This window comes from Nicotiana tabacum, chromosome 16 (genome assembly GCF_000715075.1).
Source record: "Nicotiana tabacum cultivar K326 chromosome 16, ASM71507v2, whole genome shotgun sequence".
NCBI lineage: Eukaryota > Viridiplantae > Streptophyta > Magnoliopsida > Solanales > Solanaceae > Nicotiana > Nicotiana tabacum.
In genome coordinates this window covers 108,693,295-108,765,383 of record NC_134095.1, presented here as the reverse complement: position 1 = coordinate 108,765,383, position 72,089 = coordinate 108,693,295, and the positions used below count along the sequence as shown (strand labels likewise).

Here is a 72,089-nt window from a genome sequence, read left to right as displayed (position 1 = left end):
TGACGCCTTGTTTTCATTTTAGGTCCTTTTGTTTTTTTCCGTTTTTTCCTTAAGGGTCTAGGTCTATATTTTTGTATTTTTTCTGATTAGTCCTAGGTCTTTATTGTGTATTAGGTCCCTAGGTTTTTAAGAAAGGTTTTTCTAGGTTAAGGGAGTATGGGTTTGGTCTTATTGGGCCTGAATTTAGGGCTAAGAAGACTAAAAATATAGAAATATAAAAATTATTCTTAATTAATTAGAACACTACAAAAATAAAACTAAATATTAAAAGTGAGACTATTTTTGTATTTTCAAGATTATATAAAGATAAAAATAAGGTACTATTTTTTGTATATATTTTTTATTTAAATTTATGAAAGATATATAAACTAAAATATTTTTGTAATTTTCATTTCTTGTGACGAAATAAAGTAAAAAAGTCAAAGTTAGTTGAAATAAAGATATTAGGCCTAAACTAAATATTTACATGCTAAAATATGCAAAATCTTGGGGAGGGTCAAAAATCACATGTCTACAGTTGCCCCTCTTTGACTGAAAACACGAAGTATTTTCAAACAAAGAAAGACTAGACAAGTTTTTTGACCCGACCCTTATTTAGGGAGAAATATTGTATATATATATTTTTTTTGCATTACATCACCTTATTTGTTACCTCGTCCATGAAATTTACTTTTTGCCTTGCATCTAATGTTACTAATCACGCTTAAAAATATGGAAGGAGATTTTTGCGTGTGATTCTTGGAGAGAAAGAACCTTATTTATTTGGGTTTTTAATTTTTATATGTGCTTGACTAGTTTTGGTAAGTTTATGATTGATGGCTAGATGCCGGTAAGTTGGGACTTATTTGGGACATTTATGTAAAATTCACTTATGATTGGTGTTCAATATATAGTATATAGCTCCAAAATCTATTATTTTACCTATATACACAGTGTAAATGTTTTACGAAGGATGGTTAGCTACTAAATGTAGCTTCGCCCCTGAATGGCTAGAGGTTGGTAAGTTATGACATTTCCGTAAGATTTCCATAAAAAGAATACCTATCAACATGAATGGCAAGTTTTTATATAATGGTTGTAAGATAAATTAGGTTACGAGAGTGAATTTTGAGTCTTTTAATATTCAACAAACCCCAAAAAGCGAATATAGCAGATATGCGGATGAAATATGATGTGCGGTAATGCAATTAGACAAGGTTAGCAATGACCACATTTTGAAAAAGGTGCAAGCATCACACAAAAAGAATAACATGAAAAAAAAGGTCGCTTGAAATGGTTTGATCATGTCCTACGTCAACCTTGATGCACTAGTACTAAGGGTGTAATGTGGGTTGGGCCCGGGCCTAAACGGGCCTCGTGGGACGGTCCTAAGTGGGTCCGGGCTTTGTGAGTCGATCTTAAATGGTCCCGGGCTTTGTGGGCTTTTGGTAGGAACCGGACCGGGACCGGAACCACGAACTAATGGTCCCGGACTAAGTGGGGCAGTCCTAGGCCTAAGTGGGCCCAACGGTTCATTTTCAAATTTTTTTTAAAAAAATTATTATTTAAGGCAATTCCTTGTAAAAACTATATTATAGAATTGTGAATTCAAATTTAAAAACAAAAAATATTGTAAAGAGATATTCAAAGCAATGCATTATAATTTTATTATATAGCATTAACAAAACATTGCAATATCTTTCTTAGTCTTCCTCCCCCCATGGAATGAGCACTGCAAAGTGCTAATACCACCATTGATAAGAAAAAGAAACTAATCAAGACGTGCCAAAATACAAGTTACATATTAATCTTACATGGTATCTCTTACTAATTTCATAAATCCTTCAAGGTTCGGAGGAATTTCCGTTGGTGATGGCGGAAAATAAGATTGTTCATCACCGCTTCCGGGCGAAGCTGCATCCTCCGCAAATTCAGGTAGCATTTCTTCGTAAACTTCGTCTGCATCTGGTTGTGATTCAGCAAGTCCAAATTTTTATTCGTTTCGAACGGATCCAATCTCTGAAAAGTACTAATTTTTCCAAGCTCTCCCTCATAGACGCTCTATAATCACCAAGTTGAAGTCTTGCTTGACTGAAAGTGCTCTCTGATGCCATTGTTGAAGCTTGAATGGTTAAAATGTCTTGGGCCATTCTTGAAAGAATCGGAAAGTATTTTTCTTTTTCCTTCCACCATTCCAAAATATTAAAGGTGCTGTCGCGATTCACTTCCTCAATTCCCTGTAACTTAAACTTCAAGCTCATTTAGTTGTGAACAGTCACTAGTACTAGAATCTTGAGAACCCCTGAACCCGACCCAAGCAGTAAGTGCTCTTACTCCTGTAATTCTTTTAGATGATTGAGAACTAGAAGAAGGAGTTGGAACATTTGGTCTAGCATTATCTATTGCAATTTAATAAGCACTATAAATAGTTTGAACATTTATTTTAATTGAGGTTTGTGTTTCCGAAAGTGTAGACAACTCCTCATCTTCAAGTGCTAAACCATTATTAAAGTTTGATACCAAAATTGAGGACCTCCTGATTTTATAGTAGGATTTAACAAGGCGGCAACACCCTAAATAGGGGGAATATGGAAAAAATATTTTTTAAATTTCTTTCTCATAGAATCAATAGCTTGTTCATAAATTTCTCCACCCTCTGAAAAATAAGCAAACAAATTTGAAAGTTCTGCAATATAAACTAAACAGTTAGAAATAGTAGGATAATATTGCCCAGAAAATTCATTTGTAGGAATATAAAAATTTTCTAAAAAATCTACAAGAATTTTAACATTAGCCCAATCCGTATTTGTAAGGTGCTCATCATCATCACTTACATGAGCATTAAACGTTGAGTTTATAGGGTTTCTATATTCATATTCAACAACTAAACTTACATACATGTAATTCCATCTAGTTGGACAAGGTTTAGGAACCTTTCTTTATCTTAGGTCAAATTCATCGCATCTTTTAAAATATTCTCTAGGTCTACTTCTACGGTTTGAATAAAAAAGTCAGTGAAGAGCCTTTTTAACCTTTTCAATTTCAACATTTAAAATTCTCATACCATTACCCACAATTAAATGGTAAATATGACAAATACATCTAACATGAAAAATATTACTAAATGCAGGATTTAGTGTAGTGGTAAGTAAGGCTATAACATTAGTGTTACTAGTAGCATTATCCATTGAAATTGATATTATTTTATCACTAATGCAAAATATGTACAAATATCCGTAACCGTGCTAGAAATAAAATTCCATGTGTGACGTGAATTAATTATTCTATAAGCGATAATGCGCTTTTGCATTATCCAATCCTCATCAATCCAATGACTGGTAACAGTAAGATAATCACAGTCATTAACACTTCTACAAATATCAATAGTAATAGCAACACGACAATTAATATGAGTAAATAAATAGTGCAAATATTGTTCATATTCATGTTTATATTTATAAATATCGCTCTTTACGGTTGTGCGAGGCCATCCATTATAAGTAGGATTAAAAACTCTTCTAATATAATGCACAAAGTGAGGGTTAGAAGGAAAACTATAGGGTAAGCACATAACAGTAACCATTTTTGCCAATTCTTCCCTATCTTTTCTTGGATCATAATATAAAATACCACCGGTAACAATGTTAATTTCCGGTTGAAATTTATTTGACCCAGTACTAGGGTCAGGCTGACTAGGTACACTTGTCTCCTCGGCTGAAGCTTTCATATGAAGATATTTAACTTTATCTTGAGGGTGTAGCATTATGTGTCTCCTCAAACTCCCCCCCCCCCTCGATCAACATAGTTAAAAGCTAACTCTTTGCCACAAGTTTATACTTAGCTTTATTTTTTTCTCTTATTTGAATAAAAAATAGCCAAACAAGAGATGTTTCGGCTCGCTTAGAAGGTTGTCTAGAAAACGTAGGGTAGTAATAAGGGGGTCAGATGGGGCATCATTTGGATTAGTTGGGTTAAATTCAGCAACATGACTAGTGGGTGTATCGTCATCCGGTTGCGTTTCATCCATATCTATTTCCTGCTCATTATCTTCATTAATAGTTGGATTACTATAAAGAGCATTCATATATTCATGATCTAAGTTTTCACCATCTCCAATATTATGCCCATATTGACTCTCCGTAAATTTTAATAAAGTATTATCACTATCAAGAATAGGAGAAGGGGGAGGGTGGGTAGGGGAGCCCAGGGAATTGGAGGAGGAATAGATTGGCCACTAGATTTACCACTCTTGGATTTTTCTTTATTTTTACTAAACATATTTTTTAACGAAAAATCCATCTTGATTAATCAAACAATACAAAAGTAAATAAAACAAAACAAAACTATAATATTAAAACTTAAGAGTTGGAACGAGTTTACCGAATTGACGAACAACTTGTTGAAAATTATATATCGTTGAAGACTTGAATACTTCAATTCACCAACTTTACAATTTTTCACAAATTGCAACAATAAAGTAAGCAATTATAGAAGAAAATTAGAGAGAGAGAGAGAGAGAGATTGATGATTTTGTGAGAAAAATAAAAGAATGAAGGGATATTTATAGTTAAAAATAGGGAAAAAATGTAATTATAAAAAGTTTGGGATTAAAGTAAAGTTGGGGGGGAGTTAAATGGCTGCCTTCGGCGTCGTCAAGAAGCTATTTTCCTCCTCACCCTCAACTCGAGGGTTTCCCGCCGTTTTTGGGGTTAGATCTACCGAGTAGGCTTTAGTCTCTTCCGCCTTAATCCTCTTAGATTCGGAAGGTCCCTCCAACGGATCCCCTTGTCTTTTCTTCCCTTCATCGGTTACCAAAGTGTCTTCCCCGCCGGGTGAAGCTCCCTTCATCAAGGGGACTTCCCCCAAACCTACACAAAGGCAAGAGGTAAGCACAGGTAATGGGAGCGCCGCCCGTAGCGATTTAAGTCGAAAGGGATGACTACGACAAGGGTAGAGGCTCACCATGATCCTTGGTTTCCCACCAGGACTGCGATAAATCACTCCACACTTGCTCAGTATACGGGCAAATCGAGTACAAACGACCTACCCAGTCATGGAGGTCTGAAACCGCGCCGGGGTAAATTGTTGCGGCTGCAGTAACAAAAAATAACACATGTTAAGTTCTTGAAAGAACATAGCTGGAGAGAAGCGAAGGAAGGCAAGGTAGCATTTCTACTTACACTCCACATTCCACCTCTCGGGGAACGGTATCTTTTTCGCCGGGATCAGGTCAGAAGTCCAAACTCGGACAAATCGGCTTATACATCCCCCCCTTTCCTAGCTCCTCGGTACAGGCAAAGAGGGACCTCGGGGCTTGGCAGTGGTGTTTGACTAAACCCCCACGAAAGAGACGGGGGTTGTACATCCTGATCAGATGGTCAAGAGTGAAGGGCATCTCTCTGATCATGTTCACGTAGTACCTGATCATGTAAACAACACGCCAGAATGAAGGATGGATCTGGCCAAGGGTCACTTGGCAGCATTGGTAGAAGTCGAGAATCACGGGGTCGATCGGGGGCGAAGATGGCCCCACCGGCCCTAGAGTAAACGGATAGGTATACACACTGAGGAAACCTATTTTGTGTGTCGTAATGAAATCCTCCAGAGAAGGGATCTCCACAAGCACCGCATCCCCCCAACGACAATCGGCTTTCACTCTTCCGATGTCTGTTATCGAGCTAATATACCGAGTCACGGGCTCGCTGCGCCCCGGCTTCGAAGAAGGTCTCTCGGCCCTGAAATCAGAAGCCATCGCGAAAGACCCTGGAACACATTTTTCTGCATGAGAAGGCATCGTCACTTCACCTTAAGATAGAAGCGAAGAGGACGAGGCCACAGTCTTCTGAGAAGCGGAAGTGGAAGTTTTCACCATTTTTAGAAATTTCCGGAAGAAGAAGGAGAGTTGCATTCCTAAGGAAAAGCAAAAGCAAAGGAAGAACGAACCTTTTTTGAGGTTTGGGAATACAATAAGTTGTAGAAAATAAAAAGTGGAGTATTTATAGAAGCCCCGCGTGCGCAATGAAGAAGACCAAGAGACAACCAACTGACATAGCCAATGCGAAAATCTTTAGGAGCTGCGTGTGCATCGTGACTTGGCGCCTTATGCCTGACATCGTTACAAGAGCATCGGAGGGGGAAGAAATTCAAGGTCGTTTCTTATCACTTTCATTCTAATAAATGCGGAGACTATCTATGTATGGTAAAATCGGGGGTGACCAATTTCCTCGTCATTATGGTGCCCCGCGAACGTGCTTCTCGATGTTCAAAACCGAGGTCGGGGCTTACTGTCAAGGGTCGTCGGGGCCCAATCTCGGGGCAGTGCAGACCTACGGCTATATTAGAAAAGAGGGAAGCCCAAGATACTTGGGGAAGACTGACAGAGCCTAGCGGGCTATTCTAAACCCAATGTAGGGCGTCAGGACATCATATCTAGTTGTGCCATCCCTGTATCCGAGTAGTTAATGTATTTTGTACTATGTTAAGATCCCCCTCCTATATAAAGGGCATACCTGTCACGACCCGAATTTTCCACCCTCGGGAGTCGTGATGGCGCCTACTAATGTGAGCTAGTCAAGCCAATCCTTAACAGCTTACTTCATTAACAAATCACTTCTTTTAACGATTAGCAGTGATAGCATGAAAACAACGGAATTTAATAAATGTACGGAAGACTTAAATTAAAGAAATTGAACAATAATACAGAAATCAACTTATGCCTCTACCTAAGAACTGGTGTCACATTACTCACGAACTTCTAAGAGTACTAAATACAACCGTTTGAAAGAAAAATATAAACTGTTTGTCTCGAATACATGAGATAACAGACTGAAATAAAGATAGAGGAGACGCCGGGCCTACGGATGCTTGCAAGGCTACCTCGGTGTCTCACTGGACTGAAAGTTGGCTCCCGCGCTACTGCTGCTGTCCTAGACCTGGATCTGTGCAAAAAAGCACAGAGTGTAGCATCAGCACAACCGACCCCATGTGCTGGTAAGTGTCAAGCCTAACCCCGGCGAGGTAGTGATGAGGCTAGGACCAGACTCCAGATAAACCAGTGCAGTTATATACTATATGGCAGAAAAGTAAACAGGTAATAAGCAATCAAAGCTGGGAAAGGGGAAACATGCTCCGGGGGTAGCAGATAAAACAAAATACCAAAGAATAGTAAGAAAACTACAATTTAACTTCTAACACGAATAAAGAGAAATAAGGCAACTTTCACTTTTAGTTTCATCTTGTTGCAGGCGTGCAACCTGATCCCATTCCTTATATCTTGTGGTAGGCGTACCGCACGCTCTCATTTCAGTATATCTTGTGGTAGGCGTACCACCCGCTCCCATTTTATTATATCTCGTGGTAGGCATACCACCTGATCCCATTTCATTATATCTCGTGGTAGGCGTACCACCCGCTCCCATTTCATTATATCTCGTGGTAGGCGTACCACCCGCTCCCATTTCATTATATCTTGTGGTAGGCGTACCACCCGCTCTCATTTCATTATATCTTGTGGTAGGCGTACTACCCGCTACCATTTTATTATATCTTGTGGTAGGCGTACCAACCGCTCCCATTTCATTATATCTCGTGGTAGGCGTAACACCCGCTCCCATTTTATTATATCTTGTGGTAAGCGTACCACCCGCTCCCATTTACATTTCATCACACAATCACAAGAAATCCCGGCAAGGGAACATAAATAATATAATAACTTCCCGGCAAGGGAACACAACAATGTTATAATTTTCCCGGCAAGGGAACAACAATATTGAATTAGTCATCCCGGCAAGGGAGAATCAGCTATAACCAACCTCAACTCAACTTATACTCAGTTCAATTATTGAAAATGCTCAATCATAGAAGATCATTAAGTAAAGCACCCAAGTGTCATTTAAGAACACAACAACTTTCAATTTAAGACTCACGGTCATGCTTGACACCAACGTATAGATACTCGTCACCATGCCTATACGTCGTACTCAACAAGAAGCAAGTAGCAAGTATGACTCAACTCCTAATCCCTCAAGCTAGGGTTAGACCAAACACTTACCTCGATGCCTTGATCACCACTCAAGTCTCAACTATAGCTTTACCCCTTTCATTCCACCACCAATCCGCTCGAATCTAGTCACAAGTTACTTAATTACATTAATAAGTGCTAAATGAATCAACCTCAATGCATGAAAATGAGTTTTCTAAAGTTTTTACCCAAAAGTCAGAAATCACCCCACGGGCCCACGTGGTCGAAACTCGAGGTTCGGACCAAAACCCGATTACCCATTCCCCCACGAATCTAAATATATAATTTGTTTTGAAATCGAACCTCAAATTGAGGTCCAAATTCCCAATTTTAGAAAACCTAGGTTCTACCCAAAACACCCAATTTCCCCCATGAAAATCTTTGATTTGAAATTGAAATCATGCTAAAAGATGTTAAGGAGTGAAGAAAATGAGTTAGAAATCATTTACCAACGTTTTGGAGAAGAAAGGTTGTTTGAAAAATCGCCTCTTATGTTTTGGGGTTTTGAAAAAGTGAAAAATAACTGAAATTCCCGTTTATTTATTCCCTCTCAGACCCCCAGTGCGTACCGCACAAAGGCGACCGCGGCCGCGCTGGCCCCTCCGCGGTCGCACGCGATTTCTCGTGGACCGCACTAGAGGGTTCAGAGACTGCAACTTCCTGAACCTGCAACATCTGACTTTCTAAGTCTAAGGCATTCCGGAACCCACTCGAAACTCACCCGAGCCCTCGAAACTCCAACCCAAGTATACACACTACCTCAAAAATATCCTACGGACATATTCGTGTACTCAAATGACCAAAATAACATCACGAGCATCGAATTAAACCTCGATATCAATAAAATTTCTCAAAACTCTTTTAAACTTCAAATTTCTCAATTAAGGTTCGGATCACGTCAAATGACGTCCGTTTTTAACCAAATTTCACAAGAATGACTCAAGTCATATATAAGACCTGTATCGGGCGCCGGAACCAAAATACGGGTCCGATACCATTGCTTTCTAATCAGTTTTCACTTCAAATTTCTGAAAATAATTTCACTTAAAAATTCATTTCTCGGGCTAGGGACCTCAGATTTCGATTCTGGGCATATGCCCAAGTCCCATATTTTCGTACGGACCCTCCGGGACCGTCAAATCAAGGGTCCAAGTCCGTTTACCCAAAATATTGACCGAAGTCAAATTTATTCATTTTAAAGTCAAGAATTAACATTTTTTCACAGAATTTCATATTTAAGCTTTTCGGCTATGCGTCCGGACTGCGCATGCAAATCAAAGCGACTCTAAATGAGGTTTTCAAGGCCTCGGAAGCAAATAATGGGTAAGAAAACAGGTGATGACCCTTTGGGTCGTCATATTCTCCACCTCTAAAACAATCGTTCGTCCTCGAACGGACAGAAGAAGGAAGTACCTGAGTAGGGGAATAAATGAGGATAACGGCTCCGCATATCGAACTCGGACTCCCAGGTCGATGCCTCAGGAGGCTGACCTCTCCACTGAATACGAACCGAAGGAAAACTCTTCGATCTCAACTGACGGACCTGCCGGTCTAGAATAGCCACCGGCTCCTCCTCATAAGACAACTCCTTGTCCAGCTGGACAGTACTGAAATCTAACACGTGGAATGGATCGCTATGATACTTCCGAAGCATGGACACATGAAATACTGGATGCACGGCTGATAAGCTAGGCGGCAATGCAATTCTATAAGCCACCTCTCCACTCGATCAAGAATCTCAAATGGACCAATGAACCTAGGGCTAAGCTTGCCCTTCTTCCCGAATCTCATCACGCCCTTCATAGGAGACACTCGGAGCAATACCCGCTCACCAACCATAAAAGCCACATCTCAAACTTTGCGGTCTGCATAAATCTTTTGCCTGGGCTGAGCCGTACGAAGCCTCTCCTGAATGATCCTGACCTTGTCCAAGGCCTTCTGAACCAGATCCGTACCCAACAACCGAGCCTCCTCCGGCTCAAACCATCCAATCGGAGATCGACATCGCCTACCATACAAAGCCTCATAAGGAGCCATTTGGATACTCGACTGGTAGCTGTTGTTATAGGCAAACTCTGCTAAAGGCAAAAACTGATCCCACGAACCTCCAAAATCAATGACACAAGCTCGGAGCATGTCCTCCAGAATATGAATAGTCCGCTCGGACTGGCCGTCCATCTGGGGATGAAAGGTCGTACTCAACTCCACCTGAGAGCCCAACTCTCGCTGAATTGCTCTCCAGAAACACGAGGTAAACTGCGTACCTCGGTCCGAAATGATAGACACAGGCACACCATGAATGCGAACAATCTCCCGGATATAGATCTCAGCTAACCTCTAAGATGAATAGGAGACTGTCACAGGAATGAAATGCGCTGACTTGGTCAGCCTATCAACAATGACTCAAACTACGTCGAACTTCTTCCGAGTCAGCGGAAGTCCAGTAACGAAGTCCATAGTGATCCACTCCCACTTCCACTCGGGAAGCTCAATCCTCTGAAACAATCCACCAGGCCTCTGATGCTTATACTTAACCTGCTGACAATTCAAACATCGAGCCACATATGCAACAATATCCTTCTTCATTCTACGCCACCAATAATGCTGCCGCAAATACTGATACATCTTCGCGGCACCTAGATGAATAGCATACCGGGAACTATGGGCCTCCTCTAAAATCAACTCTCGAAGCTCATCCACATTAGGCACACAAACTCGCCCCTACAATCTCAAAACTCGATCATCACCTAAGGTAACCTGCTTGGCACCTCCATGCTGCACTGTGTATCTAAAGACACACAAATGGGGATCATCAAACTGTCGATCACGGATACGCTCCAATAATGAAGATCGAGTGACCGTGCAAGCTAATACTCGGCTAGGCTCAGAGATATCCAATCTCACAAATCGATTGGCCAAAGCCTGAACATCCAATGCAAGCGGCCTCTCACCGACCGGAATATAAGCAAGACTGCCCATGCTGGCTGACTTTCTACTCAAACCATCGGCCACCACGTTGGCCTTTTCCGGGTGATATAAGATAGTGATATCATAATCCTTCAACAACTCCAACCATCTCCTCTGCCTCAAATTCAACTCCTTTTGCTTGAACAAATACTAAAGACTCTTGTGATCAGTGAACACCTCACGTGCCACGCCATATAGATAATGCCTCCAAATCTTCAATGCATGAACAATGGCTGCCAACTCTAAATCATGGACCGGATAGTTCTTCTCATGAATCTTCAACTGCCTCGAAGCATAGAGAATGACCTTGTCATCTTGCATCAACATTGCACCAAGCCCAATACTGGAAACATCGCAATAAACTGTGTAAGGCCTTGAACCTGTGGGCAAAACCAACACCGGTGCGGTAGTCAGAGTTGTCTTGAGCTTCTGAAAGCTCGCCTCACACTCGTGTCACACCTCCTTTTTACCTACACCCCGCAAAGGGGCGTAAAGGGAGTTTTTCCAATTAAAGGACAATCGAAACGGGATTTATTATTTAATTCAAAATCGCAACTTGGGAGATTTATGGTGTCCCAAGTCACCGGTTGAATCCCGAATCGAGGAAAAGATTAACTCTGTATTACAGTCCGCGAACCAGAAATTTGGACAAGGAATTCTGTTAACCCGGGAGAAGGTGTTAGGCATTCCCGAGTTCCGTGGTTCTAGCACGGTCGCTCAACTGTCACATTCGGCTTATTTATCTGACTTTAACAATTATGAGATTATCTGCAAGTTTTAACTCTTTACCACTTTTATTATTATCATTATTATTTTAACAGAGAATTGCAACGTTGTGAAGACGTATCTCGAACCACGTCACATCAATGTACCCGTGGTTGTCGACACATTTCAACTCCGTTGGGATTTGGATTTGGGTCACATAAATGTGCACCCGAATTTGAGAAGGTAATGTTATTTAAAGTACGTGCCTAAAGAGATTAACGCGTGGTTATTTTGGGAAAAAGGCCGTGAAGTTCCCTAAGCGGCCGATCCCGAGTTCTAAGTAATTAATACATACATTTGTGAGGGCCCCGCAATCTATGCGTTTTACTAGGCGAGGCTCATCTCGTTTATTTTAAAAGGACAATCCTAAAGTGACTACATTTTTCTATTAAGTTCGGCTCTAAAATAAAAAGAGAAGAAGTCCTAATTAGTTACATGATTAAAAGCTTGTGACTCTTATTAGTTATTAGATTAAGACAAATGCAAACGGAAAATTGCAACCGAGCTTGCTCAAAGGGAGATTGTATCGTTCCTTGTTCTATTAGTTAATAATACTAAAGTTGAGATTATGAATTGAACACGAGATTGATACACAGTAATATCAAAACAAACTAACTATTCTTTGATTAATTTAAACTAACATTATTAGATGAATGGGTTATTAGAAGAACCAAATGTAATACCAAGCCATTTTGGAACTCTTTTTACAACTGTCGAAAATACCTCAGTATTTGAAAATTGACGTTAGGTTAACATTATTCAAGTAACCATTTCATTAGCTTTGAACCTATATGATGATACCTTCAATTCATTTGAATCCAAAAAAAAACTTGGAAAAACGGTAGCTCACATGGTCTAGATACAGTCCAGTTAGGTACATTTACACGAACCAGTCTTATTACAGAAAACTAAACATTATACATATGCAACCCTATGACTCATTAATCAGTCAACTACATATTTAGACAAAGAAAGAAAAACTCTATTCGAGCACAAATCTAAATAGGAGGAATTCAACAGGAACAAAGCTTGGTCAACACTTCATTTCGCTTCAAGCCAAGAGTGTACAAATGTGTACCTGGAAGGAATACAATGGGGAAGAAGAAGAGAGGAAGGTCAACAGCAGTAGTAGCAAACATCAGTTGCAACAGTAATGCAACAAAAGATAACCAGCAGCAACTCAGGAAACCAGTTAAAATTCCCAACAATACCAACAACAACACAAACACCCAGTAACTGACCCCAAAATAGCTTGATAGAAACCAAATATCAATCAAAACACAAGCAGAAACACCCCTAGAATTCAGTAATCAAGAAAAACTCAAAAATACAACTCCACAGTTAAAGCTGAAGCTCTTTTCAGTTTCAATGGGATAGCACTAGTTGAACTAGACTAACTCTTAAAACTCTCTTCCGGTTTTTCAGAATGTTCAACACCCTTAAGATTTCCAAAATGTTCTCCTCTTTTTAACTGTGTCCAGCTCCTCTCCTTTATAGCCAAACTTTTTAACCCTTTAGCTATTAGGAGCATTCAGCTAATTAAGAGAGTGTTTCTGCCCATGATATTCCCTGACAGCCACTACTACATGTTTTTCTTTTTTTTAATCCAAGGTTATGGGTGACTTAACTTATTTAATCAACTTTTCATGCCATTAAGCCTTGTTCCCCACTATTACTAAACAATTCATTAGTTTATTGGTACTATAGTACCCTACTATCAGACCACTAAATTTAGGCCATTCTCAAACATTTTAAATCCAAAAATACCCTCCTAGAGTCCCTGAAATTGCAGCTATAACCAATTCTTCTAAGTTCTGAATGCAACCTTATGACTCACTACTATCTAGTTGACATTATCATACCAACACTGAATTCAAACCAATGTCAGATTCATTTTAGACCCTAAACAGTAGGATTCGATTCATCAATTGCTTAGGCTTGAATCAAATAGCAACAAAATAAAGGCCAGGGCTTTTAATAACTCAGAACACCCTTACAAGGCATGACACAGTAGGCTCAGGTGACAACCAAAACAACAGTTGTGACGAAGCAGTTCAACTGACCAAGCAATTCAAAACAATGTGACGAACGACTAAGCGATTCAAACATTGTGATGAACTAATCCTTAATTTTAGCAATCGGACAAACTTAATTTTAACGATTGCGAAAATTGGAAATGTTTAAAAACAAATCGACAAACTGACTAACTTCAACAAGTGACTGAAATTAACGAGTCAACATCAATTACCAAACCAAAACAAATTGACAAGAACTACTAAACTACAAACATGAACGGATTAATCGACGAAACTATTTATAACGTATGTTAATCAATCAGAAGAAAACTGGACCAAAAAAAAAAGGTCCGAAAGAGGAGAGAAATAAATTAAAAGGATGATGAAATACAACGAGGCTCAAACAGATAAACAACAAAAATGGAAAAGAAAAAGAAGACAAATACCTCAAAATTACAGGCTGAAACTCCAAACAGTTCCCCTTTCACTTTGACTCGAATTTTTGAGGTCCAAACGGACCTCAATCGAGTGTTCTCGACTGAAAACACTCGACTGAAGTCGATTAGGAACCTCAAATTTCCCCTTCACTCGGACCGGCTCCAGGTTTGGTCCTCTTAGGGGTCTTCAATCGATTTAAAATCTGACCAGTTCTAGTAAGATTCGAGCCACGGTAGGGGTTGTTTGGGAACGAAAGAGGTCAGGTGGAGCTGGGGTGTGAACTTGGAGCTGGTTGGGTAGTTTTAGGGTTTTGCTCGAATCTTCGACTGAAGATTCGAAACGAACCGGGATGATTCGAGGTTAAAGGGGTAGGGATTTGTGTTGAGGGTGGTTAGAAGGTTTAGGGGTGTGAATTTGGTAGTCATCGGAGGAGGTGAGGTTTTAGGCTGATTCTTCGATTGAAGATTCGAGAAGCTCGGGGATGATTCGAAGCAAGCCGAGTGTGGATTTGTGGAGGGGAGGGTCAGGTGGTCAAGGGGTGTTATTTTCATGGCCATCGGAGCCGGCGTCGCCGGGTTTACGGCGAAGGGGCGGGGTGGCGGCTCTAGGGTTTCGAGGGGTCGTCTCTGAGAGGTCTAAGAGAGACGATGGGGCGAGGGGGGTTTGGTTTAGGGGGCGGGGTAGGATTTAGGAATATATACCATGTGGGGAATTTAATCCCGGCCGTTAGATCAATTAAGATCAACGGCTGGGATCAAGGAGATTAACCAATACGGCATCGTTTGGTTTAAGTAGGGGGTCGGTTTGAACCGGGTAAGGGGTCGGTTTGAACCGGTTAACGGGTCGGGCCAGGGAATGGGTAAGTGAGACGGCTTTTGAGCCGTTGGATCATGCAGGATCAACGACTGTAATTGATTGCCGTTGAAACGACGTCGTTCGAACATCTGTGAGATTTGGACCGGTCTGGGCATCTGTTTGGGCCTGATTTTGATTTTAAAAAGTCGGCCCAGTTCCGAATTTATTCTTTATTCTTCATTTCTTCCTTTTCTTTTATTTTCCTTTTTAATTCCCATTTTACAAACAAAATCCTAGATTAAATCAAAAAACAAAATTAGCTAAAAAAAATACTAATTGACTCTTAATAATAAGTAAAATCTAAAATCAAACACTAATTAAAACACAATCACATAATCGGACATTAAATGCTAAAAATGCAAAAAATACACATTTTTGTGATTTTCATTAATTCCTGATTGTAAAATTAAATCCTAAATGCACATTCAGCACCTATTTTTGTATCTTTCTTAATTAAAGTAGAATAAACACGCACGGACAAAAATACAAATAAATCACAAACAACACAAAACTATTTTATTTTGAATTTTTGGGAGTAGTTCTCGTAGGGTAAAAATTATGTGCTCACGACTCGTCCGACCATCTGAGCTGGGCACCCTTCTGGGTCAACCTAGTCATCGGGGCTGCAATAGATAAGAACCCCTCCACAAACCGATAATAGTAGCCTGCCAATCCTATAAAACTCTGAATCTCTGTAGTTGATGTTGCTCTAGGCCAGTTCTTGACTGCCTCAATCTTCTTCGGATCAACCTGAATACTCTTTGCTGATACAACATGACCCAGAAATGCAACTAAGCTCAGCCAGAACTCACACTTAGAGAACTTAGCATATAACTAACTATCCTTCAGAGTCTGAAGAACCACTTTGAGATGCTGCTCGTGCTCCTCCTGGCTGCGGGAATATATCAAAATATCATCAATGAAGACTATCACAAATGAGTCTAAATAAGGCCTGAACACTCGGTTCATCAAATCCATAAAAGCCGCTAGGGCATTTGTCAACCCAAATGACATGACCAAGAACTCATAATGCCCGTACCGAGTGCGAAAGCTGTCTTAGGGACATCGGATGCCCAAATCCTCAACTATGGTAGCCAGATCTCAAATCAATCTTTGAAAACACCTTGGCACCCTGAAGCTGATCAAACAAATCGTCAATCCTCGGTAGTGGATACTTATTTTTGATTGTGACCTTATTTAACTGTCGGTAATCAATGCGCATTCTCATTGAACCATCCTTTTTCTTAACAAACAACACCGGCGCACCCCAAGGCGAAACGATGGGTCTAATAAAACCCTTCTCAAGCAAGTCTTGCAACTGCTCCTTCAACTCTTTCTACTCTGGCAGGGCCATGCGATACGGCGGGATAGATATGGGCTGAGTGCCCGGAGCCAAATCAATGCAAAAGTCAATATCCCTGTCGGGTGGCATCCCTGGCAGGTCTGAAGGGAATACCTCAGGAAACTCACGAACCACGGGCACAGAATCAATAGAGGAAACCTCCGCACTAGAATCACGAACATAAGCTAAATAGGCCAAGCACCCCTTCTCGACCATACGCCGAGCCTTCACATAAGAAATGACGCTACGGGTAAAATGACCAGGAGTCCCTCTCCACTCTAAACGAGGCATACCCGGTAAAGCTAAGGTCACAGTTTTGGCGTGACAGTCCAAGATAGCGTGGTAAGGTGATAGCCAGTCCATCCCCAATATGACATCGAAATCGACCATGTCTAGAAGCAATAAATCCACACGAGTCTCAAGACCCCCAATCACAACTACATAAGAGCGATGGACTCAATTTACCACAATAGAATCACCCACCAATGTACACACATAAATAGGAATACTCAACAAATCACTAGGCATGACCAGATACGGTGCAAAATAAGATGACACATACGAGTATGTAGACCCTGGATCAAATAACACTGAAGCATCTCTATCACAAACCAAAACCGTACCTATAATAACTGCATCTGAAGCCTCAGCCTCGGGCCTGGTTGGGAGAGTATAACATCGAGGCTGGGCCCCACCACCCGGAACTACCTCTCTGGGGCGGCCTACTGCTGGCTGGCCTCCACCTCTAGCGGCCAGAGCTCTACCTCTAGGACCTCTACCTCTACCTCTAGCACCTCTACCCCCACCTCTAGCTGGCTGGGCGGGCTGTGGAACATCTGGTGCCTGAACCATAGCACGGGAACCTTGATGCGGAGAACTACTCGAAGCCCGAGGGCAATACCTAGCAATGTGCCTCGTGTCGCCACAAGTAAAACAATCCCTCGGCTGTTGGGCTGACGACCCTGAAAACTCTGAAGCGGCGGTGCACTGATAGGTGCTGGTGGTGCACTAAAGGACTGTTGATCAGAATACTGAATTGGAGGACCACGGCCACCTGAAGCACCGTGAAAAGCTTGAAGAGCTGACTGAAAGGACCTAGGAGGATGGCCTCTACCATATGAATCTCTACCTCCAGATGAGGTACCACTGAATCTGCCTGAATGACGGGGCCTCTTATCCAACCCCTGACCACCTCCCTGCGACAGAACCATCTCAACTTTGCGGGCCACATTGGCCGCCTCCTGAAAAGTGATCTCACTCCCGGCCTCCTTGGCCATCTAAAGACGAATCGGCTGAATAAGACCGTCGATAAACCTCCTCACCCTCTCTCTCTCTCTCGGTAGGAAGTATGACAAGAGAATGGCGAGCTAAGTCGATGAACCTGGTCTCATACTGGGTGACCATATGGAACCCTGCTGGAGGCGCTCGAACTGCCTATGATAGGCCTCTCTCTGAGTAACGGGGAGAAACTTCTCCAGAAACAATACTGTAAACTGCTCCCAAGTCAAAGATGGCAACCCAGTTGGCCTAGCTAAGCAATAATCCTTCCACCAAGTCTTGGCGAATCCAAACAAGCGAAATGTAGCAAAATCGACCCCATTGGTCTCAACAATACCCATGTTCCTCAGAACCTCATGACAACTATATAGAAAATCCCGGGGATCCTCAGAAGAAGCACCGCTGAAAGTAGTAGTGAAGAGCTTGGTGAACCTATCCAGCCTCCACAAAGCATCGACAGACATAGCCGCTCCATCACTCACTCCCATTTCATTATATCTTGTGGTAGGCGTACCACCCACTCCCATTTCATTATATCTCGTGGTAGGCGTACCACCCGCTCCTATTTCATTATATCTTGTGGTAGGCGTACCACCCGCTCCCATTTCATTATATCTCGTGGTAGGCGTACCACCCGCTCCCATTTTATTATATCTTGTGGTAAGCGTACCACCCGCTCCCATTTACATTTCATCACACAATCACAAGAAATCCCGGCAAGGGAACATAAATAATATAATAATTTCTCGGCAAGGGAACAACAATATTGAATTAGTCATCCCGGCAAGGGAGAATCAGCTATAATCAACCTCAACTCAACTTGTACTCAGTTCAATTATTGAAAATGCTCAATCATAGAAGATCATTAAGTAAAGCCCCCAAGTGTCATTTAAGAACGCAACAACTTTAAATTTACTCACGGTAATACTTGACACCAACGTATAGATACTCGTCACCATGCCTATACGCCGTACTTAACAAGAAGCAAGTAGCAAGTATGACTCAACTCCTAATCCCTCAAGCTAGGGTTAGACCAAACACTTACCTCGATGCCTTGGTCACCACTCAAGTCTCAACTATAGCTTTACCCCTTTCATTTCACCACCAATCCGCTCGAATCTAGTCACAAGTTATTTAGTTACATCAATAAGTGTTAAATGAATCAACCCCAATGCGTGAAAATGAATTTTCTAAAGTTTTTGCCCAAAAGTCAGAAATCACCCCCGGACTCACGTGGTCAAAACCCGAGGTTCGGACCAAAACCCGATTACTCATTCCCCCACGAATCCAAATATATAATTTGTTTTGAAATCGGACCTCAAATTGAGGTTCAAATCTCCAATTTTAGAAAACCTAGGTTCTACCCAATTTCTCCCATGAAAATCTTTGATTTGAAGTTGAAATCATGCTAAAAGATGTTAAGGAGTGAAGAAAATGAGTTAGAAATCACTTACCAACGTTTTGGAGAAGAAAGGTTGTTTGAAAAATCGCCTTTTATGTTTTGGGGTTTTGAAAAAGTGAAAAATAACTGAAATTCCAGTTTATTTATACCCTCTCAGACCCCTAGTACGGACCGCATCAAATGGACCGCGGCCACACAGCCTCCACCGCGGACCGCACAAAGATGACTGTGGTCGCACTGGCCCCTCCCTGAAGACCTGCAGTTCAGCACCCTGGGCGAACCGCACAAAGGCGACTGTGGCCGCACAGCCTCCACCGCGGACCGCACAAAGGCGACCGCGGCCGCGCTGGCCCCTCCGCGGTCGCACGCGATTTCTCGCGTACCGCACTAGAGGGCTCAGAGACTGCAACTTCCTGAACCTGCAACTTCCTGAACCTGCAACATCTGACTTTCTAAGTCTAAGGCATTCCGGAGCCCACTCGAGCCCTCGAAACTCCAACCCAAGTATACACACAACCACAAAAATATCCTACAGACATATTCGTGTACTTAAATGACCAAAATAACATCACGAGCATCGAATTAAACCTCGAGATCAATAAAATTTCTCAAAACTCTTTTAAACATCAAATTTCTCAATTAACATCCGGATCACGTCAAATGACGTCCATTTTTAACCAAATTTCACAGGAATGACTCAAGTCATATATAAGACCTGTACCGGGCGCCGGAACCAAAATACGGGCCCGATACCATTGCTTTCTAATCAGTTTTCACTTCAAATTTCCTTAAATAATTTCTGAAAATAATTTCACTTAAAAATTCATTTCTCGGGCTAAGGACATCGGATTCCGATTTCAGGCATATGCCCAAGTCCCATATTTTTCTACGGACCCTCCGGGACCGTCAAATCACGGGTCCGGGTCCGTTTACCCAAAATATTGACCAAAGTCAAATTTATTTATTTTAAAGTCAAGACTTAACATTTTTTTCACAGAATTTCATATTTAAGCTTTTCGGCTACGCGCCCGGACTGCGCACGTAAATTGAAGCGACTCTAAATGAGGTTTTCAAGGCCTCGAAAGCACATAATGGGTAAGAAAACAGATGATGACCCTTTGGGTCGTCACACATTCCTACCATTCTTGTAAACCCTATTGCTCCAACTGCTCCGTAATAAATATAGAAAAGCATTCTCTTTGCTCTCTTACATACTCTCTTGATATTATTGCTTTCATTTATTATCTTCTTATTGTTCATCATTTATTGCTTATCATTGGTCATAAAGAGCCTCTTTAACCATCTCATAATTGTTAGCCCTACCTCGGTTACCCTCAACAGCTCGCGGCTAAGTCCCGAGATCGACCTCGAGGCCTAGAATCGACAAGCTCGAGGTCCCAAGCAACTGGCATATCAGTTTGGTTATAGCTCCCTCCTTAACTTTATTTCGTCTCTAAATTTCACATACTTAGCAACAACTGCTTAACAAACCGGCATAAAAATAGATCACGTATTTTTCGAGTTTCATCAACAAATTTAATTGTCATTACCATTTTCACGATAAACACTTGGCTGGCAAAGTTGTTTAGAAAAAATGAGATAAACCTAAAATCACACGGAAGAAAGTTACTTAGAAAGACCTACAATTTCTTGAAATTCGTGCAGATTTAACAAAAAATTGGATGCAATAGGAAAAAAAATATCTTCATATACAATACCATCTAATTTATGTTTACTTTAGATCCTATTTTTTAAGCATTCATTTAATTTTACCAAAAATTTATATGCCAGTAAAAATTATAGAAAACTTATACCGCTACTTTTATTTATTTATTTATTTTACGTAATATTAGATTAAGTCAACTTATAGGAAGTGAGAATTTATATTACTACCAACTCCGATTTGCTTGGCAATGCGCATAGTTTTTCTTGAAGTTTTAGTTAAACAACATTTGTTTTGTCTAAGGTTCTTGGCCAACTAGGAAAGAGATAGGGATCTTTACGCAAATAGTATACCGAATTTATTATTTATTTATTTTAATCGATATACATAAATTATACATTGATTATCATGTCCTTGTTCGTAATTTGATACTTAAAAACACTTTCTGAAAAGCTTGGTCAAACACAAATTATTGCTCAAAAGTATTTTTTAGAGTGATTAGCCAAACACAAATTGATTCTCTCCAAAAGTATTTTTTTCAAAAGCAATTCTTAAAATAAGCTGATTTTTATAGCTCGCCAAATAGGCTATAAAACCAATATCCCACTACACACCTCCCAATTTCGCTGGCCCAAACAAGATCGACCCAAATCCTTAGAATAAGGGAACAAATTAAACATGTCTACCTCAAATCAGAACCAAATATTCCTTTTAGCAGACAAGATCTGGAATTTAAATAAAAGATCGTATCTGTATCATATAAAATCTGAATCCCAATATTTAAATCCAACCATCCTGGATATGTTAATGAATAAATGTACTATTGTCATGTTTCAGTATCATATTATATTATATTATACTGTATCGTTTCGATGTATATAATGTTTGAATTTGAATATATTGTATTGTTTGTCGTCGTTCGTGATGTCATGTACCAACAATATAAAGAATAAACTTACAATATTAAAAAAGAAAAAAATAAGATACGGGGTAAAAATTTTTATAAAAATGTTGGTAAATGATAAAATATGATTATTTAATACTCCGTCGTTTCAATTTAGATGAGATAATTTGACTTGGCACAGAGTTTAAGAAATAAAAACTTTTGAAACTTGTGGTCTTAAAATCTTAAGGAGTTAAAACTTTATGGGGCCATGATATTTGTGCGGCTATGCTTCTCATTAGGGGTAAAATGAAGAGTTTAAAGTTAAATTATTTTTAAATTTAGAAATGTATCATTTATTTTGGAACAAACTAAAAAAGAAAGTATCTCATCTAATTTGAAACGGAGGGAGTAATAAAGAAGGGCAAGATGAGAGACAAAAATAAGGTAGCGACGCGACCACACCAAATCGATCGTTCCATAAAGTGACATTTTTCGTTGTTACGTAACGACGGATTTAACGATACGATACATTAAAATTTAAATAGCAATCAACACAAATATCGTATTTAAAGTAACAATACGATGCAATATAACAGGTAATAACTATCCAAACAAGTTGTTAGTTAGGTAACTCATTTCAACAATTAACAGGAACATTAGTAAACCTTGTGTGAATAAAAAAAGTATCAGTATGTGGCCAAAATTGACGAGCCAAGAAAAAACTCATAAGCAAGGGGCACAATTGGCTTGTCTACAGAGTCCCCAAGGGGCCATGGGGTTCCTGAGGAACCCCTGAAAGTAAAAAAAAGAAAAAAGAAAGCAACATAAGTCAATATAGTGTTACAAATCTTGGTTGCTCATTTTGTGTCGTCTTGTTGGTGAAGCTAGTGATGTTGGTGAGGATGGCATGGAGGAACCAGTGGAATGTGTCGATGAATCAGTAGAAAGAGACGATGAAAGTGTTTTCGGGGAGGATGGAGAGGAAGAAGATCGGGATGAAAGAGTTGATGCGAGGTCAATTGAAGGCGATGGCGATGGCGATGGTGATGGTGATGGTGCTTGTGAAGGCGAGAGAGTAGGCGAATCATCAGAAGATGTTTCTGGCAACTTTCTTTTGTTCATGGCTTTGGCTTCTGTTCTAAACCGATCCTCGCTGAACATGTAATCCTTTAATCGTTTTACATCCGACAGTTTCACTGGCTTCAATAGAAAATCTTTAGCACCTTCTTCCAAACATCTGTTGTAAAATTAATTAAAATTAGTTTAGATCAAGAGAACGTCCAATAAATGAAATCAATATGAAAATATCAATTTCCTGAGAAGTGATTCTTCTTTTAAGACAAGTTAAAAAGAAAACCACATTTTTCATATTTGTCTGATAAAAGAATTCCTTGTCACATGTTCAATGTTCAAGTCAGTAGAAGGGAGAATAAGAAAGCTGACTGAAGCTTTATGAATTGACCAAAATTGTAAACATTTTTATTTCAACCTTCACACTGATTCACGGTTTCCTCTTAAGATCAGTGTTGTTAAAAGCGAAAAGCTCTAAAAAGCGCTTCAGGTCTATTGAAGCTTTACGCACAAAGCGCAATTAAAATGTGGGCTTTAGTAAAAGAAGGCGCAATGAAAGATAAAATAAATATTTAGGTAATTCGAGAAAAAAGAATAACAAATTCACTCATAATATTTTACTTAATTAATAAACTTATTTGTCGATTATTATTGTTGTTTAGTACTGTCCAATTCAAGATAGAATTCATGGGCAATAAGTCACACGCCTTAATGCATTGCCTACACTGAAGCGCAGCTCAAGCGATGCGAAGTGAGCTGCCTGAGCATTTTTAAGTTTCAGGGCTTAAACGCGCCTTAAATAAGCCTTTGACAATACTGCTTTTTATTAGTACAAACAACTATGATTCTTTATCAAGAAACCAACAGCTAGAAGCTTTGGATATGATTTTGTAAAGCATGGATCCCATCACTTTTGTTTTGGTATATAATAAACTAAGGAAGAAGTGGTTGCTCATTCATTGCTTTTTGTCAAAACCATTTTATTACAATTGCTTTAATTAAACAACCAAAGAGATGTTCACACCACATGAATAACGATAAGTAGAGATATCATACTTTCTTAACTTAGTTGGATTCATTACAGCTGCTTTAATTAAACAACCAGAGAAATCTTCACAACACATGAATAACGATAAGTAGAGATATCATACTTTCTTAACTTAGTTGGATTCATTGCAGCTGCTTTAATTAAACAACCAGAGAAATCTTCACAGCACATGAATAACGATAAGTAGAGATATCATACTTTCTTAACTTAGTTGGATTCATTGCAGCTGCTTTAATTAAACAACCAGAGAAATCTTCACAGCACATGAATAACGATAAGTAGAGATATCATACTTTCTTAACTCAGTTGGATTCATTGCAGCTGCTTTAATTAAACAACCAGAGAAATCTTCACAGCACATGAATAACGATAAGTAGAGATATCATACTTTCTTAACTCAGTTGGATTCATTGCAGCTGCTTTAATTAAACAACCAGAGAAATCTTCACAGCACATGAATAACGATAAGTAGAGATATCATACTTTCTTAACTCAGTTGGATTCATTGCAGCTGCTTTAATTAAACAACCAGAGAAATCTTCACAGCACATGAATAACGATAAGTAGAGATATCATACTTTCTTAACTTAGTTGGATTCATTGCAGCTGCTTTAATTAAACAACCAGAGAAATCTTCACAGCACATGAACAAGGATACCTAGAGATATGATACTTAATTTAGTTGGGAGAGAGTTGTACGATCTTTTATTATATCGTAAATGATGCTGCTCCATCTTCTCGTTCATCTGATAGTGTACTGTATCATGTAGTTCATTATAAAAATAATAATTTTGTACCAAATTTATTTATGTTCAGGACTATGGTTTGTAATAATATAATAAATGTTATTGATGAAGGTATTATTGGGTGTCTGTGATAGTTTTTAGAACTTGTGGGTATAAGTCATGTTTCATGTTTTTAAAAAAAAATTGAAATGTGTTTTCTTCAAACCAAACTTTACCTAGGTCAGATTTTTCAAAACAAATTTAGTAATCTATGGCCAAACGCTTTATTTTATCAAAAGTTATTGCCAATACCTAACATGTCCATATACCTTATTCATAGATTGACCCAACAATAAAATACAAAGAGAGGCACAAGAAGTTTATAAACAAGCTAATGAAAGTACCTGTCAATTCGTGTCAAAACATTTTCAGATGACATAATCACAACTGGTATTTCCCTAAACGATGACCCCTGTTCAAATTTGCAAAAAAATTAGCAAAATTCTTACAAATTAGAGGAAAGACAAAATTGTATGAAAAAGAACCTTAATCTTTTTGAGCAACTCGTAGCCAGTCATTCCAGGCATACAATAATCAGTTATTATCAGATCCACCTTCAAACCCTAATATCAACCATAGAAAACCAGTCAATAACAACAAACACAAAATCAAAACCTTCAATTTTTCTTTTCTAAACCAGAAATTCCGAAAATATATAGTGAGCCCACCACTCTATCCTTTGCTACTTAAATATTATTCCCTCCGTTCTAATTTATGTGAATTTATTTGATCAAACACGGAATTTAAGAAAAAATAAAAATTTAAAATTTGTGATCCTAAACCCCTTCGGTCCCAATCTCCAGCACCCGGGAGTTGTTTTGAGTGTGGAGAGTTTGGACATGTGTGGAGGCAGTGTCCTCGTCGTGGTGTTAGCTCATCTCAAGTCAAAAAGCGACCAAAGTATTATAAAAACTTATCATTAAGGGTAGACTTGTAAGTTTAAGCTAAATTGTTACCAAATTTAGAAAGGATTATTTTTTTTTTAGAACGGACCAAAAAGGAAATAGGTCCATGTAAACTGAAATATAGGGAGAGGGAGTAAACTTTTGTCACATGCGTCTAATCCACAACACAGAACCAAAGCTGAAGGGAAATTCTTCATTAATTTTCAGCTATCAACTTCAAATTTTGCACAAAAATAACTTCTAGTATATGACTACAGTTGCTTACATCCAACCCAACAGAGGTCTCCTCTTCATCCAATCCAAGAAATTGCAAAGCTCTCCTCCCACTGTCCACTGTGGTTACTGCACAATTGAAAAACACTCTATTTTTACTCATACATATGGATAAAAACACAACAACTGAATTGGGGGTTTGGATTTTCATTCAACCTCTGCAAGATGTGATTTTCAGTAGCCGTTCAATAACTTTCCGATCGACAAGACTATCATCGACAGCAAGATCATGAACTTCATCAGAATCCAAAGACGGGCACAAATTATCAAACTCCTCCATCTTCTCCGCCCTCCACCGCCGCGAAAATACTCCATTCCTCGCCATGACACAAATTTACTTCGGAAGAAGTGAAAAACAGAATTTAAGTGTATAGTCAATCACAGCCCAGAAATTTTTTAGGGAGAAGAAGTGAGAAAACAGTGCTGTTTGTTCATTTTATACAAAAGGGGTGTTGGAATGTTAGTAAAATGTCTTGTTCAGATACGAATTACCATATCCATCACTGTCTTTTACTTTCTCTCTCTATACGAAAAAGAACAGAGCATTCAAAACCAAATCTGGTGAAATCTACTTTTTAATGTTAAGAGGGCAATATCGCTGAGATTCTCAAATCCACTTTGGTGGTCAAAATGATCTTCCCGTATCCTTGCGAGTTATTGACAACCTCATTTCGCGAGACGAGCCTGGAGATTTTGTGGCTTATATTTGAAAATCGCGCCGTTAAATCAGAATAGGGAAATATATACTTCCTCTCTTTTATTAATTTATAGATAAAATTTAAAAATATATGTGTATATAATATGTGGGTAAAATCGGGTTCATGGTACGCTCCGGTCTCCAATAAGATAAACCGAGCTCGAGACATGATGACGAGGGACAATCGAGGCAAGGGTCCCATTGAGTCGGAGTCCGGGAGCATGACGCCCGCCCTCGAGAATATCGGGGTCATGATCTAGGACTGGTCCAAACCCTGAAAGATTTCGGAGAACATTGTTGGGCAATCAAGCACGACCAATAGAAGGTCGTAATATCCGTGACCGGCCGAATATCACCGCGTGGATCTCGGCACGTAACGATGAAGAACCGACAATCAGAAATAGAAGATTTTTTTACCTTTTATGGAATTGTACCTAGAGTATGATTCCCCTACTATATAAAGGAGGATATGGTAATTCATTAGAGACATTGTAACACGCATTACAAAGCAATATATTATTACTTTCATTGTTATTAAAAGCTCTTTTTCTTGTTCATCAGTACTGGCCATTGTGAGACCGGATCGAGGGTAGATATTTCATTAAGGCTGAAATCATCCTCCTCACGTGGTTTAAATTTACTATGTCTTTATGTGTGTGGTCTAACATAATTTGTCGTTTGTATCGAATTAATCCGCATATCCTTAAAACCACTTACAAATTTAATTGTTATCCGATTTTGAGGGTAAACAATTTGGCGTCCATTGTGGGGCTAAGGATAATAGTGATAATTTGATACAAATTTCCATAACACACCCTATTTTACACTTGTTCTTTGAAGTGTATTTAATTTCAGGTCAAAGTTTAAAATGTTGAACTCCCAATCTACCCTCTGAACGTGGACACTAAGTCCGGTCACCATGAAGAGAACAATAATATAGCACCCGGTAACGAGGTGCCCCCTGTCGATCTCAACAGATTTCAGCTGCGGACCCGATCGATGTTAACTCACATGTGGCCATCAATGCAAATTTGCATACCGATCCTGAGAATATCGTCCGTGGGGAGTCCGATCGATTGCCCAAAATATGCACGACGATGAAGGTGATGGGATCAACTTGCGGGTGATCTTCGAAATGTTGTAGGACCAACAGGCAAAGATAGCCCAGCTGCAAAACCAAAGTTATGCCCCCAGCAGGATTGAGCCCGAGTCGTCCCGAGAAATCACCTGCAGAAATGAACCAGTCATGGAGAGGCTGAGCAAAGTTAAACTCGGGACTAACCCCAAGATCATAAAGATGATCGGGGAGCTCACAAAATAAGTAGAATCAGGAAAAAAGAAAATCGAAGCCAATGACAAAAAGGTGGAAACCTACAATTCCAGGGTCAACCAAATCCCAGGAGCACCACCGATATTGAAAGGTCTGGATTCCAAGAAGTTTGTTCAAAAACCTTTTCCTCCGAGCGCAGCCCCGAAGCCAATCCCAAAGAAGTTCCGCATTCCCGAGATTCCTATGTACAACGGAATAACTAACCCAAATAAGCATGTGACCTCATACACGTGCGCCATCAAAGGGAATGACTTGGAAGATGAAGAGATCGAGTTTGTCCTGCTGAAAACGTTCGGGGAAACTTTGTTGAAGGGAGCTATGATATGGTATCACAACCTACCCCCTAATTCTATTGCCCCGTTTGCTATGCTTGCAGACTCCATCGTGAAAGCACACATCGGGGCCATCAAGGTCGAGACAAGAAGTCAAACGTTTTCAAAGTGAAACAGAGAGATAATGAGATGCTCAAAGAATACGTGTCCCGATTCCAAATAGAATAGATGGACCTGCCTCCAGTCGTGGACGATTGGGCCGTTCAGGCCTTCACCCAAGGACTCAATGCTCGAAGTTCGTTGGCTTCGCAGTAGTTGAAGCAAAATCTGATAGAATATCCGGCTCGTCAGAGCTGTCGACAGAGTCAAGAGAGACATCGATCGTGAATAAAGATCAAACAGCGATCGGTATCAACCATGCAATAGAGACTGAAGAGGTAATGGGATTGGGCGAAACCTTGTGAGAAGTGAAAGGAGAAGTGATCGAGGTCAAAATAACTAGGGACTCATGAGCAAAAATGGTTTTGACAGGCCCGTCGGGCCTAAGGAAGTGTAGAGGTTATTGGAGTACAACTTCAACGTCGATGATGCTACCATCGTATCTACCATTGGACACATCAAAGATACCAAGTGGCATCGACCTCTCCAGTTCGATCCAGCCCAAATTGATCCCAATGTAATATGTAAATATCATGAGACTCACGGCCACAGAACAGAAGATTGTCAACAATTGAGAGAGGAAGTAGCCCGGTTGTTTAATAACAGACATCTCCAAGATTTCCTAAGCGATCGAGCCAAAAATCATTTCAGGAATAGAGATTCTAGTGAGCAGATCGAGTAGGAGGAACCTCAGTACATCATTAGCATGATCATCGGTGGGGTCGACGCCCCCTAGAGGCCGATGTTAAAGCGCACCAAAGTATCCATCACAAGGGAAAAACAGACTCGAGATTACGTGCCAGAAGGAAGCTTATCTTTCAACGGATGTTGAAGGCATCGTGCAGCCCCACAATGATGCACTGGTAATATCTGTAATTATAAATAAATCTCGAGTTAAGCATGTGTTAATTGATCCAGGTAGCTCGGCCAATATCAACAGATCGAGGATCGTGGAGCGGCTAGGTCTACAAGACCAAATCGCGCCTGCATTCCGAGTTCTAAACGGATTCAAGATGGCATGTGAGACCACTAAAGGGGAGATAACATTACTGGTGAACACCGCTGGGACCATTCAAGAAACCAAGTTCCACGTGATCGAAGGAGATATGAGGTACAATGCTCTGTTCGGGAGGCTATGGATCCACAACATGAGGGTAGTGCCCTCGACGGTGCACCAGGTGTTGAAATTCCCAATGCCAGGAGGGATTAAAACAATTTATGGAGAACAACCGGCTGTAAAGGATATGTTCACGGTCGAAGAGGTGGTCCTGATATCCGCACTTTCAACACCAAAGGATCTAGGTTCGGTCACCAAGGAAGAAACCAAATAGCAATTATCGACACCAGCCCCGACCCAATCGGAGAAGCAAGAGACAGGTGAGGATGGCGATGACAAAGTTCCTAGGTCTTTCCTAGCCCCTGATGATTTTGACGCCACTAAATCGACGGTCGAAGAACTGGAGAAATTCGTATTGATCGGGAACCTGCCCGATCGTAAAGTATACTTGGGCACGAGGTTAAGTCCCAAGCTCAGAAAAAAACTCATTAAATACCTTATAGCTAACATAGATTGTTTCGCTTGCACCCACCACAACATGACAGGGGTTCCACCGGAGATAACTACTCATAAGCTGAGCCTGGACCCGAAGTTTCACCCGGTCAAACAGAAAAGGAGGCCTCAGAACGAAGTCAAGCATGCATTCATTAAAGACGAGGTATCTAAACTCCTTAAAATAGGGTCCATCCGGGAGGTTAAGTACCCGGATTGGTTAGTAAACTTAGTGATAGTCCCTAAAATGAGGAATAAATTAAGAATGTGTGTAGACTACAAAGACTTGAATAAGGCATGCCCCAAGGACTCTTTCCCTCTGCCAAACATCGATCATATGCTCGATGCGACAGCCGACCACGAGATCCTTAGCTTTATCAATGCCTACTCCGGGTACAACCAAATTCGGATGGACCCGAGCAACCAGGAAAAAACATCCTTCATCACTAAGTATGACACCTACTGCTATAACGTAATACCATTTGGACTAAAAAATATCGGTGCCACTTACCAACGCCTAGTAAATCGTATATTCGAAGAACAAATAGGAAAATCAATGAAGGTTTACATTGGCGATATGTTAGTTAAGTCCCTGTGAGCATAGGACAATTAGAAACATTTGCATTAAACTTTAACATATAGAAGAAATACAATATGAAGCTAATCCTGGAGAAATGCGCATTCGGAGTCGGGTCTATTAAGTTTCTTGGGTTCATGGTGTTTAATCGGGGAATCGAGACCAACCCTGATAAAATCAAGGCCATAGAGGATATTACCATGGCGGACAATGTCAAGGCCGTTCAAAGATTAACCGGGCGTATAATCGTGTTGGGCCGATTCATTTCAAGGTCCTCCGACAAGATCCATCGGTTCTTTTCGTTATTGAAGAAGAAGAATAATTTCTCATGGACCCGGAGTGTTAACAAGATTTGGAAGAACTCAAGCAGTACCTTTCGAGCCCGCCTTTGCTTTATACTCCAAAAGCAGATGAACAGTTGTACTTGTACTTGGCTGTATCCGAGATAGCGGTACGTGGAGTCCTGGTCCGGAAAGAGGAAGGTATGTAATTTCCTATCTACTATGTTAGCAGGACTCTAGAGAGGCCAAAACTAGATACCCTCACCTAGAGAAATTGGTGCTCGCTTTGTTAAGCACCTTTAGGAAGTTAAAACAGTATTTTTAATACCATCCCATATGTGTCGTGACTACTTACCCATTGAGGAACATAATGCATAAGCCCGAGCTCTCGAGACGATTGGCCAAATGGGCCGTGAAAATCAACGGGTATGATATCAAATATTGACTCCGAACCGCTATCAAATCTCAAATTCTGGCAGACTTCGTGGCCGACTTTATGCCAGCCCTAGTACCCGAGGTCGAGAAGGAGTTGTTGTTGAACTCGGGACCACCTCCGGAATCTGGACCCTCATTAAGAATGGTACCTCGAATGCAAAGGGGTCCGAACTTGGCATCATGTTTAAGCCACTGACGGGTAATGTAGTTAGACAATATATTAAAACAGTAAAATTAACTAACAATTGACGGATGCCAAAGGAAAATGGAAGGAAATTTTTCCCGAAGTCCAATGGGCATATCGTACGACCTCAAAATCTAGTACCCGGGCCACCCCGCTCTCGTTAGTCTATGGTGCCGAAGCTCTTATACTGGTCGAAGTAGGAGAACCGAGTCTCAGGTTTCGATATGCTACCGAAGAATCAAACAACGAAGTCATGAGTACAAGCCTGGAACTGTTAGACGAGAGGCGCGAGGCCGCCGTCGTCCGGTTGGCCACCCAAAATAATGGATCGGGAGGTATTACAATTGAAGAGTTAACCTCCGACATTTCAATGTCGGGGACTTGGTATTGAGGAAGGTGACACTAAATACCCTGAACCTGAACGAAGGGAAGGTGGGATCAAATTGGAAAGGTTCATATCGAATTATCGAGATCACCGGCAAAGGATCATACAAACTCGAAGCAATGAACGATGAGCGACTATCGAACAACTGGAATGTAGCCCACTTAAAACGATACTACTGCTAAGGTACGACCCCATTCATTTTATTTCTTTACATATATTACGAATTGGACTAACACTTGCAGGCAACGGTCAAGGAATGATGCAACTTTTAGGCCTAAAAGCACGCGTTGCACTCTATTTCCCTTGAACCGGTTTTGTCCCAAATGGGTTTGTCGTTAAGGTTTTTAACAAGGCAACCATGGATCTTGCTAACTTAGAATTGAAGACCGGCTATGGACCGGAGTCAAGGATCTCATCAACAGCATCCAAGCCCTCTCTATGATCGGCCTTGAATACTGGGGGCCGTCACCCTCAGATAATGATTTTAATAAGGAAAGAAACGTTATGCTCGAACAGTCTGGGCTTGGTGGATAGGATTTATTATAAGGGCCAAACGGTCAAATGAACCGTGCCCACATAGACCACTCAAGCCATAACACAAAGTTTGTACACATTTGCAATCTTGTATGTTGCGCACATAAATGAAAGGAAGTTTTTACCTTGCAGATAAATATTTTGTCTCTTAAAAACTGCTACATTCTGTTCCTTAAAGACATCGAGACCAAGAGCCACCTCTACCCGGATCCAAGAGATCACCCGAACTGTCGTCCAAGGCAAGCTTGGACGGCTCGGGCTATTGAAGCCCGGGGGCACAAAACCTATCAGGCAGTGCCTAAACTTTAAAGCCTATGGCCATCCCTGTTCGGGGATTGTTGTCCTGGACAAGCCCAGATGGCTCGGGTATCGAAGCCCGGGGTAATAAGCCAATTGAGAAACACCTAAAATTAAAAGGCTACGGCTATCCTAGAATGGCTCGGAGACGTCCGAGATCCGTAACCAAAACATAAGGCCTTCAAAATTCAAAATTACTAAACCGGTTCAAAGGCTACCCTCGAAAAAATTATAATCTAAAAAATTCTAAGTAATCACTTCGGGGAAATCTTCCCGTCATACCAAGCCCCCATAAATCTTTAGCAAAATTATATCGAGAACAAGCGTTGTTCGAACCTACGAACAAGACCTAATTATTACGTGCTAAGGTATTCAAAATCTTTCCAATCGTAAGGAAAACTCAAAAAGAAACAAGATTAAAAATTGTCAAAGGGAAAAATACAAAACCAAAGAAAAATATACAAAGCACCTAAAAGGCCCGGTCTTCATAAGAGCCTGCCTTATCATCGGGTCCATCGGGGTCTTCTCCACCCTCAGATCTGCTGGAACCCTCGAAGTCTTTTTCTTGTCCTTAGGATTAGCCAACCTCTTGGCCTCGGCCTCGAGCCTCTTAGTATTTTCAATTTCAGCCGATAAGTTGAAACCCCGGCCATGAACTTCCTCGAGAGCCTCCCTTCGGGACTGCCACTTCACGTATTCGACAATGGATTTCAGGCGATCATGGGCTGCCTCAGCATTATCTTTGTACTGGGCTACCATCTCTTTAGCATCGGCCTAGTTATTTCTATCACTGACTTTGGCTGCTTTTAGCTCCTTGGCAAGGGTATCCCGTTTGGCTACAACCGAGCCCAGTTGAGACTAGAGGTCTTCTATTTTTTGGGTCTATGCCTCAGCTTTTTCCTTCACCACTCAAAGTTGGGCCTCCGTTGAGTCTAGTTGCTTCCGGGCAGTCACCTTTTTTGAAGCCAATCGGTCCATTTTGCCCTTCCACTCCTCGGCCATGGCCTTGACTTCGTCCATCTCAGCCTGGAGCTGGTTGACCCAATCAACCTTCTACTGGACCTGTGGATTCTGACTATTCGTCACACTATCTAGCTCGTCATCGCTAACTTCAAAGATTTTTACCTGTTCCACCAGGTCGGTATGTTTTTTCTGAGCCACATCCAACTCGGCTCGAAGGTTCTTGACTTCTCCTTCACGTTGCTCGTTGAGAAGCTTATATACATCCCTCTTCTCAGTTTTTTATTTGATCGTAGAAAAAAGTTTTGTTTTTGGTTTTTATTGATGTTTTTATTTTGACTAACATTTTCATGGCCTACAAATATGGGAAGAGGCATTAGAATCATCAAGAACTGAATTTGAAAAATAAAAGAGTTTGGTAACACTGTATCCGGTTCAATGCCTGTTGTGCTTCGTTGAACAGGCATGGTGCATCTACCTCATTCATTTTTGCTTGGTCTTTTTCAGTTACCAAGCACCGGAGGTAGCTAGCTACCCTGATAGGGAGAGAAAGAACCCGGGCATCCTTCGGGATTATGATAACAATTGATCGTTTCTGCCAGGATCCGTGCTCAAAGCGGGGAACCGATTGATCAGCCTCAGGCTCGAGTTTGGCCTGCCGACCTCCGAGGATGGACTTTTCCTCGGCACCTCTAAGTCACCCAATCCGGTAAAGTCTTCTAGGGTGGTTGAGTATATACCATCAAAGAAGCATCGGAGGGGATCGTCCGCTCCATGGACCCCCTTATTAGATTGCTCCTTCGTCGTTCGAGATTCATCGAACATTGACTCTATGAACGAAGGCAATCCCAAAATATCTATAACACCAGATGGGGCAGAGCCGATGTCTCAAGAGGTCTCGGCCCTCACTTCGGCATCAACCTCATGAACGTGAGGTGGGTTAGCCTTTGTCGCATCCCCCTTAGATGCCACTCGTTCGTCGGGGATAGACGACTCGTGGGCCACAAAGAGTTTATCCTCCTCAAACTCGTCCTTGATCCAGAAGAGTGAGTCCGAGTCAGGCTCTCAGGAGCTGGAGCTTTCCTTTGGCTTACGAACCAGCCTCCTCCTTGGTTTCTTTTTCTCCGAGCTCGGGGAACTCTGGGGCCACCTCATTTTCTTCTCTCCTATTGTGACTCTGTGTTGCCCTGAAGCAGAGGGATCAGTGGGTTGTTCCTTGCCCCTTGCTAAGGGCCTAAGCTCGATGGTCTTCGGCAAGCCTGCAAAAAGAAAAGAGTCAATGAGAACATAAGTGCTGAAAAAAGAACGTTAAGAACTACTTATTCGGAGAGAAAGATCTTACTATGCGACGGGCCTCCCAGCGACCCTTCGATAACTCATGCCATGAGCATTCGACATAAGGCATCTGCGGACAAATTCCACTTATCCACTCCTTGAACCAAGGGATGGCATTTGGGACTCGAGCAACGACAACACCACGGAAAACACCGATGAGAAAAGGGGAGATAGAAAAGAAAATCGACGTTTAGAAGTAGATGTACTTATGTGATACGTTCTACTTATTGGGGAATGACCTCCACTCAATGGGTATCAGGTCGGCAGTCTTCACCCAGACAAAGTGTCCTTTCCAACCCTAGTCTCGATTCTTGTCGATACTTGAAAATGGGGCTTTGTTGGCCCGGCATACTAGCTTTATCAGCCACCCCGGAAGATCTGGGGATTCTATAAGCGGAGCTGATGGTCGATGGTGAACGTGCACAAATCGATTTTATTTACAAAGAATCAGAGGAGGATCATTATCCTCCTCAGTAATGGGTGAATCTGGTCGGGGCACACGACGTACCTCGTGCAAAAGTCCAAGATGACCGGGTCTACCGGGCCCAATGTAAAGGGATAAGTGTAAACACTTAGATACCCCTCAACATATATAGTGATATTGTCATCGGGCCCATGAATCACTACTTTCTTATCCGTCCAGCCATAGTCTTTTTGAACTGTAGGGAGAACGACCTCAGTAATAGAGCAGATGTACCGTGACACCGTCTCCCATCGGCCTTGAACCGAAGATGGCTTCTCGACCTTGAAGTCATCATTAACTAAATACCCCCCATGGGACAAACATTTTCAAGGGGGGCTCTTCCGCCGGTTCATCAGTGGCCGCACCTGGAGAGAACCTCTCTAGGACAACCACATCAGGGGAGGTCTTCTCGACCTTAGTCGTTGGCCGCAATGAAGAAGGAATGTCTTTTTGGGGAACAGATTTGGAGGTTTTGGCCATTGTTATCTGGAAAAGTTTGAAAAAGATAGAGAAAGGTTGAAAGTTGAAAGCTCAGATGTGTTGGCTTGAGTAGAGAATGAGAAAAATTTTGCAATGTACTGAGGAATCTAGAGTGACAGAGGTAAAAATGCTAGAGTATGAAAAAGAGTAATGAAATCCTGAGGGTACGAGGGTAAATTTTTGGACGTAAAGTAAAAAATGAATGAAGGAGGGGATATTTATAGGGGTTTCACGACGTTTCGCGTCCAGGGACAGCCAACCGACGATTGACACGCATTTGAGGTCATAATGACATGACTGACGAGACGTTTCGGGTTTTTTATTGTTTCTATCACGGCATATTGAAGAAGGAATCGGGGAGCTCATGTCGTTTCTCATCAACTTACTCTCCGAGAAACGAGGGGACTATTTGTACACGGGTAAAATCGGGTTCATGGTACACTTCCGTCTCCAATAGGATAAACCGAGCTCGAGACACGATGACGAGGGACTATAATCGAAGCAAGGGTCCAATAGAGTCGGAGTTCGGGGGCATGACACCCGCCCTCGAGAATATCGGGGTCATGATCCAGGACTGATCCAAATCCTGAAAGATTTCGGACAACATTGTCGGGAAATCAAGCATGACCAACAGAAGGTCGTAATATCTGCAACCGGCTGGATATCAAGGTGTGGATCTCCGCACGTATCGATGAAGAGTTGGCAATCAGTTAAACAGAAGATTTTTTACCTTTTATGGAATTGTACCTAGAGTAGGATTCCCCTACTATATAAAGGGGTATGGTAATTCATTAGGGACATTGTAACACACATTCCAAAGTAATATACTATTACTTTCACTGTTATTAAAAGCTCGTTTTCTTGTTCATCAGTACTGGCCATTGTGAGCCCGGATCGAGGGTAGATATTTCATTAAGAATGGAATCATCTTCCTCACGTGGTTTGAATTTATTATATCTTTAATTGTGTAGTCTAACGTAATTTGTCGTTTGTATCGAATTAATCTGCATATCCTTAAAACCCCTTACAAATTTAATTTTCATCCAATTTTGAGGGTAAACAATATGATTTTGAATATACGATAACATTTGTAGCTATAAAATTTTAAAATTTGTGATCCTAAATATGTCATAATATTAGTGGATTAAACGTTTCTCATTAGAGTAAAATGGGAAGCAAAATAAATTACTTCAAAATATATAAATATTTTTTTTTTGAAATTGTATATAGACTAAAACGGATGGATTAATACAATAAATTACAATAAACATCTATGTAATATGATCCGGACATACCCCTTTATTTAAAATGAGACAATTAGCTTTCTGTATTATGCAAATTTTGCACAAATATTAGTTGAATAATAATTTCATTTATAAAGGTGTTAAGTGTTTAGTTTTTAAAAACACGAGACATATTTATAACTAAGTATACTGTAATCAAATAACTAAAAGACAAATTAAAATTGCAAATAGAAAACGTATATATGTATATATTTTAATTTGTGAAATTTAAGCAAGAGAATTACTATTTTATTGTAAAGTTTTATTCACACATTTGATTAAAAAAGATAAAAAGATATTTCAGTAAAAATTGGAATTCTTTTGGTATGAGAAAGAAGTGATTACTATTGCATTAGTGGCCATTGAATGATAAGTTTAGATTCAACATTTTCTTAACAGTAACTGGAAGCTTGATTGGGAAAATTTCACATAAGAACAATTGAGCTCCCTGCTTTTTAATTTTATAGCTCATATTTCAATTTACAACTAATTAGTCCAAAAATAATAAGCTAATACTCAACATTCAATTCAAATAGGCTCTCGAAATTATTATTTAATTTTTAAAAAAGATTGCTCAAGCTTTTAAGTTAACTTTCAAATCAGTAATTGTGAGCACGTGATTTTTGTTTTACGCGACAATCACTCCAAAAGAAACAAAATAATAGCAATTGGTCTTGCTGTACATTTGCTGGATTTTTTACGTGGCATTTTTTGCTAATTATTTGTGATTTTGCCCGTGGTTATTTTATTCAAAAAAAAATATATAAAAAATATATGTCTATATGTCGTGTGGACCGTAATCTGTTTATTAAAAGAAAAATAAAATATGTGCGTCCTTCATTGTATTTTGTCATTAAGTGTTTAGTATAATTAAATGTTAATTGTGTGATAATTGTTGTCCAATGTTTACATGGTATTATTTGGCAAATTAATTTAAGGAATTAAAAAGAGAAAAAAAAAGAGAAGGAGTTTCGGACTTGGGCCAGTCCGATTTTAAAACAAACAAGCCCAAACAAACAATGCCCAAAACCAGGCCTGCCCGGTCCAGTCCAAGCTGACACCAAGGACGTCCAAACGGCGTCGTAATGGCTGTGTCTGATCTGAGCCGTTGATCTCCGAATGATCAACGGCCAAGATCACCTCCCCATAACCCATTAATGAACCCGACCCGAACCAATCTTGACCCCTACTAAGCCAAACGACGCTGTTCCACTTAAGTCCTCAGATCCAGACCGTAGATCTGGATTGATCTAACGGTTGAGATCAAGCCATCCACCCCGTATATAAACCCTTCCCCCTTCACCCCGCGCCCTAATCCAAACCCCCTCTGCCTTAGTTCGTCTTCACCAGACCCCAACCCTCCAAACCCTAGCCGCCCCTGCATACCTTCGCCATAAAAGTCGGCGGCATGGACGCCGGTGACCCTACCCTTAACACCATAGATGCTAATCACCGTCCTGGACCCAAATCCACTAACCACCTAGCTCGAATCCCTTCCCACCTTCTCGAATCTTCATTTGAAGATTCGAGTCGGAACCTGATCTACACCGATCTGCCCTAAATTCATACCAGACACTCCCCAGACCCCCCTCGTGACCAAACCAAGTGGTTTGATCCGAATATGACCAGGGAAGCATGAATCCCGGATCTAGTTTTTGAACCTTAGGGTTACTCGTCACTGGTCCGTGTCTTGTTCGAGCCAAAGAAATTAAGGTCTAATGGACCTTAATCGAAGTGTTTCTCATCTGAGAAACACTTCGATTAAAGTCCGTTCAGCCTTAAGAAAGGTCTGTCCGAGTCCGAGTTAAGGTTTTGATCTTTCGAGGTTTAAGGTGAGTTCTTTCTTTTCTTATTTGTTTTGGTTCATCTGATTGTTGAAAGGTCTATTCATGTTTTGTTTGTGTCCTTGACTTTTATCAACTATGCCTTGACCACTTTGCCTGAACCTCTGTTGTTTGATTGAGTCTTTCCATTTGTTCTGATAATGTGTATGTAAGTGTTGTGCAATTAGCTGATTTTCAAATTTGGACTGACTAATTGATTCCTCGAGTACCACTTTGCTTAGTCAGTATAATTCAAATCATGTGTCGATACTGTTAAATGTCTGATTTTTGGTTACGATTGTATGTGTTATAACTAGTATAGTCGAGTCGACATATGTCGTCAATTAGTTTCAGTTGTCCGAACAATAACAAATTGATTTACTTTTGATAAGCATGGCTTGAATCACTTAGGAACTGAGTTTAGTGCTTATAATTAGTAATTTGAATCAGAAGTGTAAAAGAGCAATGTTCTGTTTAGTCACAGTTCTGAAATTGGAAAGCATGTGCACTTATGCACAACATGTGCATTTTGTGCACAGCCTGTGCCCTGCCTAAGTGTTTTTGAATTAAATAGTTTGACAGCATGTGCTGTCAGACTACATTCTGCTGCCCATTACCTTGCTTTAGTTCAAAAATATTAAACCTTACCTAAAAGTAAGTCTGCCAGGGAATATCATGGGCTGGTGTTCTTATTTTAAATAGTAAGTGGAATCTGAAAATAAGATAGCACATGGGAGGGGTATCTGATTAATCTAACAGGCTGTAAAAGGGGTGATGTTAAGGATATAAAAGGAGAAGGACATCTGATAGAGGGGGAGAGACATTGATAATAAAGGGAGGGGAATACACCGATAAGGGGCATTGATAAGAAAACAGGAAAAGGGAGTTGTCTGAAAACACACGGACAGAGATAGATAAAGAGAGGCCTAACACAGAAAAAAAGGAACTGCATTTTTTCATCTTTGTCTTGATTCTCAACTAGTCTGGATTTGCCTGTTCTATATTGATTTATCCTGAGTCTTGTTTGAGATTACTAGTTGTGTGAAGTATCAGTTCAGTTCTGGATCCATTCTGGTTAAATTCTGATTCCATATTGCTGGGAATTTGCTACATTCTACCATCTTTCATTGGCTCTAAATTGCATTTTGCACTGGGAATTTGTCCTGTTGTTGTTCATCTGTTACTGCTGTTCCGCTTGTACTGTTGCTCAACTGACTCCCCTACTTTCTTCATTGTAAGCATTTCCTCAGGTACACATTTCGAATCTGTCTGATGTTGCAATGAAAGTTGAATCGAAAGATCTGAAGGATGTTATAATCATCTGTTGCATTGCTTACGAATTTTTTATATAAATGTTGTTAAGATATGTAAGTTTCTAGTCCGTTAGCCTAATAGAGATACATTAGTAAGGTTGTACTTAATTAAAGTCTATGCCAATCTGAAACTGCGACATTTTATTCGTTTAGTAGTATACAAGATGTAAATACAATTCATGAAATGTGCAGCTATTTAATACGATTGTTAACTTAAACTCGCTCTTTCAGCATGCTTTGAATATGTAAGGGCAAATGGCTGCTTTAAATCTAGCTAAAGATAATATAGTTTCAGATTCTTGAGTTTCAGTTCCATTAGACAGTTTATAGGATGAGTTTCAAATATCATTAGTCGCATTTTCTAATAAGTAGTTTTAATTAATCTTGTCTAAATAAGTTAGAGTTAGGGAGCTCTTGCAGCAGTCGTAGCATTTCATCAATCTTGTATATAATTCTTCTATCAAGTTAAAAGCATGTTTCATGAGGTACAACGTTTCTTCACTCTGTAAATAATTAATCAGACGATTAACTAAAATCTGGATTTGGCCAAAGCATATAATTGAATTAGCATGCATCTTTTCTTCTATTTTTAGAGACAAACACATTAGAAATGTAGTCGCTTTAGGATGTTCCTTCTAAAATAATGAGACGAGCCTCGCCAAATAAAAATGTAAATTGTGGGGCCCTCAATAATTAACCATAATAAATATTTAGAATTCAGGACATGCCGTTTTAGTGAATTTCATGGCCTTCCTCAAAATAATAACGCGTTTAGACTTTTTGGGCACGTTTTAAGTAAATTATATTCTTAAATTCGGGTGCACATTGATGTGACCCAAATCCAAATCTCAACGGAGTCAAAAATGTGTCGACGACCACGGGTGCATTGATTGTGACGTGGTTCGAGATGCATTTTCACGACGTTGCAATTCTATAAAAATAAATGATAATAATAAAAGCGGTTTAAACTTAATAAAAGCACATAAGTCACAATATGTATTTAAATCAGATATTTAGCCATTATAACAATTTAAGCGACCGTGCTAGAACCACGGGATTCGAGGGTGCCTAACACCTTCCCTCGGGTCAACAGAATTCCTTACTTAGAATTTCTGGTTCGCAGACTTCATTTGGAAAAGTCGGAAATTTCCTCGATTTGGGATTCAAGATAAACCGGTGACTTGGGACACCAAAAGCCAAACCTTTCCCAAGTGGCGACTCTGAATTAAATAAATAATCCCATTTCGAATATTGTCACTTAAATTGGAAAAACTCCACCCGCGCATCTAATCCTTCGGCGGCGGGCGCGCAAAAAGGAGGTGTGACAGCTCTGGCGACTCTGCTGGGGAATACGTAATCCAGAACCACTGGTTCAGGGTTCAAGAATTCGAGCTTAGAATAATTGTTATATTTGGATTTATTATCTGATCTTTATTACATGTTTTTGCATAACGTGCTAAATGTTGTCTTTTACCGCTTTGATATTATCTGAACTGTATATAAACTGTGCCGAAACCCTTCTCTTCTTACCTCCGGGGAGAAGCTCGCTGGTCGAGACTCCCTATTCTGTTAGTGTCAATACCTGAAATAAGAAAGAGGTCGGACAAGTTACAAAGCCGGACGATCTCGCGGGTCCCCGGTACGTAGCCCCCTCCTCGACTCGAGTTGTCCGCTCGGGTACACAGTCTAGAACAAATACCCAGGTTACGAACCTAGAATAACTTGACTTCATGTCGGATCCCTAGTAGGAACGCTTATTTGCATCATGTTGCATTTGACTTAGGGGACTCAACACAGGGGTTGGATCCGTCTAAGACTAGCAACCTGAAATGAAAAGACCATCATTTTGCATCCTATTTGTTTCCGTGCATTTATTTGTCTCGGACGTGCATGCTGCTTGACTTTGGAGTATTTGAAAAATATGAACAAAAAAAATAATAAAAAAATAACAGTGTATAGGGCTACTTTCTACTTTGAAAAATAGCAATGCCCAATTACTGTCAAAACTCTGTCGAAATTTTGCGATAATAAAAAGGGAAAATGTTTTGTCTTCAATAATTTGCTTTACTATGAAAAAGAAAAAAACAAAAAATAGTCTTTTATTTTTGGAAAGTTGTTTGTTGAAAAGGAAAGAATTTTGTTCTAAAATAATTCGGTTAATTTGACCGAACTACGCGGGTCTGATTCTCACCGGATGTGAGATACGTAGGCAAACCTCATCGGTTCCGGCCCCAATTTTCAAAAATCCAAAAAAAATTATATTTCCCTTTAGTTCTTTCTTTATAAATTTTTCCTTAGAAAATATAAAAAAAAAAGAAACAAAAAATAATATAGAAGTTTTCTTTAAACTCAAATAAAAATAGTCTTCTTCTTTCTGAAGTCTTTCATGTGAAATAATGTAATAAGAATTAAAAATCAGCAATAAAAAATCCAAAAAAAAAATACTCTTTGCTTTTTAGTCTCTCTTTTGTAAAATGTTTTTTTTTTTTAAAAAATATATATTTGAAAAATTGAATTTCAAAATATTAGGATTTTTCTTTAGAAGTGCTTTTGTAAATAAATAAAACTCAGAATTCCACATCATTTTCTTAAAAGTCCCTCTTTCAAAATTTAAGGGGCGACATCATATACATTCTTTCTTCCGTAGAAAAGGTAAAACAAACGAAAAAAAAATCAACCAAACATATTTTCTTTTTTAATAAATTTCCAGAATTCAAGTCAAAAGCAAACAAATTTTCTTTTAGAAGTCTTTCTTTAAAAAATAAAACAAAAATCAAAATAAACAAAATTTTCTTTCTTCTTTCAAAGTATTTCTTTCAAAAATTCAAAAAAAAATTTGAATAAGTAAATAAACAAAGAATAGTCAAATCTTTTGAGCCCTATGCTAAATGAGCACTCGCTTCTTTATTTTTATACTTGTTAGTTTCGAACTACGTAATGATCTGATTCACGTAGGCATCGTGATACGTAGGCAATTCTCATCGGATCCGGTCGCATTTCTTTTACTGCAAAATAAAAAAAAATATAATAATAATAAAAGAAAGAAAAAAAAAGAGAAAAAGGGGGAAAACTAATAAGAGGAAAATGCCGGAATGACGCATGCTCTCGTAGCAAACATGTAGTAATCCACTTAACTGCATAGGTGCATCATGCCCAACGTGAGATTGACTACCTGTTATTTACTGCAAATTAACCATGCGTTTGTCGTCGAGTATCTCTCCAGAGTTTTTGAAAAGACGGTTGGTTTGGTGAAAGGATGGCCTCGCACTCATACTTCACGAGGTCAAGGAGAAGTGTTCAACTACCTATTGTTAGGACCAGAAGCAGTACTCAGACTTACTTCACCAGGTCAAAAGGAAGTGTGGAAATGTCTTCAGAAATTCCATTGCAAACAATCCCTGTTTCTGAGGAGAGCTCGATCTCAGCCGTCCTCACACCTGAATCCGCAACTGCGGAGGAAAATAGAATCCTACGGCTCCGCATGTTGGAAATGCTGGACGATTGGAATAATGGGAAAGAGCCGCCAAGTGTCGTCCCCGAATTCCCTGAATTATTCTCCAGGTCAAGTGGGACTTCTAATGTCCCCATAAATTATCCTGCTACCCCATTCGGGTACCCAGCCACCTCAGCCTTCTCTGCTGGATCGCCTTCTGAGCCTCATCCCCGAATGTCAGCCACCGATGCAAGCGTGAACATCTTTACTGCATCGCCTTGCCCGATTACGGCACAGCCTGCCACGTACAAACCAAGCTTTGACTCATCCTCTTTTACATTCCAAGCACCATCGTTCTCAATGGAACCAACTAGGTTCGCCACCAGCACTAATCCTCTACCGCCTCAGTGCGAGCTTGCACCCAGGCAAGATCAGAACCCCAGAATTGCAGAACAAAATGAGATTGCCAAGAGAATGAGAAGCCTTGAACAAAGTTTGAAAAATATGCAAGGATTGAGTGGACAGAAGAGCGTCTCTTACGCCGACCTATGCATGTTCCCTCACGTGCACCTGCTAGCAGGTTTCAAGACCCCAAAGTTCGAGAAATACGATGGGCACAGTGACCCCATTGCACATCTTAAAAAATACTGCAATCAATTGCGGGGAGCCGGCGGAAAAGAAGAACTGCTAATGGCGTATTTTGGAGAAAGTTTGGTGGGAGTCGCTTCGAAATGGTATATGGACCAAGACATATCTCGCTGGCATATATGGGATGATCTTGCCAGAGACTTCGTAGGGCAGTTTCAATATAATATTGACATCGCACCAGACAGAAATGTTTTGTCAAACTTAAAGAAGAAACCCTCGGAAAGTTTCAGAGAATACGCCATCAAATGGCGTGAGCAAGCGTCAAGGGTAAAACCTTCCATGGACGAGATAGAGATGGTCACTACTTTTCTCCAGGCTCAAGAGTCCGACTATTTCCAAAACATGATGGGAAAGCCTTTCGCAGAAGCGATTAAGATTGGAGAGATGGTGGAGAACGGTTTGAAAACGGGAAGAATTTTGAGTCAGGCAGCCATAAGGGCAACCTCCCAGGCCGTCCAAAGCGGGTCTGGAGGAATGGCAAGAGGGAAGAAAAAAGAGGAAACATCCATGGCGGTATCAGAGGTGGGAGAATATCATAATCCCGGCCTTTGTTCTTCGGAAAGAACCTCGCAACATTATTTCCCCCCACCGAAATGCGACCTACGCTCCTCAACCCTACATGGTCATGAGCACCCAGCCTTATATCCAGCGGACAAAACCAGTCAATCGGGGGCAGGCCCCACATCATAGGAATCAGCCTCCTCACCGAAACCACTACAATCCTCGACCTCCTCCAAATAATTTCCGTCCTCGGGAACCACCCAGGAGACCCAACTACACACCAATCGGTGAACCCTATTCCACCCTATTCCCTAAGCTTGTCCAAATGAATTTGTTGCAGCCCATACCACCGAACGGGCAGAACCCGGGATCACCATCATATCAGCGGGGTGTCAGATGTGCATACCATTCAGGGGTAGAAGGGCACGACACCAACGACTGTTGGACATTGAAACAAGCTGTAGAGAATCTGTTAGACCAAGGGAAAATTGTGTTGAGAGACGAGGATATCCCAAATGTGACCAATAATCCGCTGCCCGCCCACAACAACGGGCCGATAGTTGGGATGATTTGTGGAGACGAGGAAGATGATCCGGCACTTAAAGCCATAATTGCTATTGCTGATACAGAAAAAGGACCCAGGGTAACTCCGGAGCAAGAAAAAAGAATAAGTGATGTATTCAAGCAGGCCTCCATGGTATGGGGGACGATCAAACAACCTCGGCCGAACGAGCCAGTGTTTGTCGGACGCATACCACAGGAACCAAAATACAACAAAGAGGGAGATGATAAGGTGTCCCCGCTCGACGAGAGTGAGGAAATATGTGAGGCGACAAGGGAAAAGCAATACACATGGTCCAGCCAGGAGAGGGCACTCGCACCGTTGAAGTATCGTACATGGGACCAAGCACCAAGCTTCAAAACTAGAAGGCTACGCCATTCTTGATCAAACGGAAGTCCTAATGAACCTGCCTTGCCACCTTCTCTGCATTACGAATTACCCCAGAGGGTGACTCAGATGTTTTCTTCATTTTTCATGTTTTTAATTTCCTGAATGTCAACCTTTTTCCTTATCTTCCTCAAAACGCCAAGAAATGAAATCATGTTTCATTACTCATTTTCTCCTTCTATGTTTTCTTTTGTGTTCTCTTCAATTCTGATAAATGCAGCTTTAAATAACATGACATGTTTGCGGACTTCATGCCCGGATCACGAGAACTCCGATCAGATTTCAAATAATGAGTCAAAAATTTGAGATATAAAGAATTTGAAAAAGTAGGAACAACTAAAGAAAAGTGGTTCATGGTTTGGAAAATGTCCGTCACTAAAGCAGAGTTTGAGAGCAGTAAATGGGTTTAGACCCGTACAGAATGATAACCTTAATAACTGCGGTTTGTCACGAGCAATTGTACCAAGAAATAAGGGTCCATACGTCATCGAAAAACGTTACCAAATGGAGCATTTGTATCTGGGTGACGTCGGAAGAAACGACGTCAGCCTTGCTTGGAAAGCAGGTGCAGTGATATGTCTAAATCACTATGGCGATATCTTTGCACAGTTTGAGATGACGAAGGCTTTCATTCTCGCTACCCAAACACTATCAACCCTTTGCAAACCCATTTGAGCTGGTTACTCTTCTTTGATTACCCTCTTTGGAACCTGAAATTATTATTGAAAATAAAAATATAAAAAAAAATTGAAATGAAAAAGAAAAAAAAAAGAAAAACAACAACAAAAATCCAAAAAAAAAACAAAAGTGGCATGAACTACGTTTGACTTGATTCCGAAAGGATACGTAGGCAACCTCTCCTTGGGGTTCAGTCACACCAACAATAAAATCCAGGAATTTCCCCGAAAGTAAAACTGGGGCAGAAGTTATAATAATTCGGCAATAATCCCACCCAAAAGGTTCCAAAGTTGTAGTTCAATCCAAATTCTTTTCACCCCAAACCTTTTTCAAGTCCTTCTGATCAATCAGCAAAGCATTTCAAAATAGGAAGATGGAATTATTTGGGTCCGATACAACAAAATGAGGAAAATAAAGATGAGAGAGTCTTGTCGGTGAAAACCTTTGGGCACCGAGAGGCGATGCGAGAAGAGAAATTGAAAATGAGAGAGCTTGTTTAGTAAAAACTCACAAAGAGTACTAGCAGGCGACAGTAAGAAGAGAAATGAGAGAGGTCAACTAGCGAAAACCTGCAAAGGGTGTTGTCGGCCAAAAAGATGATTCCACCTCAGAAAGTCCTGGCAAGGTTCCCGGGTTTTGAAAAAATATAGATCTGTTTTGATTCATGAGGAAATGCAAGTTCTCGGAGGTCGGGCATCCAGTCCAAAATGCATGTCATGTCGGTTTGAAACTGGCATACACTCCAGATAAGTCCTTCTTTTCTCCCCGAGAGGGGCGTTTCTCTTTAAACTCATATGTTCTCCTTTACATAGTTTTCTTTGAGTTCTTTTTGATCTAACTCTTAATTCCGTAATAATCGCAAAGAAAGGTGGCAGGACCGGTTTTACAGGGCTCCGTCTGGCAAGAGTCAAATAAAATGTACGACCTCAGTGGCGCGTCAGTCCCATCCCGATTGGCCATGGTAGTTGATTTGCTTCCAAAACCGACAAATCCCCACAGGGTATCCCTTGTTACAAATCCCCCTTGTACAATTCCCCAAAGAGGTCCACCCCAGCACATCCCCAGCAAGTTTGTTACAAAAAAAAAAAATCCTCACAAAGTTCGCATTGGACAAATCCCCACGGGGGTTATCTTGTACAAATCCACACAGAGTCTCCCTGATAAAATCCCCACCAAAATCCCCAAGCAGAACAGGACGGAAAAACCAAAGCCTTATAAGGCAAATCATCACAAAATCTGGAAACGCAAGTCTGAGTAGTCCAAAGGGTTTCGCATGTAAATCTAATCAATGGCAGAGTTTCTCAATAAGAATTAGGCTAAGACAAAGCAATTGAAACGGTCAAGGCCCCCAAAACCAACCACCATTTTCAAACTGACAATGTTTTCTTTGTGTAGGAAATTGAGACAGGTGCGACCCGAAGCAGCCATGCATGAAGCTGGTGTAGCCCAAAAGAAATGGAGCACACAAGCACTGAAACAGCCTTGCAGCGGGAAAACGACCAATGGTAAGTTTCCCCATAATTCTTTCGTGCATTTCTGATAAAAAAAAAAGAAAAAAAAAGAGAGAAAGGGGAGAACCAAAGGAAGGAAAGAAGACAAGGAATAAAAATGAACATCTCAAAAGAAAAACAAATCATGGTAGCATAGGACCTCGTTCCTCAACTATCCCGGTATCAACCCCGGATCTCCCTGGCATAACCCAAGGAGCTTTTTCTATCCAAATTCCCGGCATAACCCGAGGACTCTTTTCCTCTTCGGCATAACCCGATGAATCCTCCCGGCATAACCCGATGAATCTTTTCGGCATAACCCGATGAATTTTCGGCATAACCCGATAAACCTGCCCGGCATGATCCGATGAATCCTCCCGGCATAACCCGATGAATCCTCCCGGCATAACCCGATGAATCTTTTCGGCATAACCCGATGAATTTTTCGGCATAACCCGATAAACCTTCCCGGCATGATCCGATGAATCTTCCCGGCATGATCCGATGAATTTCCTGGCATAACCCGATGAATCTCCCGGCATAACCCGATGAATCTTTTCGGCATAATCCGATAAATCTTCCCGGCATAACCCGATGAATCTTCCCGGCATAACCCGATGAATCCCCTCGGCATAACCCGATAAATCTTCCCGGCATGATCCGATGAATTTTCCGGCATAACCCGATGAAGCCTCCCGGCATAACCCGATGAATCCTCCCGGCATAACCTGATGAATCCTCCCGGCATAACCCGATGAATCCCCTCGGCATAACCCGATGAATCTTTTCGGCATAATCCGATAAATCTTCCCGGCATAACCCGATGAATCCTCCCGGCATAACCCGATGAATCCTCCCGGCATAACTCGATGAATCTTTTCGGCATAACCCGAGAACTCTTTCCAATCAGTCAGCATTAGGGTTTTAAACCCTGAACTGAACTTCTTCCATTTAGTCAGCATTAGGGTTTTAAACCCTAAACTGAACTTTTCTATTTCAACCAGCATTAGGGTTTTAAACCCTAAACTGAGCTTTCCATTCAGCCAGCATTAGGGTTTTAAACCCTAAACTGAGCTTTTTCATGCAATCAGCATTAGGGTTTTAAACCTTAAACTGAATTTTCCCTTTAGTCAGCATTGGGGTTTTAAACCCTAAACTGAACTTTTTCCATTTAGTCAGCATTAGGGTTTTAAACCCTAAACTGAATTTTTCCTTTAGTCAGCATTAGGGTTTTTACCCTAAATTGCATTTTTCCATTTGTTCGGCATTAGGGTTTTAAACCCTAAACTGAACCTTTCCCCAGCTAGTCGGTATTAGGGCTCCAGTCCTGAACTAAGCATTTTTATCTTCTTTCATCAATTTTGTGAACTTCCTGGCGAATAATTAACGAAATTTTCCTAGTGAAACTGGGGCAGAAAATTTCGTTCGTTTGTTTTTTCCCGCAGGTCTAACCTCGAGCCACATGGATCGAAATGACCCACGACATGAGTCCCAGCTCAGAATCAAAGAAGAAAAAGAAAAAAAGAGATGTCCCGAGATATCAGAGTAAATGGAAGGCAGATTAACTCCAACATTTGGTTAAGGTTCTGAACCCTGCCGATCGTGTCTCACTCAGTATCCCAGAGATTAAACAAGTCGCCGCAACTCGCAAGCATCAAGATTCAGATCGGAGTCTACAAGCAGAATCAGCTAAGACCCAAGATCAAGCCGCAAAAGAATCATAGATAGGAATCTTGTAACTAGCAGTTGACATGCATATAAGTGTTTAGTTCAGTTTCAATTTTTCTTTGGTTGTAATAAGGCGGTCAGTAAAGCAGCGGTGACAACAGCAACAGCAGTAACAACAAGCATTGCAATCCCATGGTAGTCCCAGCTACCAAAGCTTCCCGAACTACATTGACCTGATTCCTGTTTAGCCCAGGATATGTAGGAAATCTTTGAAGCAAGATTCGGTCAGATCTTTCAAAACATGCTTCACACGGAGTAGTCCATAGGCAAAAATCGCTCATACACGCTCACTTTATCTTTGCACGAAAACTCTTCGTGTTTCCGAACAAAGAGGGGCAGCTGTGAGCACGTGATTTTTGTTTTACGCGACAATCACTCCAAAAGAAACAAAATAATAGCAATTGGTCTTGCTGTACATTTGCTGGATTTTTTACGTGGCATTTTTTTTGCTAGTTATTTGTGATTTTGCCCGTGGTTGTTTTATTCAAAAAAAATATATAAAAAATATATGTCTATATGTCGTGTGGACCATAATCTGTTTATTAAAAGAAAAATAAAATATGTGCGTCCTTCATTGTATTTTGTCATTAAGTGTTTAGTATAATTAAATGTTAATTGTGTGATAATTGTTGTCCAATGTTTACATGGTATTATTTGGCAAATTAATTTAAGAAATTAAAAAGAGAAAAAAAAAATAAAGAGAAGGAGTTTCAGACTTGGGCCAGTCCGATTTTAAAACAAACAAGCCCAAACAAATAATGCCCAAAACCAGGCCTGCCCGGTCCAGTCCAAGCTGACACCAAGGACGTCCAAACGACGTCGTAATGGCTGTGTCTGATCTGAGCCGTTGATCTCCGAATGATCAACGGCCAAGATCACCTCCCCATAACCCATTAATGAACCCGACCCGAACCAACCTTGACCCCTACTAAGCCAAACGACGCCGTTCCACTTAAGTCCTCAGATCCAGACCGTAGATCTGGATTGATCTAACGGTTGAGATCAAGCCATCCACCCCGTATATAAACCCTTCCCCCTTCACCCCGCGCCCTAATCCAAACCCCCCTGCCTTAGTTCGTCTTCACCAGACCCCAACCCTCCAAACCCTAGCCGCCCCTGCATACCTTCGCCATGAAAGCCGGCGGCATGGACGCCGGTGACCCTACCCTTAACACCATAGATGCTAATCACCGTCCTGGACCCAAATCCACTAACCACCTAGCTCGAATCCCTTCCCACCTTCTCGAATCTTCATTTGAAGATTCGAGTCGGAACCTGATCTACACCGATCTGCCCTAAATTCATACCAGACACTCCCCAGACCCCCCTCGTGACCAAACCAAGTGGTTTGGTCCTAATCTGACCAGGGAAGCATGAATCCCGGATCTAGTTTTTGAACCTTAGGGTTCCTCGTCACTGGTCCGTGTCTTGTTCGAGCCAAAGAAATTAAGGTATATTGGACCTTAATCGAAGTGTTTCTCATCTGAGAAACACTTCGATTAAAGTTCGTTCAGCCTTAAGAAAGGTCTGTCCGAGTCCGAGTTAAGGTTTTGATCTTTCGAGGTTTAAGGTGAGTTCTTTCTTTTCTTATTTGTTTTGGTTCATCTGATTGTTGAAAGGTCTATTCATGTTTTGTTTGTGTCCTTGACTTTTATCAACTATGCCTTGACCACTTTGCCTGAACCTCTGTTGTTTGATTGAGTCTTTCCATTTGTTCTGATAATGTGTATGTAAGTGTTGTGCAATTAGCTGATTTTCAAATTTGGACTGACTAATTGATTCCTCGAGTACCACTTTGCTTAGTCAGTATAATTCAAATCATGTGTCGATACTGTTAAATGTCTGATTTTTGGTTACGATTGTATGTGTTATAACTAGTATAGTCGAGTCGACATATGTCGTCAATTAGTTTCAGTTGTCCGAACAATAACAAATTGATTTTCTTTTGATAAGCATGGCTTGAATCACTTAGGAACTGAGTTTAGTGCTTATACTTAGTAATTTGAATCAGAAGTGTAAAAGAGCAATGTTCTGTTTAGTCACAGTTCTGAAATTGGAAAGCATGTGCACTTATGCACAACATGTGCATTTTGTGCACAGCCTGTGCCCTGCCTAAGTGTTTTTGAATTAAATAGTTTGACAGCATGTGCTGTCAGACTACATTCTGCTGCCCATTACCTTGCTTTAGTTCAAAAATATTAAACCTTACCTAAAAGTAAGTCTGCCAGGGAATATCATGGGCTGGTGTTCTTATTTTAAATAGTAAGTGGAATCTGAAAATAAGATAGCACATGGGAGGGGTATCTGATTAATCTAACAGGCTGTAAAAGGGGTGATATTAAGGATATAAAAGGAGAAGGACATCTGATAGAGGGGGAGAGACATTGATAATAAAGGGAGGGGAATACACTGATAAGGGGCATTGATAAGAAAACAGGAAAAGGGAGTTGTCTGAAAACACACGGACAGAGATAAATAAAGAGAGGCCTAACACAGAAAAAAAAGGAACTGCATTTTTTCATCTTTGTCTTGATTCTCAACTAGTCTGGATTTGCCTGTTCTATATTGATTTATCCTGAGTCTTGTTTGAGATTACTAGTTGTGTGAAGTATCAGTTCAGTTCTGGATCCATTCTGGTTATATTCTGATTCCATATTGCTGGGAATTTGCTACATTCTGCCATCTTTCATTGGCTCTAAATTGCATTTTGCACTGGGAATTTGTCCTGCTGTTGTTCATCTGTTACTGCTGTTCCGCTTGTACTGTTGCTCAACTGACTCCCCTACTTTCTTCATTGTAAGCATTTCCTCATGTACACATTTCGAATCTGTCTGATGTTGCAATGAAAGTTGAATCGAAAGATCTGAAGGATGTTATAATCATCTGTTGCATTGCTTACGAATTTTTTATATAAATGTTGTTAAGATATGTAAGTTTCTAGTCCGTTAGCCTAATAGAGATACATTAGTAAGGTTGTACTTAATTAAAGTCTATGCCAATCTGAAACTGCGACATTTTATTCGTTTAGTAGTATACAAGATGTAAATACAATTCATGAAATGTGCAGCTATTTAATACGATTGTTAACTTAAACTCGCTCTTTCAGCATGCTTTGAATATGTAAGGGCAAATGGCTGCTTTAAATCTAGCTAAAGATAATATAGTTTCAGATTCTTGAGTTTCAGTTCCATTAGGCAGTTTATAGGATGAGTTTCAAATATCATTAGTCGCATTTTCTAATAAGTAGTTTTAATTAATCTTGTCTAAATAAGTTAGAGTTAGGGAGCTCTTGCAGCAGTCGTAGCATTTCATCAATCTTGTATATAATTCTTCTATCAAGTTAAAAACATGTTTCATGAGGTACAACGTTTCTTCACTCTGTAAATAATTAATCAGACGATTAACTAAAATCTGGATTTGGCCAAAGCATATAATTGAATTAGCATGCATCTTTTCTTCTATTTTTAGAGACAAACACATTAGAAATGTAGTCGCTTTAGGATGTTCCTTCTAAAATAATGAGACGAGCCTCGCCAAATAAAAATGTAAATTGCGGGGCCCTCAATAATTAACCATAATAAATATTTAGAATTCAGGACAGGCCGTTTTAGTGAATTTCATGGCCTTCCTCAAAATAATAACGCGTTTAGACTTTTTGGGCACGTTTTAAGTAAATTATATTCTTAAATTCGGGTGCACATTGATGTGACCCAAATCCAAATCTCAACGGAGTCAAAAATGTGTCGACGACCACGGGTGCATTGATTGTGACGTGGTTCGAGATGCATTTTCACGACGTTGCAATTCTATAAAAATAAATGATAATAATAAAAGCGGTTTAAACTTAATAAAAGCACATATGTCACAATATGTATTTAAATCAGATATTTAGCCATTATAACAATTTAAGCGACCGTGCTAGAACCACGGGATTTGAGGGTGCCTAACACCTTCCCTCGGGTCAACAGAATTCCTTACTTAGAATTTCTGGTTCGCAGACTTCATTTGGAAAAGCCGGAAATTTCCTCGATTTGGGATTCAAGATAAACCGGTGACTTGGGACACCAAAAGCCAAACCTTTCCCAAGTGGCGACTCTGAATTAAATAAATAATCCCATTTCGAATATTGTCACTTAAATTGAAAAAACTCCACCCGCGCATCTAATCCTTCGGGGGCGGGCGCGCAAAAAGGAGGTATGACAGCTCTGGCGACTCAAATATTAGTTCAACAAATCAAATCCACTTAGGTAGTGAAATTTAGATTTTTAACAAACTTAAATATGTGGGTTTAAATTCCAAATTTAATTACGTGAGAATTTTGGAGTGGATATTATTTAAACTTGTTAAAAATAGTATAAGGAGGTTGTATATAAAATTTGAAGTTATTCAATAGAGATTTGGACTGGTTTTGAACAAGAATTGCAACTGAAAAATCGTGAAAGACGTTCGTCTACAGACGTTTGTATAAAGGTGTATAAAAGTGAATAAGATGTGTTTATACACTCATATACACTATTATACAAGATTTTACAAAATTATACAAAAAACTGATTTCGTCTTCTTCCTTGCGTCTTTTCTGAAATTTAACTCAAATCTACTCTAAATCACTTCAAATTTAAATCTTGAACTCCTTTTGATATTTGGAATCAATTGGAACAACACCCAATCCAAAAAACTAACAAACTCAAAAAATCATATTTTCGAAAGCAAAGCTTTGAATGGCCTTCAATGGTGGATTTCTACTTTTCAATTTTCTTACATTGCAACCAGGTGACATAGGGGGAGAAGCAGAAAATACTCAGCCCCTTAAAGCATATGTAGAAGATGTGAGATGAAGAGAGATTGAAAGCAATGGTTGTGAGAGTACATATTTAACTCCATAGGTTTTAGAAGCAATGATTGTAAGATAGATTTTGAATTTGCCAGTAGGGGTGAGCATTCGGTATTTCGGTTCGGTATTTAAGAATTTCGGTTCGGTATTTTGGTATTCGGTTTATCAATTGTGTATACCAAATATCGTACCAAAGTATTTCAGTACGGTTCGGTATTTCTCATTTTTGGTTCGATACAGTTTCGATCTAAACCAAATCTTTATTGTCTCCCCTACTCCATTAACTAATGAAATCCATGTTGTTTGAGATTCCTCAGGTTGTGTACAGAGAAGAGACGAAAGGCAATACACGTTGAGTTTGAGTAGAAAAAGATCAGTCAATGACTATCGGACTGCAATTTGTCTCCACGAATTTTTGTGAGATTTAGAGCCGTTAGTGTGTGAAAATGATCCAACTATTGTGTTCTTTAGTCAATGAGTTTCATTTTTGCTTCAAATTGTTAAACTAGGTTGTTTATCTTATGTATCTTATTCCGTGAATAATTTCCGTTCTTTGAGTAATTTATGTTATTTATTTTGAGGCTTTATAGTAAATACTGTAATCTGTATGTTTTTCTTTATCGGAGAATTTTTAGTTTGTTCAAGGCAGGCATATTTCAAGGGATTAGGGAATTAGGGGTTTTGGACTTTTGAGGTGTGGGCTAAAGGTTATTGGGCTAAAAAATAAAAATAAAGTTGGGCTTGGACTAAACTATTTCGGTATACCGAAATATCAAAAACCTAATACCGTATAACGTATCGAATTACCGAAATACCGAAATTTTTGTACCGAAATAAATTGAAATACCGAAAAAATCGAAACCGAAATACCAAATTATTTCGGTTTGGTTCGGAATTCGATTTTTCGGATTTTATGCCCACCCCTATTTGTCAGTGCTTTCAAAATGTGTACAATATAGGTTAAGTAGGGTAAAACTTGAAAACATGAGTCATTTTTTGTTATGGTGTGAAGTTATGTGTATTTTCTTGTAATTCTTTCTTTTTAAAAAACACCTTTATCTTTTGAAATTACAATTACGTTTAGCGTTGTCGTGGAAGTATCAAAATCTATAAACATGGTATGAAAGAGAGATTGTCAAAAAAGAAAAATAGAAAAAAGGTTAAATAGAGATGAGAAAGACACGGGAGACTAGAAAATTGTTGCTATCAGTTATTGCAATCGAGTCCAAATTAGGTTTACATATATTTGTGACATCACCTTGAAGATTCTGTCTGATCTTTACAAAATCTCTTTGTGGTCCTAGGCTACTTACCTTATTCATTAACATTAAATTAAGCGACTGACTAAAGTAGGAGTCAACTATTTACAAGTATTCAAGATTACACGGATCAAAGGGATCAGATTTACCCGTTTACTTTTAAAATAATTTGTGTTCACTTTGTTTATACTCCGTGACAAATATACTTCTTTCGTCTATTAGGGTGTGTTTGGTACGAAGGAAAATATTTTTCAAAAAATATTTTTTAATTTTTTCATATTTGGTTGGCTTAAATATTTTGGAAAATATTTTCTTTATGAATTCACTTTCCTCCAATTGGAGGAAAATGTTTTCCTTATCAAAAGAAGAGAACATTTTCCAAAACTCTTTCTCAATCTTCCTCACCCTCACCAACCCACCCCACCCCCTATCTCCAAAAAAAGCTTTTTTTTTGTTTCAAATTTTAGTTTTTCCGCCACCCTACTACCCTTCAACCACACACACCCCACCCCCACCCCCCTCTCGCAAAAAAATATTTTTTTAACTAAATTATGTTTTTGCAATTTTAAATTTCTATTTTTTTTATTTTTCTGCACCACCCACCACCCACCCATACCCCCTCCCCCTCACCTGCTCCTCACCCCGCACAAAAAAAATTTTACTTTTTGTTTTGTAATTTCAAATTTCTGTTTTTTTTTTGTTTTTCTACACCCTCACCCCCACCCCGCCCTGCCCCCTCCCCCCAGAAAAAAATACTTTTTAAATGTATTTTTCAGTTTTAGTTTTTTTTATTTATCGATTTAAATGTTCAAAATTTTACAAGTTCCAAAGTTATGAGTTCGGAGGTTTATGTATTTGGAAGTTTACAAGTTTAGAAATTATAAAGTTTACGAGTTCGAAATTCTGCGGTTTCGAAAGTTTAGCCGTTCGAAAGTTTATAAAATTTGTGGGTTCGGGAAGTTGTTGGTTTGAAAGTTTATAGCTTCATGTTTATTATATCTAAATCATTTATGAATACTCTTGAGAAGTCATTTTCCTTAATTTGCATATCAAACACCAAAAAATGAATAAGATTGCTACTTATTTTACAAGAAAATATTTTCTTGGAAAATCCAAACACACCCTTAATCTCTTTCATCACATGGCATGCAACCTCCCCCAAATATCATGTCACGTGGGATATTATTGGATATGCTGGTAGAGTTTAACAGACGAAGGGGGCATTTTAATATTTTTACTAATGACAGGTTGGTGTTTTTGTTTGGAAAATATAACAATCATAAAAATAAATTATTTTTACTAGTAGAAAGGTAAATCTAGCCCATTTCTCCAGATGAATTATGTTTTGTCAAATCTCAACGCAGATGCAATCCCCCAATTATACTATACGCTCTTCAAAATAAGAATTGCTCAAAATTTGACAGAAAGCTAAGTCAATACTCGGTCCATCCTAAAAACATCAGGTCAATCAATTAAAATAAAGAATTTGTTATTATCGGCTTAATAAGCATAAATTGGAGGGGTGAAAATATAAAGGGACACTCTTTTAGATTGGGCATGAATTTTTAGATATTACTATTATTATTGAAGAGCCTAAGAGGAGCTTAGGGTCGTCCAGTGAATTGACAACAATACCCTTTGAGTTTCTACTTGGCTGGAATGCCAACTTCACCAACAATATATTTGCCCCTGTTTTTTCATCTTATTACGTCAAATGCCATCACACAATTTGGTAAATAAAGGACACTTTTGAGGCATTCTCGAGGCCCAAATTGCCAAGCCAGACTGTTTTAATGGGACATCTATTTGCCCCTATTTTGTACATTATTACATCAATTGCCATCACATATTGATGTAAATAAGCGAAATTTTGAGGCATTTTCAAGGCCCAAAATGCAGGTTGCCATGTGGAACAACTTTTGCTTCGTTGTTTTAAACTTCTACATTGATTATTATAGGCCTACTAAATTCTTATTGCTTTATTTATTAGAAGAGCCTAAGAGAGGAGCTTCTGGTCGTCCAGTGAATTGACAACAATACCCTTTGAGTTTCTACTTGGCTGGAATGCCAACTTCACCAATAATATATTTACCCCTGTTTTTCCATCTTATTACGTCAATTGCCATCACACAATTTGGTAAATAAAGGACACTTTTGAGGCATTCTCGAGGCCCAAATTGCCAAGCCAAACTGCTTTAATGGAATATCTATTTGCCCATGTTTTGTATATTATTACATTAATTGCCATCACATATTGATGTAAATAAGCGAAATTTTGAGGCATTTTCAAGGCCCAAAATGCAGGTTGCCACGTGGAACAACTTTTTCTTCTTTGTTTTAAACTCCTACATTGGTTATTGTAGGCCTACTAAATTCTTATTGCTTTATTTATTAGACTCCACTGCTACTGAAGTGATGATATCATTGTATGTACGTGGTACAATACTCTATTTTTCAGCTCTTACAAGTTATATTTTATAGTTTTATTTTATGTAACTTTTAAATATTTATGTACTTTGATAATATCATTTATTGTTACTATATATTTTTTATCAATCAAATTTTATTTGGGGATGAGAGGAGCTTTGTATTTAATTACATCACAAGATATATTATAAAATAGTTCAAAATATAAAAAATAAAATATCAAATAAAAATGTTGAGAAAACTAAAGCTACTAAGATTTTTACAAAAATTAAATAATCCACAATTTATATGGTGATAGTAGCAAATGCTTGGTAAATAAAATTTAAGAAAAGAAATTAGAATATTAGATACATTTACCAGCCTATTATAAATATTATGTTAAATTATTTTTGTGCAAGCTTTCATTTATCTAGAGTTACATATAGATAAATCAAAATGATCACTTAGTGAAAATAAGAAAAAACTTAAGCTTTTTTGAACCGAAATATATTTCTTTGGGAGGGAAGTTGAGAAGGAGTGTACAATTAGGAGTACAACATCAACGACATATTAGTGTAATCCCACAAAGTGAAGTCTGAAAAAGGTAGGATGTATGTAGATCTTACCTCTATTTTGTGGGGTAAAGGTTATTTCAAGACAATTTTAGAAATCCAACTAGAAAAATTAAATCGAAATAATTTAAAGTTAAATTTCAAATAGGAAATTATAAAAGCTTTTAAGTACCATTAGAAAAACTTACATTAACTATATTGGCCTATCGGGCCCGTCCTTTTTGATATCAAATTATGTAATCAACTTATCTTTGCGACAACAAACTATAAATATCACAAGATTTTTTTCATTAGTAGAATCAATTACCAAATTAAAAGATGAACATCTAACGTTTCACTTACTAAATTCTCTCAAATAAAACTTAGAAAACAAAAAAAATATTGACAGGTCAAACAAGATTAACATGTTAAGGCTCGGTTGGACTTCAAGAACTTATAGGAATATATATTTTTAATCAAGAACTTATAGGAATATATATTTTTAAAATACAATAGATGTCCAAAGTAAGAAAATAATTATTTCTTCTGATTTCAAATACTCTTAAGTTTTAACTTTTAGAATTGGGCCCGGGCTAAAGTAACTAGTAATGACTAGAAGAAAATAGGAAAGAGGAAAGAGAATCCGTTTCAATGGGGTAGTTTGACTCGACACAGAGTTAAAGAAAAAAGAAAAAGACTTTTAAAACTTGTGGTCTTAAAAGCTTAAGAGATAAAAGGTTTGTGGGACTATGATATTTGTTTGGCTAAAAACATCTCATTAAGGATAAATGTGTAAAATGAAAGAGTTTAAAGTTGAATCATTTTCAAATTTAAAAATGTATCATTTATTGTGGAACATACTAAAAATAAAAATATCTCATCTAATATGAAATGGAGCGAGTATATTTTAGGTTGGACTTTTGTGTTAATGTGAGAAATTCAAACTATCGAAGGAAAGTTAGGGAGGTTATATTAAAAAGACAACAACCAAATCAAATCTCATGAGATCATCAGATATCTGCTAACTGGAATTTGCTTTTCCCAATATTGATTTTTCTGTTGTCTATTTTGTTATATTAATATTCCCCCGCTAGTCTCGCATTGTGTCATGACAAACATAATTTTGGTCCCCAATGCCCATGGTTGTTGTCACAGGCCTGATTTTTGTCCGCTAAAACAAGCATGTGCGGCACTTCAGCCTTCTCATAATACTTAGCTCATTTGATCAAGCTGTAAAAATTAGTTTATTTTGATAAATGTTTTTTTTTCAAAAATACTTTTGGTGAGAAACAATTTGTGTTTGACTAATTAATTTGAAAAACACTTTTGAGTAGTAATTAGTGTTTGATCAAGCTTTAAAAAACTATTTCTAAGTGTATTTTTCTCAAAAGAACTTTTCAAAAAAATACTTTTGGAGAAAAAGTATTTTTTTCTACTTCTCCCAAACTGCTTTCGGTTCTCCTCAAAAACACTTTTTTCCTTTCAAAAGCTTGGCCAAATACCTTATTAGCCAAAATTACAACAACTTTAGATTTAAAATATTGATAGGTAGCTTCCAATGCAGTAAGTTTAAGAATGATTAAGGCAACAATTTTAAGTGAAGACAACAGAAAACAAACAAGAACACAAGACATTATATACATAAAACTCTTTTCGCAAGTTTGTATTTAACTCGAGCATACAAAGGAATTCAAACTCAAAGTATAACCGTGTACAAAAAATCACTCTTGACCTTAGGCGTTTCACCCTTGAAAATAGACTTAAGACTCTTTCCTAACTCTCCAATGTGCTCCCACACGTTTATACAAGCATAAGGGTACTGCACATTTATAGAACATGTGACAGCCCTTTGCCTTTATACTTGTCGTTTTTAGGCTTAAACACTTGTCCCACACTCGCCCACTATTTTAGCCTAGTGTAGTTGACATCCCCCAACTACTAGGATCATGTAGATCATGCTAATATAATAGAAATATGGCTCCAAAAACGTGCTACCACAACCTACCATATTTGAACTAAAAGCCAACCGTCGTCATGTGCACAACATGTGCCTTGTAACCGTCTTTGACTTTGTCAATGTTGGAACTTTCTGCTCATGTGCGTGCCTTGGCTTGAGTTAGGCGTCAATGCCTTTCTCTCAGGTGCATTTTAGCCACATTTATCCCTTGTCAATGCCCACACACATGGCCCTTTGTCGCGCCCCAATGTCATGACCAGTCTACCTTGCGCGCATGCCTTCGTTGTTACTTAGCCCACCTTTGCCCACTTTTGTTTTGCCTTGCCTTGGCACCACTGTCTCGTGCCTTGATGCCTTTGACATGCTCAACTGTCACCCTCAGCCCGTATCTCATTGTCAAATCCTTGCCAAGCTGCCTTGCCTCCCCAAAGCCTTGGCCATCACTTGCCAGTTTTCTTTTTTGCCTTGGTACTAGCTCGTGCACCTTAGCTTGACAACACTCATGCTGCCCCATGACAACAAACTTGAAGAGGCAAACCCTTAACAGTTGTCCACGAGGCCATGAGTTTTCTATTTTTCTTTTCCTCCCCTCCTTTTTCTTTTCTTTTTCTATATTTTTTGGTTGTTCCCTATTAATAAATTTTACTTTTAAACATGTTTGTTTGGTGGTTTGAGCATTATTTAGTCGAAGAGAAAATTTAAATGGTTCAAAATATATAAGTTTACCTAAATTTATCCCCAAAAATTATTTACTCACCTAAACACTACGAGTATTTCATTTACTAACTTTTTTTATGAAGTCCTTGATATCCAAATGATGTGAAAAAGAAACATCTTCTCTTTGAAAAAGAAATCAGAGTTGAACGGATGCTTCAAGGCCAGTTTTTCAATAAATAAAACCAAACACGGCTGGTAGATTGCAACTAGTAAACTTCAATGAGTGTTTCAAAAGAAGAACATAACTCTGGTTTAAAATCGATATCCCATGACATGTTTTACTTCACTAAGTTACACGAATAGCCACCTTGTTTCAAAAGACAAAATATTTAAAACATAAAAGTATTTTACAGTCTTTTAAGGGCTTAAACATTTCAAAAGATTTTCACATGTTATACACTTTATAAGGGCCTATGAACTTTTTCAAAATACATACACACAATTTTCTTTCAAAATAAGTAGACTTTAAACAAGACTTAGAATAACTTATAGCACTGAACTAAGCACAACATAGACTTTTACTTCCCTGAACCTAGCCTAAGTTTCTAAAGAGCTACTTTAGATAGATTTTAGGGGATACCTAACACTTTACCCTTAGAAGAACAATAAGGTCATCTCCAACCTTGCCCCCATCCCCCATAATGGGGGAAATATTTGGGAGAATTTAGCTCCAACCCTCCCCCATTTTTGTCCCCAAAATGGGGGATGAATAGTGTTCCCTCAAATATGGGGGTACACTATTCATCTCCCCCATTACTATTCATCATTTTTTTTATTATTTTATTATTTAATCTTTTAATTTATCTCTTTATATATACCTAATTATGTTTATGTAATGTCTTTATTTTATTAATATTATATCTTAACTTTGATGTATAATTTTGATAAATTAATTTTCGTGCATTTAAGGCAGTAGATAAAAATAAACGATTTCAAGAATTTTTATTTCGACATAGAAGAATTAAGGACAAAAATGCTCATTTTGCACTTCGTAATGCATTAATAGATCATTTATGTGAGAATACTAGAGGTTGAAGTTGAATATTTATCTAGTATTTCGAATGAATTTTATCGTTATGTAATATGTATTTAATTAATCTTGTATCGCAATGATTTCACTTTTATTTGAATTATTAGTTAATCTATAATAATTGCTTACAAATTATATTATTTAAAATTTTATGAAATTATTTTAATTATGGAAATTACAAATTAATAAAAATAAAAGATGGAATTTATTTAATGGAAATTAAAAAATAAAATTGAAATGAAAGATAATAATATAATATAGAAGAATTAGAAGAATATAAAAAAGTTTGGGGAAAAAATGGGGGTAAAGGTTGGAGTAAGTTGTCCCTAAAATGGAGAAATTCCCATTTTGTGGACCAAAAATGGGGTAAAGGTTGGAGATGCCCTAACCCTTACACAAATCTCACTGGTTAGTGGACCAATAGGATAAAAATCTAATAGAAAAATAGGTACCCTAGTATACCTTAAAATATTAGGTGATGACTCTCTTTTTATCAACAACAGAGAATCACTAGTTGAATCTTATTTTGACTTGTACAAAATAGGGTGCAACATTGGCGGATTCACTGTGATGTTATTGACTTGATATGTAGGCATGTAATGTTGTAACTTCATTCATTGTACGATTTTGTAATAATCTGTAACAACGAATAATGGGGAGATTAATGAAAAAGGGGCTAGGATGCTTTAAATTTCACATGAACAGGTAGATAACATGCTTATAGAGTCTACATGCTTGTTTGCTACTTTGTTTGATGTGCCTATTTCTACATACTAATAGAGATCATGCTTATAGGAATTCAAACACTTCACTCACTCAACTTGTCTAATGCCCACACATTATCAGAAGCATGAGTTTAAGTATTTTACTTGTTCACATGTCTACTCCTATGCGTTATTAGATGGTATGCCTATATGAATTAAGCATCAATACCTATTTGCTCAATTTGTGCAATTGTAGTGTACTTATTAGATAGTATTCCTATATGATCGTATTAATATATGCCTTTGCTTGTACTCATTTAGATACCATATCTATTGGGCTTTAATTGATTAATTAATAGATTGCTCCTGTTGTCTTATTACTCTGCCCACCTAGATAACATGCCTATAGGAATAAGCACGATAAATTTGCGTTTAAATACTAACTATTAGAGAATCTGGCTATAAATATTGTTACTCGCTTAGAAAGCATGCCAATAGAATTTTCCAATAGCTTTCACTGCCCCGTTGCACGAGTCACTTAGAAATCATGCCTATAGGATTTGCAATGTTTTAACTCGCCTGAACACTGCCCATATATTACTGAAAATCAGAAGCCACTTAGAAATCATGCATATATGATTTGCAATATTTTGATTCGCCTGAACACTGCTTGTATATAATGCTGGAAATTGAAGTCATGTAGAAATCATGCCTATAGGACTTAACGACTCAAATACGTCTGAAACTGTCTATTGTGTAGCGTGGAACTTATTTGCGTGCTTTGCTATTATGTGTCGAGGCTAACATGAGCTATTCTTTAATATTATGTGCAGTCCTATTTGTTATTGAATGCGTGATTAGTTTTATCATGTTAAGCAACCTAAGTTGAGTCTAGAACCACTTAATAGTAGGTCCAAAGCCTCCTGGACCATAAGCACGGGACGGGTAGTGCACGCATATGATACAGTCTAAAATTGAATTAGAGCACCTTTAAGTAACAACTTCAATATATTAATTGGGTAGAAGGAGATGATAGTCTGTGCCCGCTGAATAATATGAGCAACCCCTACTTTAAGGGAGTTGCAAAGTATTATTTATGTTGCACCTGGTGATCCTTTAGGCTAAAAAACTTAGGAACCTCCCCCCCCCCTTTTCTTTATATACTTGTCATTTACACCTAGTCATTTGACATAGACCAATGTATTTGTATCCTTGTAATCATTAAGATTTGTACCAATTCTCAATGTGTTATGATAAGAATCTTCGGCCTCTATATTTCCCTTTGTTTATTTGATTACCTAGCTTAATTACATAATCCACATAGTTTTAAAGTTCGCCGAGACCCACAGTTGTGGACCACAAAAGTACCTAACACCTTCTCTTTGAGGTAATTTGAGCCCTTACGGGATCTTTGATGACGTTGACTAGTCATACAGAGTTATTTGCAAATAGGTGCCCTAATACACTGTGTATGGTAAAATCGGGTGGGTGGGGGTGGGGGGTCCAATTTCCTCGTCATTATGGTGCCCCACGAAAGTGCTTCTTGAGGTTCGAGACCGAGGTCGAGGCTTACTGTCAAGGGTCATTGGGGCCCGATCTCGGGGCAGTGTAGACCAATGGCTATATTAGAGAAGAGGGAAGTTCCCAAGGCACTTAGACTGACAGAGCCTAGCAGGCTATTCTAAACCCAATGTAGGGCGTCAGGACATCATATCTAGCTGTCTCATCCCCGTATCTGAGTAGTTAATGTATTTTATACTATATTGTGATTCCCCTCCTATATAAGGGGCATTCCTACCATTTTTGTAAATTCTGTTGCTCCAGCTGCTCCATAAGAAATATAGAAGAACATTGTCTTTGCTCTCTCATATACTCTTTTGATATTATTGCTTTCATTTGTTATCTCCATATCTGTTCACCATTTATTGCCTATCATTGGCCATAAAGAGCCTCCATTGATTTTATAATAACTATTAGTCACATAGCAACTATCTTTGCTAGCTCGTAATCAAGCTCCAGGATCGACCTCGAGGCCCAGAATCGACGAGCTCGAGGCCCCGATTATTGGTCTAGCGGTTTGATTTTCACCCTATCCTTATTCCTTATTTCGTTTCTAAGTATCACATACACAGCATCGACTATATAACAAACTAGCATAAAAATAGATCACGTATTTTTAGAGTCCCATCAATAAATTTAATTGTTATTATCATTTTTACGGTAAACAATTTGGCGCCTATCGTGGGGATAAAAATAATAGTGATTATTTTCTTGCTGGTTTCGTCACACAACATAAGTTATCTTTCACGCTTGTTCTTGTCCAAGATCTTCAAATTTTAGGTTAAAATGCCTAACTCATCAGATAGAGATAAAAACAACTACCTGGAAGACCAGGGAGAAAGTGTTGTGGCTGTTCCAGCCTGGGCACAAAAAAAGATTCCTCAGCACGTCATTCATATGATTATTGGAGGGACTGACATTCTCCAAGGGCCCATGATCAAGCGGACAAAAATATTCGCCGCAATAAAAGGGCCAATCCGAGACCGTATGGCTGAAGACACCCTCGCATTCAGCGAAGAAGATCTCGAGACCTTGACAAAACCACACAACGACGCCCTGGTAATCTCATTTCTTTTAAACAGTGTCCGAGTTAAACGTGTGCCCGTGGATCCAGGCAGCTCGACCAACGTGATCAGGTTAGGGGTAGTAGAACAGCTTGGGTTACTCGACTAGATCATATCCGCCTCCCGGGGTCCTCCACGGCTTCAACATGACCAGCGAAGTAACAAAAGGAGAAATCACCCTCCCAGTCGACACGTTCGGCATGATTCGAAACACAAAGTTTCAAGTCATCAATGGAGACATAAGGTATAATGCATCGCTTGGCAGGTCGTGGATACACAACATGAGAGCAGTACCGTCAACCCTGCACCAGATGATTAAATTTCCGACAAAGGATGGCATAACGACTATATACGAAGAACAACATGTAACGAAAGAAATGTTCGCGATTTACCAGGAGGAGTCGACCCCCGTACTCCCGACCTCGGACATGTCTGGGAATATACAGACCCCCGAGGATGACAAAGAAGATTTCCTCGCTCCTCGAACTTTCGTTGCCCCCAAAGAGTCGGATCCAACAAAATCAACAATCGAAGATCTGGAGCAAGCTGTTTTGATCGTACACCTCCCCGATCGTAAGGTATATCTAGGAACGGGATTAACCCCCAAACTCAGGAAAAACGTTATTCAATTTCTTATCGATAATATCGACCGTTTCGCATGGTCCCACTTAGACATGACAGGTATCCCGCCAGAAATAACCTCCCACCGACTGAGTGTCGACCCTAGGTTTAAACTGGTGAAGCAAAAAAGAAGGCCCCAGTTCGAGATAAAACATGCATTCATCAAGGATGAGGTAACGAAACTTCCTAAAATAGGGTCCATTAGGGAAGTAAAGTACCCTGAGTGGCTGGCCAATGTAGTAGTGGTACCCAAAAAGGAAAATAAGTTAAGAATGTGCATAGACTATAAAGACTTAAATAAGGCGTGTCCCAAGGATTCTTTCCCATTGCCTAACATCGATCTTCTGATCGATGCTACAGCCGGTCACGAGACCCTCACCTTTCTCGATGCCTATTCGGGGTACAGTCAAATTCAGATGAACCCCGAAGATAGGGAGACGACCTCGTTCATCGCAAAGTATGGTACCTACTGTTACAATATAATGCCTTTCGGACTGAAAAACGCAGGGGCTACATAACATCGTCTAGTTAATAAAATGTTTGACAGTCAAATAGGCAAATCTATGGAAGTTTATATTGACGACATGCTAGTTAAGTCCCTGTGCATAGAGGACTATTTAACTCATTTGTAGGAAATATTCGACATCCTCAGAAGCTACAACATGAAGCTCAACCCTGAGAAATGTGCCTTCAGAGTAGGTTCAGGAAAATTCTTAGGCTTCATGGTATCAAACAGGGGGATCGAGATTAACCCCGGTAAAATCAAGGCCATCGAAGAAATCACGGTGGTAAACAATGTAAAGGCCGTGCAATGGCTAACAGGCCGGATAACGGCTCTGGGCAGATTCATATCCAGATCATCCGATAGGAGCAATCATTTCTTCTCTTTAATCAAATGAAAGAACAACTTCGAATGGACTCCAGAGTGCTAACGCACCTTAGAAGAGCTGAAGCAATATCTGACTAGCCCACCTCTGCTCCACACGCCAAAGGTGGATGAAACACTATATTTATACCTGACCGTATCCGAGATAGCGGTAAGCGGTGTGCTAGTTCGAGAAGAGAAAGGTACACAATTCCCTATTTATTACGTAAGTCGGACCCTAGGGGATGATGAAACTAGGTATCCACACCTCAAAAAATTGGCTCTTGCGTTAATAAATGTATCGTAAAAATTGAAACCCTATTTTCAATGCCATCATATTTGTGTTCTAACGACATACCCCCTCCGGAGCATATGGCACAAACCCGAATTATCGGGTCGATTGGCCAAATGTGCCATCAAACTCGGGGGTATAATATCGAGTATCAACCTCGAACAACCATCAAGTCCCAGATTTTGGCTGACTTCGTGGCCGATTTCTCGCCCTCCCTCGTGCCCGAGGTAGAAAAAGAACTTTTGTTGAAATCAGGCACGTCTTTTGGGGTATGGACCTATTCACTGACGGTGCCACAAACGTGAGAGGTTCCGGACTAGGTATAGTCCTAAAGCCACCTACGGGCGGCGCAATTAGACAATCCATAAAAACTGCAAAATTGACTAACAATGAGGCCGAGTACGAGGCTATGATTGCATGTTTAGAATTGGCCAAAAGCTTGGGAGCCGAGACCATCGAAGCAAAATGCGATTCACTCCTGGTAGTGAGCCAGGTGAATGGGAGTTACGAGGTTCGAGAAGACAGGATGCAGAGATATTTGGACAAACTCTAAGTCGCATTACGTCGCTTTAAAGAATGGACTTTAGTCCATGTACCTCGAGAGCAGAATAGCGAGGCCGATGCCCTCGCAAACCTGGGATCATCTGTTGAAGAAGACGACCTACTCCCCGGGGCTGTCGTTCAGCTATCTAAATCAGTAATCGAGGAAGATCATGCAGAGATTAATTCCACCAGTCTAACATGGGACTGGAAAAATAAATATATTGATTATTTGAAAGACGGAAAATTGCCCGAGGATCCAAAAGAATTGAGGGCCCTGTGAACCAAAGCAGCCCGATTATCACTCGATGAAAACAAAACTTTGTACAGAAGAACTTTTGACGGCCCCCTAGCAGTATGTCAGGGGCCAGGGGATACAGATTATATACTCCAAGAAATTCACGAGGGCATCTGCGGAAATTATTCTGGTGCCGATGCCTTAATCTGAATGGTAATCAGAGCAGGCTACTAGTGAGACAACATGGAAAAGGACACCAAAGAATTCGTCCGGAAGTGCGACAAATGCCAGATATTTTCCCCGATGATTCACCAACCCGGTGAACAGCTGCATTCAGTCTTATTGCCATAACCATTCATAAAGTGGGGGATGGACATCGTCGGACCCCTGCCAACGGCACCAGGTAAGGCTAGATTTATTTTATTTATGACCGACTATTTCTCCAAATAGGTGGAAGCGCAGGCCTTCGAAAAGATAAGAGAAAAAGAAGTCATCAGCTTCATCTGGGACCACATCATGTGCCGATTCGGGATTCCTTCCGAGATAACATATGATAACGGGAAGTAATTCATCAGGAGCAAGGTAACACAATTCCTGGAGGATCACAAAATCAAGAGAATCCTATCGATGCCCTACCACCCGTGTGCGAACGGCCAGGCCGAGTCCAAAAATAAAACCATCATCCAAAACTTAAAAAAGAAACTGGAAAGCGCCAAGGGAAAGTGGAGAGAAATATTTCCAGAGGTGTTGTGGGCATACCGAACAACTTCAAAATCGAGCATAGGGGAAACACCTTTCTCTCTAGTATATGGCGCCAAGGCTTTGATACCAGAGGAGGTCGGGGATCCGAGCACCAGATTCCAACACGCCACTGAGAGATCGAACAACGAGGCCATGGCAACAACCCTCAAATTGCTGGATGAAAGACGGGAAGCCTTGATGGTCCGTGGCCGCCCAAAAGCAAAGGATCGAAAGATATTATAACAGGAGAACAAACCTCTGATATTTTGGAGTTGGGAACTTGGTTCTAAGGAAGGTCACCCTTAACAACTGAAACCCCAATGAAGGAAAGCTGAGCCAAAATTGGAAAGGACCATACCGCATCCTCGGAGTAGTCAGCAAAGGGTCTTACAAGCTCGGCACCATAGAGGGTGAATAACTTCCAAGCAACTGGAACATATCAATGCTAAAACGATATTATTGCTAGGTCATCCGATCAAAAAATTTGGGAACATCCTCAAGCACCCGTTGCGCTCTTTTCCTTCAGCCATATTTTATCCCTAGAAGGGTTTTACCGGCAAGGTTTTTAACGAGGCAACGGCCATACAATGCCTGAAGGAGTCTCATCAAGTGTTCGAGATCTCTTTTACAATCCACCTCGAATACTGGGGGCCCCCGGAAGGTCATCTACTCGGGAGAGCCAAGGCACCCCAAATGTGACCCTGATAGGGAAAGTAATGTACCGGGACAAACGGTCGAACAAACCGTGCCCATATATAGCAACCAAGCTTTTAACAACAAAAACATGTGTACTTGTACTAGGTAATCAAAGAGCATTTTTCGTCAAAGCACTTCATGCTTCAAAAGAAACTCGACATTTCAGCAAAGAGAACTCCTCTGTCAAAAATGTCCCGAACACTCGGAGACTGGCATTAACACTTTGACACCTGAACGACCCCCGGGTCAAAACTTCAAACTCGTAAGTCCTTAATGAGTCAACACCAAGATCGTAAAACGTCTCCAAAACTGAAGGTGCCATGAACACCCGAAGACTGATGCCGAAATCTCAAAAAACGTGCGACCTCAGGGTTGGGATCTCCAAAAATCGTAAGCCCTCGATGAGGCAATATAAGGTTCGCAAATAATGACTCTCGAGTCAAGAAACCCTCGATGACTCGGGGACTGCTGTCAAGCGCCACCTCTACCGACTTGTCAAAACCTGAGGCCATAAGACCCCGAGCGGGCAGTCTCGGTCTCGTAAGACCTCAACGACATGTAAAACTTGTAAGACCTCAATGGCATGTAAAACCTGTAAGACCTCAACGACATGCACAACCTATAAGACCTCAACGACATGTAAAACCTGTAAGACCTCAACAACATGTAAAACCTATAAGACCTCAATGACATGTAAAACTTGTAAGACCTCAACGGCATGTAAAACCTGTAAGACCTCAACGGCATGTAAAGACCGTAAGACCTCAATAGCATGTAAAACTTGTAAGACCTCACTAAAGGCATAGACCCGATCCTAAAGTTTCGGCTATATATCAAATTTGTAAGACCCCTAAAAGGGCATACCCTTGATATAGATACCGAAACTACTTCACTCGGGACTCAAAGACTCCGGCCAAACACAAGTGACTCCGGTCACACGGCTGTACCAGCCAAACTAACGCGACTCAGGGATGCCCGACCGTCGCTACAAGGCGTAAGAGCCATTGTCGCCAACCCACACAGGCCTTCAATTACCCCGAATCTACTTCGGAAAGAACCGGTTAAACAGGCTACCCTCATCATAAGCAAAAGAGCTTCAACCATGTCGGCTCCAAATCACAGGCTTCGAGCTACTCAGCCTCTGAGCCAAACCTCTCGAGGTGCTCGAACATCGCCGCAAGTTACTCGAAATCGAGGTTCTTCCCGTACCGACGATGAGTGAGGCAAAAATTACTTCAAAAGTCCTTAAAGAGAGGAAAATAAAGCCTACATAAAAAACCGCATCGATCGAAAGCGTAAGAGCCATTGTCTCCAGCTCACACAAATCTAAAAACTTGAGGGTTAAAATGAGCTCGAGTCGTAACCCGATTCGGAGACTGGACTCAAAACATTTAACCAAATATGCCTAAGGGAAAAAGCGCGTAAGAGCCATTGTCTCCAACCTAAAGAGCCTTAGGGCCACACACATAAAAGGTCGTTTTGACCCAAGGCATAAGAGCCATTGTCGCCAGCCTAATGAGCCCTATGGCTATACACATAAAAGGTCGCTTCGACCCAAGGCATAAGAGCCATTGTCGCCAGCCTAATGAGCCCCGGGGCTACCCGCACATAGGGTAACTCCAACCCAATGTGTAAGAGTCTAAGGGCCAACTCGAAATCCTAAAAATTTGAGGGTCAAATGAACTCGAGTCGAGATCCGACTCGGAGACTGTGCTCGACCTAATAAAAATGCCTGAAAGAAAAAACACAAGAGCTCAAATGCCAGCTTACTCTAATAAGTAACCGACTTAGTGTGTACGAGTCACTATCACCAGTCTCGATGACAATAGAGCTAGGGGGTCTAACCTGAAGACCGGGACCCTGGGTCGAAAGTCAAAGAACATCACGAAGTATTTCCGAAAAATAAAAAGGAAGGAAAGAACATGAAACTAAAAGCCTTCTTATAGCCTCCAAGGGGATTTTTACAAGTCCTGAAAAAACCTTTACAAAAAGAGAACCAAACAGAATCTTAATCTACCATCGAAAGGGAGGTATTCGGTGTCTCCACCAAAGGTTGCACCCCGACAACTACGGGTCCTTCAGCGGCCCCTCTTCGACGGCCTCTTCCCCTTCGGGGGCTCCGCCTTCTCTTTTATCACCTCCTAAGCCACTGCTCGGCGCACCCCCGAAAGCAAGCAAGGAAGCATCTCTCTTCTCCAGGGTCTCCACTCTCTCGAACTCTGCAGGCAAAATGATATCTCCCACACGTATGTTTGCTTCCCGAGTCAACCTCGGCTCGGCCCCCTTGGGTGACCCTCCGGCTTGGGCGCTTGTCACAATAGCATCTTCGTCATGCAAAGACATAAGTGTGTCAGCTTCAGTCTTGATCTTGGATAATGCAGCCACCATCTCGCAATGGAGACCTCTATACTTGCCGCTATCCTCCCTCGCCTCACTAAGCTGACACCCAACTAATATCACCTTCTCCTAGATGGCATACCTTGCAGAAGACATCTCTCTCTCACACCGTTTGAGTTTGGAGACTTCAGAGTCTCTGGACCG

The 72,089-nt window shown here is 39.8% G+C and overlaps 1 protein-coding gene across 1 annotated transcript; it reads right to left on the bottom strand.

Moving 5' to 3' along the window:
- Nucleotides 1-22,294: 22,294 nt before the first annotated feature.
- On the bottom strand, nt 22,295-26,279 carry LOC107825200 (two-component response regulator ARR6). The gene is made up of 5 exons (XM_016652026.2): nt 25,849-26,279; nt 25,685-25,761; nt 25,000-25,077; nt 24,859-24,926; nt 22,295-22,847 (listed from the first exon to the last, which is right to left on the bottom strand). The coding sequence occupies exons 1-5, from the start codon at nt 26,015-26,017 to the stop codon at nt 22,451-22,453; spliced, it is 789 nt and encodes a 262-aa protein (XP_016507512.1). The 5' UTR covers nt 26,018-26,279; the 3' UTR covers nt 22,295-22,450.
- Between the last annotated feature and the right edge of the window lie 45,810 nt (nt 26,280-72,089).

Excerpts from the sequence above, each read along its gene's own strand:
- LOC107825200 (XM_016652026.2), bottom strand. The coding sequence starts at position 26,017 with ATGGCGAGGAATGGAGTATTTTCGCGGCGGTGGAGGGCGGAGAAGATG. Across the intron at positions 25,078-25,684 it reads AGACCTCTGTTGGGTTGGAT|GGTTTGAAGGTGGATCTGAT; the intron begins GTAAGCAACTGT and ends GGTTGATATTAG. Across the intron at positions 24,927-24,999 it reads AGTTGCTCAAAAAGATTAAG|GGGTCATCGTTTAGGGAAAT; the intron begins GTTCTTTTTCAT and ends AAATTTGAACAG.